Consider the following 72,089-nt stretch of genomic DNA (forward strand, 5'->3'; position numbering starts at 1 on the left):
CTTGATGAGTGATTATGAAACGCATGACCGAAGAAACATTGCATCGTACTCCTTAACAACACAGGAACTGCTATTTCTTCTTTATTCTCCAATACCAGACTCTCGACTCTCAGTAAATGATGATGATGATAATGATGATGACTGATTTGTGGGGCGCTCAACTGCGCGGTCATCAGCGCCCGTACAAATTCCAATTTTTACGTAGTCCAGTTTTTCACGCAATCCTATCGAGCCACTGTCACGGATGATGATGATGGTGATGATAGCACAAACACCCAGTCCCCTAGCAGCGAAAATCCCCAACCCGGCCGGGAATCGAACCTGGCACCCTGTGATCCAAAGGCAGTACGCTAGCCACGAGATTCGGACTTTCTCAGTAAATATGTCCCTCGTGGACGGGAATGTACGGAAAGTAAGAGTACAGGTTGTGACGCATGGACGACAACATATGGAAGTTTGGTTGTGTTTGTGGTTCGTGCTCGGATGGCCGAAGCGGGAAATCCTGTTTCGATTCCCAGTCCGGCGCAAATTTTCATTTCCATCAATCCAATATGCAACCGAAGGTACATATTCATAACTACGAATACATTTCCCGTATTTGACGAGTGAGTTCGGGAGTATCAAAATATGTGATATAAATGGCCGTATCTTTTTGTAGCATTGAGTTGGAGTTTAACTTTTTTTACACCGACAAGGGATCATAGACATTAGTATGTGACATAAATTTCAGCTTGATACGGCTACCCGCTCCTGAGGAAAAGGATTCTTGGCAACTGGACAGGCAGACGGAGGTCAACACAGTGATCCTGTGAGGGTTTCGGTTTTGCCGTTTGAGGCACAGAACCCTAAAAATAAATGGGTTCTCTTGGACAGCTTAGAAGACATATTTTCAGTATTAGCAAGCCGCAGAGCGCCATGTGTTAGACACACTCGTCATTTATATCTTCAAATAACGTATTTTCAAAAATTAAGCCAAGCTAAATGACTGTCGGCGCTGCTTTAACACGAAAACACGTTCCAGGTTGAGGCTGTGTGTGCGTGTATGCGTGCGTGTGTGCGTAGCTGCGTACGTCCTGGGTGACGTCAGATAAACAAAGCCAGGCCGAGAGAATGTGAGGCGCCCTCTGGTGTTAGCCTACACGCAGCAGAGCTAATATGCAAGACGCCATCCAGGGGTTTCGGCCATCGTACGCTACGCGCTGCCGGGTCGGGAGGCCCACTTTAGATGCAAAGCGACGCCCCTCAAGGCTGCCCGGGATTTGGACGTCGGAATGAAGGACTGCGGCGAGGCGCGGGGCGACGTCTGAAATAGCACTGGGCGTTCCGCTCGCAGATAGATTTATTACCGAAATAGTGGAGTAATAATAAGCGAGCCGTAAACTTAACTGCGTCAGGTTACAGATGGGAAGACCATAATCGTAAATATTGTTTAAAATGCCGTGTGGTCTTCATTACTTTCTTTTATTTTTCACACAATTTTCGAGTTTGTAGCTTCTGCAAGTAAACAAAAATCATTCTTGATTGAAAGCATCATTTTTCTCTCTTGTGCAGTGGCTATTAGGTTTCCCTGTGCTTCACATAATCGCTTCACGCTTGGATGGCTCCTCTGAACAGTACATCGTATATTCCCTTCCTTTCTCTCGTCCAGTTGATCTAGTACCGCGTCTCCGGTTATCTGAACAGAGACTCACTCAAGTGGTTCCTTGTCCACTTCATTATTCCAAATTTCAGTATGGACTCCAACACTTAAAAACAATTGACACAATTAGTAAAATCAGTAATAGCTACAGCAGAACTATACTGGGTTACCGCCTATTCTGCATTAAAGACAGTCTTCGCACCGCATTGTGAAACACTACTATCGCGTATTTAAGGTTCTCGATTTTCTGAGAGGCTTTTGTAGCGAGTCATATATGAAACTAGCTGACAAACCCGGCATTTCCCGGGTATTCATTTTCCAACTTTGTTAGAAACAAAAACTTTCTGTTAGAAATTCATTCTCGGGTATCCGTAAAAACACCTATGCAGTCACGAAAGTCGTACAAACAAACAGGCATAATTAACAGATATATAAATACAGTGTCCAAAATAAGAAACATAGTATTTTTGTGCGCTGCGTGCAGATGGTCGGTTGAATACAACGCGACGTTTTAAGCGTCTCTATGGCAACTCCTCTTAATAACTCAATAGAAAGTTGCTGTTTTTGCCTACATGCGTTTGCGCTCAAAAATGGTTCAAATGGCTCTGAGCACTATGGGACTCAACTGCTGAGGTCATTAGTCCCCTAGAACTTAGAACTAGTTAAACCTAACTAACCTAAGGACATCACACACATCCATGCCCGAGGCAGGATTCGAACCTGCGACCGTAGCGGTCTCGCGGTTCCAGACTGCAGCGCCAGAACCGCGCGGCCACTTCGGCCGGCGCGTTTGCGCTCCGCGGTTGAAAGCTGTCAGGAGCACTTCCAGATGTCAGCGATTTCCTTAACTTGATTAGATTGCAGGAATGTCTTAGCAGTATAGAATAAACGTATTAAAACTTAATGCATGATGCATCGTTTTTTCACGCATATGTTTTAATGAAGTCGTACCTCCTGATGTACGGCAGATAAGTGGTAATAATTTTAAGTTTTGCTGTCATAATAGTCACCATCTACACACATCAAAAAAAGTTTTGCATTACCTCTATTCCGAAACTTCCTGAACCTGAACAGAAAATTGGAATAGAGATCAACATAAATATCATTTCCGCCCTTTTCGTTGCTCATGAAATTGCGTGTTGTACCACCATACAACGAGACCGTCAGAGGTGGTGGTCCAGATTGTTGTACACACCGATACGTCTAATACCCAGTAGCACGTCGTCTTGCATTCATGCATGCTTGTATTCGTCGTGGCATACTATCCACAATTTTATCAAGGCACTGTTGGTCCAGATTGTCCCACTTCTCAACGGCCATTCGGCGTAGATTCCTGAGAGTGTTTGGAGGGTCACGTTGTCCATAAACAGCCCTTTTCAGTCTCTCAGGTATGTTCGATAGGGTTCGTGTCTGGAGCACATGCTGGCCACCCTAGTCGAACGATGTCTTTATCCTGAAGGACGTCATTCACAAGATGTGCACGATGGGGTCGCGAATTGTCGGCCATGAAGAATGCCTCACCAATACGCTTCCGATATGGTTGCACTATCGCTCGGAGGATGGCATTCACGTATCGTACAGCCGTTACGGCGCCTTTCATGACCACCAGCGGAGTACGGCCGCCCCACATAATGCCACCCCAAAACAGCAGCGAACCTCCACCTTGCCGCACTCGCTGGACAGTGCGTTCAGCCCGACCGGGTTGCCTCCAACGATTGTGTGGTTCAAGGCATATGCGACACTCATCGGTGAAGAGAGCGTGATGCCAATCCTGAGGGGTCCATTTGGCATGTTTTTGGGCATTCTGTACCGCGCTGCGTGGTGTCGTGCTTGCAAAGATTGACCTCGCCGTGGACGTCGGGAGTGAAGTGGCACATCATGCAGCCTATTGCGTACAGTTTGAGTCGAACATGGTGGCGTTGCTGTCAGGGTTCCTCCGAGCCATAATCCGTAGGTAGCGGTCATCCACTGCAGTAGTAGCCCTTGGGCGGCCTGAGCGAGGAATAACATCGACATTTCCTGTCTCTATGTATGTCCTCCGTGTCCGAACAACATCGCTTTGGTTCGCTCAGAGACGCCTGGACATTTCCATTGTTGAGAGCCCTTCCTGGCACAAAGTAACATTGCGGACGCGATCGAACCGAGGTATTGACCGTCTAGGCGTGGTTGAGCTACAGACAACACGAATCGTGCACCTCTGTACTGTTGGAATGACTGGAATTAATCGCTGTCGGACCCCTCCGTCTAACAGGCGCTGTTCATGCATAGTTTAGTCTCTGGCCGGGTTTAGTGACATCTCTAGACAGTCTAAGGTTGTCTGTGATACAGTATCCACAGTCAACGTGTATGTTCAAGAGTTCTTGGAACTGGGATGATGGAAAACTTTTTTCATGTGTGTGTGTATATTCGTAATCACAATACTGTATGCCTACGGACACGCCGCATTCGACAGCAACTCTGCTTTCTTCATCTAGTTATGACTGTCGTCATAGACGTATCTGCTAATAACTTGGGATGCACTGTGCTACGTTAATATCTGTTGTCACAACTGCTAAAGGATGTTGCTGGAATTACAAGACGAACCGGAAATAGCAGCATCATGTAGCTACAATTTCTATTGAATTTATATATTTTTTGTCTTTTTTTTTTCTTAGCCGCCAGTCTTTTGAATGGATTCATAACGCATTCCATGTTTCCCTACCTTGTGGTAAAATTTATCATCCCTACGTTATTACTACAACCACCATACTCTGAATCAAACACACTGGGCTCAGTAACTTACTAAAAGACCACACCTTTCTCTTTAGGGCGCTGTATATGGTATAAAACTGGTACCACCCATTCACGCGATCCTCCGCCGCTGACGTAAGTCATGCCTGTGAAGTGGAATCAGCGCCGTAAGCTTCGGAGGAGTGGGTACATGACACAAAGACATAAAAAAAGCTGTCTTGTTTGTTGGATGTAACCATGGCTAAACTGCGAATGAAGATTCGTTCATGTATCTACGCGGACTGTCAATGTCTACGAGAAATCAATCGCAGCCACGTAATGTAGCGGTAGTAAAAGTGGTAGTAAAAAGATTCTAACCGGCAGGAAGGGAACAGCACCTACTGGACATTTAGAGTGTGATTGTTCGCGACAGGCCATTTTTCGCAGAGACACTTGGTTGGCGAAACAACACACAAACCGGAAAACTGACTGAAGGCGTCCAGTGTTGTCCGACGAGTCAGTATTTCCTAGTTCTAATTTATTTGAGGGCGTTCAGTACATCGATAGCCCAATGAGACGTACACAGTCCTTCCCACAGGAAAAGGTGAGTGGCTTCATGTTCGAGTAACTACTACCGCCATCTGTGAACGGATACATGAATTAACTAGCGTGATAATTCGGATACGCTCCGTTGTAAATTTAACAGCGCTGGTATCACCTGCCTGTTCGGAATAACCGAAACTTTTACAGTATTTTTTGAACTTAGGTCGTAAAAGAAGCAATGGAGTGACGTGCGCTAAGTTTTGTATTAAATTGGGTTAAAGTGCGACAGACACTTTTCAAATGATGGAAACTGTTCATGGCAGTGAAACAATGAGTCGTAGAAACATTTTTAAATGGTATGCAAGGTTTAATGAAGATGCATTGAAGATGGTCGACGTGCAAAAAATCATCGACAGTTAGTCGAAGAAAATGTCCAAAAAGTGGCTGAAATTCTTGGAAACGATCGTTGTACATCTATCATCCTAACTGAGTTCACTGGAATTCCTAAATGAAAGTTTTGGCAAAAATATCTGTTGTCGCTTTGTGCTCCACTCACTCACAGATGATCATGAAAATTGCAGAGTGGTACACTACAGAAACTTGAAATGATCTACCAATAGGGCCTCAGACTTCAGATCTTGCGTCGTAACAGGTGTGGAGACATAGTGTTTTCAGTACGAGCCACTTAACAAAACGTCAGAGGTAGGACGAAGAGGTCCAGAATCCCAGAGACCGGAGAAAGTGCGCATGCAGAAAAGTTGTCAAGAAACTGCTCAGTTATCTTTGATTCAAAAGGAATTATCCATAAAGAATTCACTTCAGGACGTCAAACGGGGATTGAACATTACTACTTGTGTGTTTTAAATAGTTTATGAGCGAAGGTGGTTCGATTTGAATACCGGACGACAGTGCGCCACTGCACAAAAGCAACACGATACACAATCTCTTGGCTGGAAAACGTTTTGAGTTGCCTGGACATCCTCCTTATTCGTTTTATTTGTCTCCATCCAACTTCTGGTTACTTACAAAACTGAAAACTGCAGTGAAAGGAAGGAGATTCGACATAATTTCAGATATCCGAAAGGCAAGCATTTTCAAAGGTTGAATATCAGAAGTGTATCGAAACATTTTTCCAACCCTTCCAGTTGTTCACTGAATCGCAAGGAGCCAAAATGGCTCTGAGCACTATGGGACTTAACATCTATGGTCATCAGTCCCCTAGAACTACTTAAACTTAACTAACCTAAGGACATCACAAAACACCCAGTCATCACGAGGCAGTGAAAATCCCTGACCCCGCCGGGAATCGAACCCGGGAACCCGGGAACCCGGGCGCGGGAAGCGAGAACGCTACCGCACGACCACGAGCTGCGGACGCAAGGAGCCAATTTTGAACAAAAAGTCTTGTAAACGGAAGATAAACAACATATTGTATTTTATGTCACATCAGTCACTTGTGTTGTGATACGGCCTGTGGTTAAAGAGTGTAGTTGATGTCGGAGGAATTTCTGTGCTATTGTGGAATATTTTTCGTACCATGACATGAACTCAATCATTCAGGTTATCTGAATGTTTATTTCAAAATTCTTAATGTTACCATTTGTCCCACATTTTCATGATGAGTATGCAGCGGACATTCGCGTCTTCTAGGATTACAACAGCTATATTCATAGGGCTGCATGAATACATTCCTGGTTTGATGAACACTCAGACCTCCAGTCAGACTTTGATTGGTCTATCAAATCACAGTATTTCAGTCACAAAGAAAATCAAGCTATCGATATTCTCAGAGTCTGGCAGCTCAGCAGGATCAACTCACCGAGTGGCTTCAGTTGAATATGGCATGCATGAAGAAACTAGATGAATTGATGTCATCGACGCTAGTGAGTGTGTTGGAAGGTATTAGCATGGTGTCTCAAGAGGTGATCAAATTTTCTTTCTGGTGTGTAAGGAAGTTCTTGTACCCACACTTCGCGATTTAGCCTGTGCACTTTCCAACTTCTGATCAACACCCTTACCCAACATCAGCACGATTATAGTACGTCAATGTGCCTGACTCAATGGAACGGCATCTGGACCTCTTCGTTAACCACAAGAGCCCACTACTAATCGCGAAGTAAAGTAGAAAATTTGATGGTACCTTACACAGAATGGCACAGGAAAATGGGAACTTTCGAAATTCCTAGTGGCAGCCTTCTACAGTGTGCATCGTTGAGGTACAGAGACCTTGAGCTCTAAACGGTATTGCAATTTAGTAATCAACGTCCAACAGCGTGCTTTTTGCCGTAAAAATATATTTTACAAAAACGACACCTTGCAAAGGGCGCTGAAGGCGTTTTGACGCTTTGACAACTTACAGCTTCACGGCCGATCTCTCTCGAAACACGAGGTAAAAACTTGGTTTAAAAATTTAGAAGAGATTGAATCCGCTGTAAGAGACCAACAAGACGACCGTGAAGTGCTCATACTCTACAGAATATCTTACTTCAGTCTTACGGAGTCTACAGCGTTCAATCCGTAAGCAAAAGGCGGGCAGGGTGTCCCGAGAGTGTGTTCACTGAATTCTCCATTGTGATTAAAAATTTCGTTCGTATAAGCTGCAGATCGTGCAACAGCTGAAGGAGAACGATTGCCTGTTGCAATTACGACAAATGGCAAGGACAAGGAAAGCTGTGGATATCAGATGAGGCCCGTCTTCATCGCACAGGTTACGTGAATAAGCAGAACTACCGTTACTAAGTAGACAGTAGCTCTAATGAAGTTTATAAACGCCCTTTACACGTCAGTTGTGTGGAAGAGCGGATCACAGTGACTGTCACTTATGTATGTTAAGATGCTGCAATCATTTGTTGCACCTCCACTGAACAATATTCCATAACTTCACGAAACCTGGTTTCAACAGGATGGCAATCAATGGCAGCTGTGCGAGAATTGTTCGGTAACCGTGTCATCGCAAGAGTCTTTAGATCGGGTCTACACGACCCGGGCAAGGACCCTGGATGAAATGAAACCAAGAATTAAAGACGAAATTCGCTGCATCCCAACTGAGATGTTGCAGCACTCAGTGTGAAACTTCAGCAAGTAATAACAATAATAATCCGGATCACAGTCTCTTAACAGGAAAGTTGTAGTGATTCAAATAGTTGTAAGACGTGTATATTTCTACTGTCAAACCACAATTTATGAAAGATGTTTGTATTTTATTAATAGCATTAAGTAGTAATAATTAATATTTGTCATTTTGGAAATAATTGTGGTAGCAGGGAATGTCTGCACCAAAGCATTGTTGGCAGGAGAGACCGCACTTTAGCGTTCGTAGGAAGTCGGTAGTAAGCGAGATACGAAGCGAGTCGGTAGCAGGTCTGAAGCGAGGGGTTGAGAGGAGCGGTGTTCCTGCCAGCCACCAGCTATGATTTACAAGAGGTTATAAACGGATGTACAGAGACATCAGCTAACTATTATCATAAGAGGAACTAATATTATTGAATTTTTTTTAGAAACTCAAGACTACTGAAGGTATGTTTGCGCAATGCTAGTTGTAAGATTATTGTAAAAAGTAAGTCCCATTTGAACGTTTGTAAAATCATTTTATTACCAACAGTAAATATTTGAAGAATCGTTTGCAGAATATAATTAATTTTTGCCAGCAATATTGCATTACTGATTATAATCCATCCCAAAAACCATCAACGTAAAACTTTGCAAAATTTTATTGTTGTCAAGAAAAAGTTTAACTATGAATTACGTAACTTCAGTCTAATTAATTAAAGAATAACGTCAGCTTTGCTATTAAAGAATGTCAGCTTTGCTATTAAAGAATAACGTCAGCTTTGGTAATAAATACAGCCACTTATTATGACAGCCCACCAGCAGTTCGATAAAGCAGTCAGATGGCGATCCAGTAACAGTTTTGGGTTATTGCAGGTAACGACTGAGGGTTCAAATGGTTCAAATGGCTCTGAGCACTATGGGACTTAACATCTGTGGTCATCAGTCCCCGAGAACTTAGAACTACTTAAGCCTAACTAACCTAAGGACATCACACACATCCATGCCCGAGGCAGGATTCGAACCTGCGACCGTAGCAGTCGCGCGGTTCCGGACTGCGCGCCTAACGACTGAGGGCCGACACGACGACGACACATTCTATGTCTCGTCGAAATAACCAGCAAATAACTTTTAATAAGCAGCATTTATATTTGTATGCAAAGATTGCACTTACTATTGTTGGAAAAGAGAATTAATTTCAAAGGGAAGATTTCATTTGTTATTATTAAGCAAGAGATAGAAATCCTAAGGGAAGTTCAAAATGGTTCAAATGGCTCTGAGCTCTATGGGACTTAACTTCTGAGGTCATCAGTTCCCTAGAACTTAGAACTACTGAAACCTAACTAACCTAAGGACATCACACACATCCATGCCCGAGGCAGGATTCGAACCTGCGACCGTAGCGGTCGCGCGGTTCCAGACTGTAGCGCCTAGAACCGCTCGGCCACGTCGGCCGGCTCTAAGGGAAGGTTTCATAGGTTATTGTAGAAGGTAAGGGTGCGTAACAAAAGAGATATAGAGGAGACGGGAAGGTTTCATTGTCAAATGTTTTCTTGGATTTATCTATTTTTACTGGGTGTTCCAAAAGTTCTCCTCTGCTTTTGTCATCATGTACCACTATGCGAGATCCCAGGACAGCGTGGTCAGACTGCACAACGTTTCGACTTGTCCCATATTTTCTGTCCACACTAGTATGACCTGGTATCGGTGCTCATGTATTGCGTACAAACCGAGAGCTTCACGGATAAAATTGCTCGCGTGTGGGACCATTGCTTCAGAATATTAAATATTCATTTCCCGCTGGTGTATTAACCGCATAATTTCGCCATTCTCTCTTAAGTTGCGGTAGACCAGTGCTGTGTATAATGTGCATATTGATCGACACCTCTGCGGTAATTCTTTGCGCGATCCTCTCGTGTTGACTGCGGGAGACTAGTAAATTGTTTCATCTGCGTAAAGGCGGGGGAATTAATTTGATCTCATTGTAATGAACTTTTTATGTTACAGTCTACTGTAATTTCGCAATGCTAGGTGTACTGTGGAACGCGCGCTTCGCATATGCAAATACTCTTGCGTGGGACGTGGGCACAGTTTTAGCTGATACACTATTTAAACTTCGTGAATCGACTTTCTAGTCTACACAGTAGTTTTCTACAGGTAATTATACTTTCTGACACGACCTTTATGGCCGTCTGTTTAATATTCAGAGAAAACTTGCGCAACGTTTCCGTTTTCGTGTGAGCGTGAGAATGTTTGGGTTGCGCACATGTCACACTCGTAGGATGGTAGTTGGCAGCCTGATTCGCGCGTAGCGTAATGAATTTGTAATTACGTCCGAAAGTCCAAAATTGCTTCTGACGTCTTAGTTAACAGTTGTTGCGAATGAGGTTAATACTAGGTTTCTATGCACTGCCACAAACCGTACGGCTCACACACTATATATGAATGAATATTTGAAACCAATTATGGTTAGCAGAATCACAGACGAAAAGTCTGTCAAAAGTTTTATCCATTGCTCTCATCTTATTGGATTCATTCGACAATTCATGATATATGATTAATTACTGTAGTCCTTCACTGCAATAAATTGCGTTTCTGCTAGTGTGTCATCTTCCTTTGCGAATATGTTTGATTTTTGTCTTAACAGAGGTGGGCGGGAAATTGCATATTACAAAATTGTTAAGGCTTTCGTAGCCACTTGTTGACAACCTGCCTATTGGCTTCTGTCTCTGGTTCTTCGGCCGACGTTCATCTAATGATTTTACTGACGCTTCGCCAGCACGAGTGGCTGGCATTGTCAAAGCTTCACCCTCCATTGACGTCTTCTCTGCCGGTGGAGATACAGAGAAACCTGCGCAACACAGAAGCTCTACCACCTCGGCTGTGTGGATTACCAAAGATCCGTAAGAACAACGTTCCACTAAGACCGATTGTTAGCGCTCCTGGATTACCGACGCATAAATTGGCAAAACACTTGGCCTCTCTGCTCCAGCCACACGTGGGGAAGACCGACACATACATAAAGGACTCATGACATTTCACTGAGAAGCTGAAGAAACAACTTGCACCAAACGACATCCTGGTCAGCTTTGATGTTGTTTCTTTGTTTACGAAAGTGCCACTCAGTGACGCTCTGGAGCACATCGGTTCCATTTTCCCGCAAGACGTCACAAATCTCTTGCATGCATGTCTCACCACGAGCTATCTCACGTGAAATGGCGATTTCTATGAACAGCTGCAAGGCGTCGCCATGGGTAGACTTCTGAGTCCAGTGGTGGCCAACTTCTTCGTGGAATAATTCGAAGCACAGGCACTGAACATGGCGACTTGCAACCCTAAGGTGTGGTACAGATACGTCGATGATAATTTCGTTGTGTGGAGCCATGGTGAAGAACAACTCAGTGACTTCCTAAGACACTTGAACTGCCTCCATGCCAACATAAAATTTACTACAGGAAAAGGACAAAAAACTGCCATTTATAGATGAGCTGGTGACAAGGGATGGCCCCCACAGGGGGTCCACAACTCTTTTGTGGATATGTGCGTGCGTAGCGAGCACGGGACCCCGAGCTAATGTGGCCCTCCTTCCTTTCCGGGCTGCTTACCTTCCTTTTCCGCATCCTTCCCTATCCCCCATCTTCGTCCCCCCTCCCCTCACCTCTGGCTCTTTCCTTCCCCTTCTCCCCCTCCGGGAGTATGGTTTGTGCCTACGTCCGGAGACGGACGCTCGTAAATATAATGCATTCTTCGCCTTCTCTGCTTGTATGTCTTTATCCTTCCTTCGACCTTCTCTTTTGCTTACCTCTTCTCTTTACCCTTTTCGCCACTGCGGCGTTTGAGACCTCTCCTCTTTCCTTTCCCTTTCTTTGTTTTTCCCTTTCTCTTTCTTCCTCCCTGTGCATGTCTGAAGGTGGACCCACGCATATTTGTGCGTAGCCGGTGACGGGGTAACGCGTAATTCCCCGCCCTGGGTAGACAGGTAGGACACGTATGTACCCCCTGGTAACGGCCAGGCCCAGGGAGGGGTGATTACCCGAGCTGATACCTTCCAAAAGTGCCGATTGTCGGGAGGTGTGACCTGAGGTGTGAAAAATCACCTAAGGCGGGAGTGCCCTCAGAGAGGGCCCCACACAAGGGAGGAGTGCGCCATCAGAGACTCCGGTAATCATGGGGGATTCTTCCGCAATGGTTTCCTCATCTTCCACTATGTCTCCTCACAAGCGAAAGTTCATTGAGTCTCAGCCACAGACAGTTCTTCCATCGTTGCCACAGTTCCTTGTTTTCTCGATCTGACGAAGGTCACGACTTCTCCACAGTCAACCCTTTCATTATTCAGAAAGGTGTCGACGCAATTGCAGGTCCTGTAAAGTCTTGTTCCAGATTACGGAATGGCACCTTGTTGTTAGAAACAGTCAGTGCCCTCCAGGCACAAAAATTGCTGCATACTTCACTGCTACATACCTTCCCTGCCCGGGTTGAAGCGCACCGCACTTCAAATTCCTCACGTGGAGTCGTTTATACACGCTCCCTCGACGGATTGTCTGACGAGGAAATTCAGCACTAACTGTCTGACCAGGGCGTAACGGCTGTTCATAGAGTTATGAGAAGGGTTGACACGAACATCATTCCAACACGCACTGTCTTCTTGACATTTGACAAAGTTCAACTCCCATCGAAAATCAAAGCAGCCTATGAGAATTTCCGTTCGCCCTTACATCCCAAACCCTACGCATTGCTATCGGTGTCAGCGGTTCAATCACACCAGCCAGTCCTGTTCCAATCCGGCCAAATGTGTTACGTGTGGCAAGGATGCCCATGAGGGTGCTTGTCCACCTCCATCCCCTCGTTGCATCAACTGTTTGGGTGACCACGCTGCTTCCTCTCGAGATTGCCCCATTTTTAAAGACGAAAAGCTCATTCAGGAAATCAGAGTGAAGGAAAAGGTGTCGACCTTTGCTGCTCGAAAATTATTCACCAGACGACAGCCCACTGTGCCTCAGACAGGAAAATACAGCACTGTCCTAGCTTCTCCTCAGCCAACAAAGGAGGTGGCCACGCAGACTTCCGACCTCACCTTTAGTGCCACAGTCGTCAGATCGGCCAGCGCAAAGATCGCCCGTTCAACCTCACCACTTTCGCCTGCCCACTCTATGGCTCACCCTACATCGGGTTCTCCTAAATCTCGAGCCCAAAAGTCAGACACCAAGACTTCGAAAAAAGAGCATACTCGTGAATATATTTTACGTACCCCAACTTCACAACCATCGGTTCCTCCTTCATCTAAACATCACGTTTCCAAGAAGGGTAGTAAGAAGCCCAGTTTCTCTCCTTCTCCGCCAAGGCGTGTCTCATCTACAGCACCACCTGGCGGTAATCGCCCTCAGCCGTCTTCTGTGTCGCTGAGGCGCACTGCTGGCGGCCGATCAACTGGCCGATCGCTGGTGGCAGGAGCTGCTCCTGAACAACCTATGGATCAGGATCTTCTGCCTTCGGCTGAATGCCATTCCATGCTGTCGGTCGCAAGCTCTGAGCAGTCGCTAAGTTGACGGCAACCTTGGTCACATTCCTCCATTTTCTGTTCACCCTATGCCCACTATCCACTGTAATATCCGCGGCCTTCGAGCCAATCGGCATGAATTGTCGATCCTCTTACGATCCTACTCGCCGGTCATCTTCTGTCTTCAGGAAACAAAGCTGCGTCCCCATGACCGCCTTGTTCTCCCCCATTTTCAGTCCGTCCGATTTGATCTTCCCTCTGTTGAAGGCACTCCTGCACATGGAGGACTCATGATTCTACTCCATGATACTCTCCATTATCATCTAATCCCCTTAAAGACTTCTTTCCAAGCTGTCGCTGTCCGTCTTTCCCTTTCTGGATATACCTTTTCTCTTTGTACTCTATACATTCCATCGTCCACACCAATGGCACGAGCTGATCTCCTTCATCTTCTTGGTCAGCTTCCACCCCCCTGTTTTCTGGTTGGGGACTTCAATGCCCACCACCCGCTTTGGGGATCTCCACATCCTTGTCCACGTGGCTCACTATTGCTAGACGTCTTCCACCGAGCGGATCTAGTTTGCCTCAACACTGGGGTCCCTACATTTTTGTCTGCCCCCACGACAAATTTCTCTCATTTGGACCTTTCGGTCGGTACTGTTCCGCTAGCTCGGCGCTTCGAATGGTTCGCCCTTGCTGATGCACACACGAGTGACCACTTTCCATGTGTCCTTCGATTGCAGCCACAACTGCCATATATGTGCCCGCGACACTGGAAGTTTGCCCAAGCCGATTGGACACTTTTTTCGTCTCTAGCGACATTCGATGACCGTCACTTTCCCAGCGTCGACGATGAGGTCACACATGTTACCGACGTTATTCTTACAGCTGCGGAACGTTCTATACCACGCACCTCCAAATTGCCCCGACGCCTCCCAGTTCCTTGGTGGAACGAGGCATGCCGTGACGCAATACGTGAGCGGCGACGTGTTCTTCGTGTTTTCCGCCACCATCCTACTTTGGCCAACTGTATCCGCTATAAGCAGTTCCGTGCGCGATGCCGTCGCGTCATCCGCGATAGCAAGAAGGCAAGCTGGAAATTCTTCATTAGCTCATTAAACACCTTCACTCCCTCCTCGGAAGTTTGGAGTCGGATTCGACGGTTATCAGGCGCGCCTAGTTTCTCCCCAGTCTCAGGGCTCACTGTCACGCATGATACATTAGTGGACCCCGTCGCAATTTCTAACTCATTGGGTCAACACTTTGCTTGGATTTCGAGCTCTTCAAATTACCCGCTTCTCCCGAAGAAACGTGCAGCGGAAGTGAAACCTCTTGCTTTCTTCTCTCAAAATCGCGAAAGCTATAATACTGTTTTCTCCATGCGGGAACTCCAACATGCACTCTCTTCTTCTCGCTCCTCCGCCCCAGGACCGGATGGTATCCACGTCCAAATGTTGCTGCATTTATCAACCCATAGTCTGCGTTACCTCCTTCGCCTTTATAATCGAATTTGGAGCGACAGTACTTTTCCCAGGCGATGGCGGGAAGCTATCGTCGTTCCTGTTCCGAAACCTGGAAAGGACAAACATCTCCCCTTTAACTAACGCCCAATTCTCTCACGAGTAGTGTATGTAAGGTTTTGGAGCGTATGGTGAATTGCCGTTTAGCTTGGTGGCTGGAGTCCCGCAGTCTTTTAACACCTGCCCAATGCGGATTCCAAAATCATCGTTCTGCAGTTGACCATCTTGTTGCTCTCTCCACTTATATCATAACAATTTTCTCCGGAACAGTAGCAATATTTTTTTATCTGGAGAGAGCATACGATACCTGTTGGAGGACAGGCATCCTCCGCACACTGTTCTCTTGGGGCTTTAGAGGTCGGCTGCCCCTTTTTCTTCGCAAATTTATGGCAGAGCGCACATTTAGAGTGCGGGTGAACACCACTCTCTCCCGTACTTTCTCCCAAGAAAACGGGGTGCCCCAGGGCTCCGTGCTGAGTGTTGTACTGTTTGCTATTGCCATAAATCCAATTATGGATTGTCTCCTTCCTGATGTCTCGGGCTCCTTCTTTGTGGACGATTTTGCGATCTACTACAGCTCTCAACGGATCAGCCTTCTTGAACGACGTCTTCAAGGATGTCTCGATCGCCTCCACTCTTGGTGCATCGAAACCGGCTTCCGTTTTTCTCCCAGTAAGACCGTTTGTGTTAATTTTTGGCGACGTCAGGAGTTTCTTCCACCCTCCTTACATCTAGGACCTGTCAACCTTCCGTTTTCGGACGTCGCTAAATTCTTGGGTATTATGTTTGACAGAAAACTGTGCTGGTCCTCCCACGTTTCCTATCTTTCGGCTCGCTGTCTGCGATCCCTCAACAGCCTCCGTGTCCTGAATGGTACCTCCTGGGGAGCGGACAGAGTGGTCCTTCTCCGCCTCTACCGCGCCTTTGTGCGCTCGAAATTGGACTATGGAAGCATAGTCTACTCCTGCTCGGCCGTCTATTCTTCGGCGTCTCGAATCTATCCACCACCGTGGATTACGTTTAGTGTCTGGAGCTTTTTACACCAGCCCTGTGGAAAGCCTTTATGCTGAGACTGCTGAACCTCTGCTGTCCAATCGGCGAGCAGTCCTTCTGAGTCGTTATGCTAGCCATCTGTCTTCCATGCCTGCTAAACCAGCCCATGACATTTTTTTCGACGCCTCCTTTGATGTAGGGTATGCAGGCCGCCCCTCCTCCCTACTACCACCGGGAGTCCGCTTCCGTCAACTGCTCCTTTCTCTTTCCTTCCGCTTTCCTAAAACCTTCTTGACATCTTGGGGTACAGCACCGCCTTGGCTCTGTCCCCGGATCTGCCTGCTCCGTGACCTTTGTCAATTTCCCAAGGATGGTACCCCTTCACTTGTTTATCGTCGGGCATTTGCTGCTCTATGTGCACAAATGAAGGAAGCCACATTTATTTACACTGATGGCTCGAAAACATCGTTAGGTGTAGGGAGTGCCTATATTGTTGGCGACAGCCCACATCAATTTCGGCTTCCCGACCAGTGTTCGGTTTATACTGCGGAGCTTTACGCTGTTCTCCAGGCTGTCCACTACATCCGCCGCCATCAGCGGATACAGTATGTTATCTGTTCAGATTTTCTCGGCTCTCTCCTCAGTCTCCAAGCTCTTTACCCTGTCCACCCTCTGGTCCACCGGATTCAGGACTGTCTGCGCTTGCTTCATCTGGGGGGCGTCTCGGTGGCGTTCCTCTGGCTCCCGGGACACGTTGGTATCTGTGGAAATGAGGCGGCCGATATAGCGGCCAAGGATGCAGTCTCTCTTCTTCGGCCAGCTATTCAATCGATTCCCTTGGCCGATCTACGGAGCGTTTTATGTCGTCGTGTTGTTCTTTTATGGCACGCACATTGGTCGACACTTTCCCATAATAAATTGCGGGACGTGAAAGCTCTTCCTTGTGCTTGGACCACCTCCTCCCAAACGCGTCGTCGGGAGGAGGTAATTTTAACTAGACTCCGGATAGGGCACTGTCTTTTTAGCCATCGACGTCTTTTAAGCGGCGATCCTCCCCCACTCTGTCCCCACTGCTCTCAGCTGTGGACGGTAAGACACCTTTTAATTGAGTGCCCCTATTTTACTCCGTTACGCGCCCGTCTACAGCTGTCGCCTGATATATCGTCAATTTTAGCAGATGACACGCGCTCGGCCGATCGCGTTCTCGAATTTATTAGTGCCAGTGAAATGACGTCAGTCATTTGAAGCTCTTTTTGGGGACAACCAACCCCTTTCTGTAGTGGATTTTTAAGCCTTCCTTCTGCTTTTAGTTTCTCCAATTTTTTGAGTTTCGTTCCCATTGCTGCTGGTTTCCATTTTCGGTTTTTACTGTTTCCTAAGTCACGGACCGGGCGCTAATGACCATAGCAGTTTTGCGCCCTAAAACCAAAACAAAAAAAAAAAACAAGGGATGGCGAAAACCTGGGATACAACGTGTATAGAAAAGCGACGCACACGAACCGATACCTGCACAAACTATCAAACCACCACCAGAGCCAGAAAAGAGGCATGATTAATACGCTCGTAACGCGAGCAGGACGAATTTGTGAGCCGCAGCACCTCAGCCGCGAAATGAAACACCTGGAGTGTTCTGAGGAGCAATGGTTACTCCACAAATTATATTAGATGTGTAACAGAGCCAAACACTCGGCGAAGTAATGAATCAGAAAAAGAAATGTCGGGTACGGCCTTTTTGCCATACGTCCCCAGAGTGACAGAATCAGCCGTATATTGCGCAAATATGGCGTAAAGACGATTTTCAAACCGACAAGGAAACTCAAAGTGTGTCTTAGATCGGTAAAGGAGAAAATGAACCCAGTTGGAATGTCGGGAATATACCGCATACCATGCACATGTCGGAATGACTGGACGATCAATCAACACCAGGATCAAAGATCACAAGCGACATTGCAGGTTGGGGCAGGTGGAGAAATCGGCCGTGGCAGAGCACGCACTGAGTGAGACCGACCACGTAATAAAATTCGCCGACACGGAAGTTCTGGCTGTAGAGAAGCACTATCACACGCGCTTGTTCAGAGAAGCTGTAGAAATACAGAAACACACAAACAGTTTCAACAAGAAAGAGGAAAGCCTTAATGAAATGGATCCTGGCTTCCCGTAATGCAGCAAACGACCGTCGCAGGTAGCAAGAGGAGAACCACACCGGAAATGACGGCGGAGAAGCCCTCGGACGTTGGCGCGCCAGGTACATATTGTCTGCGGCCGCGAGATCGGCTCTAGTTCACCACCGACAATGGAGGGTGAAGCTTTGACAATGCCAGCCACTCGTGCTGGCGAAACGTCAGTAAAATCAGTGGATGAACGTCGACCGAAGAACCCGAGACAGAAGCCAATAGGCAGTTTGTCAAATTGCATGTTACCTGACGTGAGACTGACGTATGTATATTGGTGAATCTATCGCGAAGATCGTCAGTATGGAAGGGACTATAAGTATTCCCCTGTCAATAATTCGTAGAACTATGTTTCATTCATTTATTGTGGGGCAAATGTCACATAAAATTCGTCGTCTTCTGAGTAAAAAAAATATGGATTCAGTGTTACGTTTTCAACGAACAATAACTTTAAAAAAATTTCATTCACAATCTCAAGTCCATAGGAGGTCCTATGCACAATTCAGGAGTGTACAAAATCACTTGTGATACGTGTACCGTTTATTGCACAGGACACACTGGAAGGTGTAAAGTGTCGGGTACAAGGAACACTTATTGTAACAAAAGAGGCACTAATGTGCACAATTTCACTTTTGCTGATCATCTGCTAATTTCACGACACAAACCGAAACGGGTTGAAGAAATTTCCATTTTATATATAGAAAAGAAAGGTCAATGGCTCGATGCACTTGAAAAGTTGGAGATTTTCAAGCATATTTCTAAAAGCGATGACCTCATCTTCAGTCAACAGCTGCAACTACGTAACAAACATTTTTTCAGTGGTTTCAATCCACTGCTCGCGGACTTTTTATTCCCCTGTTTTTACTACATTTTCCTGCGTTTAGTTCAGAAACATCATTTTCTTCGAATCTCATAGATAAGTAGTACTAAAGTTACCTTCATGCAGATATTTTCTGGATTTACAGCTGTTCGTAAAGAAATTTTTCTATATTCTCTCCTTTACGTAATAGTAATTTCTGTAAAGCATAATAGATGGCTTTTATTTATACTTAACGTGCTTGCCTACTGTGTATTTTCAAAAATACATTAAGCTTTCTTGCTTTATATTTTGTTTTTAAAACTGTCGGTTTTTTTTTTTCAAATATATCTGTTATAATGTATCAAATGGGCACATGTCACTGTGTGCGCCAGATAAGCGGCGTAACTTGTATTGTTTTCCTCCAGCAATGTAAGCCACTAGGCCAATCAGTCTGATGACGTTACTAACTAGGCACACGTGGCAAAGGCTGGAACGATTTATTTAATTTTTGACTTGAGCACAGCTGCTCTAAATTCGGGCCATTGCTTTTTCGCAATGTAATTTTAAGTAAGTAACCTTTGTAGCTCATGACAATTTTCGTCTTGGTTCAAATGGCTCTAAACACTATGGCACCTAACATCTGAGGTCATCACGCCCATAGACTTAGAACTACTTAAACCTAACTAACATAAGGACATCACACACATCCATGCCCGAGGCAGGATTCGAACCTGCGACCGTAGCAGCAGCGCGGTTCCGGACTGAAGCGACTAGTGGCCGGCGTGTCGTCTTGGTTAATGTGTTTTTTTTGTCATACTAAATTTTCTAAGTATTATTTTACATGGTTTATCAAACTTTCTTCCTGATGAAGACACCCTTAGTAAGTGTCAAAACCTAGTCATTGTACCAAACAGTAATTTGTCACCCGTTAACTGTATAATCTTACGTTGAAAGCAGTATACGGTTGCTGAGTAACAGCCATGTTTAAAACTGATTGATGATTCAATGATGAAAGTAATTTATTTTTAAATGATTATCATTATTTTTATGACAATTCTGGAGTATAAGTGAACCAATTTTGGACGTCTAATGTTGATTATGTAATTTATTAACAATTATTCTTTTCTCAGTTACTAGCGTTAATGAGTGACACTCACAATATACTTACTTTGTGCTTTGTACCATACATGTACGGCAGTAACAATGAGACATATGTAGCAAATGCAGAATATATCATGAAAATACACTCCTGGAAATTGAAATAAGAACACCGTGAATTCATTGTCCCAGGAAGGGGAAACTTTATTGACACATTCCTGGGGTCAGATACATCACATGATCACACTGACAGAACCACAGGCACATAGACACAGGCAACAGAGCATGCACAATGTCGGCACTAGTACAGTGTATATCCACCTTTCGCAGCAATGCAGGCTGCTATTCTCCCATGGAGACGATCGTAGAGATGCTGGATGTAGTCCTGTGGAACGGCTTGCCATGCCATTTCCACCTGGCGCCTCAGTTGGACCAGCGTTCGTGCTGGACGTGCAGACCGCGTGAGACGCCGCTTCATCCAGTCCCAAACATGCTCAATGGGGGACAGATCCGGAGATCTTGCTGGCCAGGGTAGTTGACTTACACCTTCTAGAGCACGTTGGGTGGCACGGGATACATGCGGACGTGCATTGTCCTGTTGGAACAGCAAGTTCCCTTGCCGGTCTAGGAATGGTAGAACGATGGGTTCGATGACGGTTTGGATGTACCGTGCACTATTCAGTGTCCCCTCGACGATCACCAGTGGTGTACGGCCAGTGTAGGAGATCGCTCCCCCACCATGATGCCGGGTGTTGGCCCTGTGTGCCTCGGTCGTATGCAGTCCTGATAGTGGCGCTCACCTGCACGGCGCCAAACACGCATACGACCATCATTGGCACCAAGGCAGAAGCGACTCTCATCGCTGAAGACGACACGTCTCCATTCGTCCCTCCATTCACGCCTGTCGCGACACCACTGGAGGCGGGCTGCACGATGTTGGGGCGTGAGCGGAAGACGGCCTAACGGTGTGCGGGACCGTAGCCCAGCTTCATGGAGACGGTTGCGAATGGTCCTCGCCGATACCCCAGGAGCAACAGTGTCCCTAATTTGCTGGGAAGTGGCGGTGCGGTCCCCTACGGCACTGCGGTCCCCTACGGCACTGCGTAGGATCCTACGGTCTTGGCGTGCATCCGTGCGTCGCTGCGGTCCGGTCCCAGGTCGACGGGCACGTGCACCTTCCGCCGACCACTGGCGACAACATCGATGTACTGTGGAGACCTCACGCCCCACGTGTTGAGCAATTCGGCGGTACGTCCACCCGGCCTCCCGCATGCCCACTATACGCCCTCGCTCAAAGTCCGTCAACTGCACATACGGTTCACGTCCACGCTGTCGCGGCATGCTACCAGTGTTAAAGACTGCGATGGAGCTCCGTATGCCACGGCAAACTGGCTGACACTGACGGCGGCGGTACACAAATGCTGCGCAGCTAGCGCCATTCGACGGCCAACACCGCGGTTCCTGGTGTGTCCGCTGTGCCGTGCGTGTGATCATTGCTTGTACAGCCCTCTCGCAGTGTCCGGAGCAAGTATAGTGGGTCTGACACACCGGTGTCAATGTGTTCTTTTTTCCATTTCCAGGAGTGTATTATCAATTATTATGTCCAGTTTCGTTGTAGACGGCTGCAGGTCATCAATGGTGTCTGTTCTTTCGCCACATGTCCGAAAGAACAGACACCATATCCAAACAAGTATATTGATGCTGAAGGCTGACACATGTGACTCCACACTTTGTTTGAATGTTTTCACTTTTGATGTTCCAATGATGGGTTGTGCCTGAAGCTCGTCGGTTAATAAGGATCGCTGAACAGGGAGTGAGCAGTTATTCTAGTGTCCTGCTCAGCAGCGGCGTGAGACGATTAAAGTTCACGTCGTGCTTGCAGACCTTCTGTGCAACTTCTCGCACCTTAAGTTAGTGATGAAGCTATCTTTCAAAGACAAAGACAATGGTAATTAATATGTGAGACGGCATAGCAGGGGTCTTCGAACTGATTGTCGCTTACTTTGTTCTCTACTTGATCATATCCCTCCTCATCAGTTCATGGAATTCGTGTGATTGTGCCTTTTCTTTCAGTGTTGTTGTTGTGTTAAATTTACGGCCGCGCTCATCTCGAAGAAAGAAACATTGGGTTTCCTTTCCCATCCTTCAAGTGAAACTCTTGAAATAAATAATTCAGTAACGGTGACTTCATAAGTAAAAGATGTCGTATCTGCCCTCACTGAGCGAGGCAGTGCAGTGGTGATCACACTGGACACGAAATCAGGACTACAACTGTTCAGTTTCTCTTCCGGCCATCCAGACTTAGGTTCTCCGCGAATTCTTAAATCGCTCCAGGCAAATGACAGGATGGATCCTTTGAAATGGCCACGGCAGATTTCCTTCTCCATGCTTTCGTAATCTGTGTTTGTGCTTCATGTTTAATGACCGCACTGTCGACGGGGCGTTCATCTAATATTCCTTCTTTCCTTCCTACCTACCTTCCCTATCTCCAACATAGCCTGAGTACAGAAAAACCAGGAAACAAAGTGGCCATTATTAAATTAAGATCAAAATATATTTAGAGTTATTAATGAATAGAATTTACGAGGGTGTTTAATATGTATATAACACCACCCCTGTTACTGTTATACCATAAATTCAAAGGCTGGAGACAGTACGTACAATGAAACTATGATGTTAAACCAATTATGGCATTTAGAAGCAGTGCAATGTTACCCTCTGAAAGGAATTTTGGTGTTTTGGCCGTGATGTGCCTAAAGGAGGTTGCCTATCGAACGTTAAGTCAGAATTACGTAGTTACACAACAAGTAACAGATAATATTTTACCTATTTAAACTGTTCAAATGATAAACGGAAGCGGTCGCCAGCCTAATTAGGCATAAGAATGTGTAACATTCCTGTTCAAAAAATAGATTTATGTAACTTCAGTGGATAGACACAGCCTATATTTTCCCACGGGGGAGTACAATGAGCCCAGTCACAGTTAAAGAGAGTGCTGACAGTTATAGCAGAACAGACCTATTTGCATATGCACAACATATAATTACACACACTTTTGTTTTCAAGGCTTGGTCAAACTGAACGGTTTCAATAATATTACTATTAAAGTGCACTTTAGAATCATAAATTGGACATAGATTTAGTATCACTTTTCAAACACTTTCCTGTCTGACATGAGATTTGAATAAAGTTCACTGCAAAATAATAAATTGGGCATAGGTTTAGTCTTTCTTTTACCAATTACTTTTCTAACTGACATGGGAGTAAAAAAGTGTTCACTAGCAAACTATTTCTCACTGTCCTCTGAATAAAAGAAGTTACTGTTTTCATAGATAGTGGTCTTTCTGTTAATTGTTATGTATCAGGAACACAATGGACCCTGTTACACTATTAATATGCACTTTCAATACACAAGAGAAACAAGCACTTAGCAAGGATGAGTATATAACTTTCCACAATTGCAGTTCTAAACTTTTACTGTAGTGAGACACAAAATTGCCATATTTGTAAGATACTGACTCACCTTTTGCCATTTACAACAGGCAGCACTATGATCATTGACGAAGCATAACTTTATAGGCCTCAGTTTCAAGAACTTTGTTTTGAAACTGACGGTAAATTGTTTTAATGCCTGTTTGAACTACTCTACTGCTTTATATTCAATTATATATTTTAGTGTTTGGAAAGCTTTTCTGATTCCAAGATTACTTTCGACAGACATCATTTACTTTAGCACACACTCTTGCCACATTAACTTTCATTTTACTATATTAAGGATGCATTAATCAGTAAAACACAGGGCTTCAATATTTTTTTCGATAAGGACACTAGGTAAGCACTTCAGCATGGGAAGGATCGTAAGTGGATATGTGACAGAGGATAAATCAACGTAAGTTTTCATACATGGACTTTTTGTTTAACTTATAACTGAAAACAAATAAATCACCCGCATGAGCTGATCCTTCACTGTACATTTCTACGATTCTTCTATTCCGTTATAGTGATTGCGCAGTGTGCAATATGGTGGCGAGTTCATGTTGGTAGATGGGTTTGCAGTTAGAAATGCTCGAGTCTGTCATTTCTTGGTGGCGATGATAAGATACCAATTCCAGAGTAGTTCCAGCTATCGAGCCATATATCCGAGGGTTTGGCAGATTGGAAAACGGCACGAAAAGCCTCTCTCGGCACCTGCACAATACACGACTTTTACATGAGCAGTTGGCGGGTAGGCAGCTCGTCCCAGCTCTTGTCCCACCTCTTCCTTCATGCCAACCACATTTTGCGCGCGCTGCATAATTCCGTTCCCGAGAGGAACTACAACGCCTTTTCATCTTACAATTAACTAGAAATCCTAAGTGAGGATCAGCAATTACATAACAGCAACCAAACATATTAAATAAAACGGAACATTTGCACATATTGACATTTCTACAAAAAATTATTCACCCAAATTCCAAATATATACAGTAAGTTTTGTCTCCCTGCAAATGAGGCAAAGTGTTTAACTAATAAAGACAATACATTGCATATATTTTTACGAGGACATCAAAGTTTTTATAAAGAAAAAAAGTAAACACTCTTATGGTATCGAATTAATCGTACAATAATTACAGAACTCAACGATGGAATGTTGAACAAAACAGAAATCAAAATAAATCAGCAGAGCATTAGAGCTATAGTGTTAAAAGTAATGCAACACATTTCTATTGGCTAGTTTCGGTTGAAAAAATGCAAAATTTGTTGTGGGACATCGTGAAGTATTCCTGTACAGCCCCTATAATTTCATGAAGTTTCGATAGGTAGCTGCGATATAAGTAGCCTTCAAAATGGCGTCTGTAGCAGAGGTGCGTTCATTGTAAGCAGAGAAATGTCATGGAGTTCATTTTGTTATGTCTGTGCTTGCTACGAAATGGGAAGAGGAATTTCGCCTTATGCAAGACATTTTTTTTCTGTTTTGTTTCACCCAGACATGTTTCAGAACATTTTGTGCCATCTGCAGAGGAATATTTTTTTCATTTTCTGACAGAAAACAAAAAAAAAAAAAGAAACCCACTGAAGATAGCACAACGTGCTGAAATATCTCTGGGTGAAACAAAACAGAAAAAAAAGTCTTGCATAGGGCGGAATTCCTCTTCCCGTCATTGAGTTCCTTTTGCAAAAAGTCACATCACAGATATTAAGTCACTTCCAGAATGTCTACGGACACCTGGCAGTGGACAAAAGGACTGTTAGTTGTTGGGAGAGCCGCGTGTCATCATCGCAAGAACGTCACGCAAACCAGTCCGAACTCCTGCGTGTAGGCATGTCAAACACAACTGTAGCTCCTGCAGTGATTGAACGTGTGGACACTCTCATTAGAGGTAATGGGCGGATCACAATTAAACGCCTCGCTGCTCAACTAGACGTCTCTGTTGGTATCGCTGACACATTTGTCCACCATTTGGGGTACTCAGAGGTGTCTGTTCACTGGAGCAAAGGCGGGTCGTCTGCGCTGAATTGCTTGCGCGTTACGAGCCTGGTCGTGATAACTTTTTGTCCAACATTGTCACAGGCGATGAAACATGGGCTCATCACTTCGGACTGAAAAAAAAGGCAATCCATGGAGTGGCGACACATCACCTTTCCTCCGAAGAAAAAGTTTGAAGATGAACCCTCAGCCGGCTATAGTCCAATGGGAATAAAGGGGTTATTCTGTTTGATGTCCTCCCTTATGGTGCAACGATAATCTCGGAAGTGTGTTGTGCTAAAATCAGGAAACTGAAGGAACGACCAGCATATTCGTCCCCACAAAAATGTACACGAACTTCTCCTTCTTCGTGACTTTTTTGGAAATCTGTGGTAAGGACTATAGGACGAAACTGCTGAGGTCATCGGTCCCTAAGCCTACGCACTACTTAATCTAACGTAAACTAAATTACGCTAAGGAAAACACACACACACACACACACACACACACACACACACACACATGCCCGAGGGAGGACTCGAACCTCCGACGGGGGGAGCCGCGCGAACCATGACAAGACGCATCAGACTGCACGGCTACCCCAGCGCGGCAAATTGTGCTCTTCATGATAATGCAAGGACTCACACAATCCTGTGCACTCTAAAGGAGATCAAAAAGCTTCATTGGGCTGTTCTTCTACCATCCTACTTCAATCTGTCTGGCCCAATGAATGATGCACTCCGCGGGAAGCAGTATATGGCTGAGCATCAAAATGGATACAGAGATAAATGAACACGGGGTTTCGTAGTGAGATTGAATATTGTAACCCCCAAATCCTCCAAAATAAACGAAAGTATCCCTATTCAAAAAAGCAGATAAAAATTCACATGGCACCTTTTTGACATACAGTACATACAATCTCCATTCCTTCCAAATTAGCAGTGTAAGTGTAGACCGGATGTGGCTTGAATTCAAAGAAACAGTATCGGCAGCAGTTGAGTGATTGATACCAAGTAAATTAAAAAACAACGGAGCTGATCGTCCTTGATACACAAAAGGGTCAGACACTGTTGTAGAAACAATGAAAAACATGCCAAATTTAATCGGGTGTAACATCTCCAAGATTGGCGCTCTTTTACAGAAGCTCGAAATTTAGCGCGGACTTAAATGCGAGATTCTTATAATAGTTTTCACAATGAAACTTTGTCTCGAAACCTCGCAGAAAATCCAAAGAGATTCCGGTCGTATGTGAAGTATGCTAGCGGCAAGACACAATCAATGCTTTCTCTGCGCGATTGCAATGGAAATACTATCGACGACAGTGCTGCCAAAGCACAGTTACTAAACACAGCCTTCTGAAATTACTCCCCGAGAAAAGACGAAGTAAATATTCCACAATAAGAATCAAGAACAACTTCCTAACGTACAAATATATATCCTCGGAGTAGTGAAGCAACTTAAATCACTTAACAAAAGCAAGTCTTCCGGTGCAGACTGTACACCACGTAGGTTTCTTTCAGAGTATACTGATACAATAGCTCCATAATTAACAACCATGTACAACAGTTCGTTCGACGGAAGATGCGTACCCAAAGACTGGAAAGTTGCACAGGCCACATCAATATTCAAGAAAGGTAGTAGGAGTAATCCACTAAATTACAAGCCCTTATCATTAACGTCGATATGCAGCAGGATTTTGAAACATATATTGTGTTCGAACATTATGAATTACCTCGAAGAAAACGGTCTATTGACAAAGCCAACACGAATTTAGGATACATCGTTCTTCTGAAACACGACTAGCTCTTTACCACACGAAGTGTTGAGTGCTATTGACGAGGTATTTCAAATTGATTCCGTACTTCTAGATTTCCAGAACGCTTTTGACACTATACCACCGACGCGGCTAGTAGTGAAATTGCATGCCTATAGAATATCGTCTCAGTTATTTAACTGCATTCGTGATTTCCTGTCAGATAGGTCACCGTTCTTAGTAACTAACGGAAAGTCATCGAGAAAACACAAGTAACTTCTGGCGTTCCCCAATGTAGTGTTACAGGCCCCTAGCTATTCCCCATCTATATAAACGATTTAGGAGACAACCTGAGAATCCATCCTACGTTGTTTTCAGATGACACTGTCGTTTATAGCCTATTAATATCATCAGAGAGTGAAAACAGAATGCAAACAGATTTAGAAAAGATATCTGTATGGTGCGAAAATTGGCAATTGGCCCTAAATAACGAAAAGTGTGAAGTCATCCACATGAATGCTGAAAGTAATCCGTTAAACTCTGTTTACACGATAAATCAGTCAAATATAATGGCCATAAATTCAACTAAATACTAGGAATTACAATTACGAAGAAAAATTGAAAGGACCACACAGAAAATGTTCTGGGGAAGGCTAACCAAAGGCTGCGTTTTATTCGCAGGACACTTAGAAAATATAACACATCTACTAAAGAGACTACCTACACTACGTTTGTCCGTCCTCTTTTAGAATACTGCTGAAAGGTGTGGGATCCTTACCAGAGAGGACTGACGAAGTACATCAAGGAAGTTCAAAGAAGGGCAGCACGTTTTGTATTATCGCGAACTAGGGGACAGAGTGTCACTGAAATGATACAGGATTTGGGGTGGACATCGTCGAAACAAAGGCGTTTTTCGTTGCGGTAGAATCTTCTCACAAAATTTCAATCACAAACTTCCTCCTCTGAAAGCGAAAATATTTTGATGACGCAGACTTCCATAGGGAGAAACGACCACCAAAATAAAATAAGGGAAATCAGAGCTCGCACCGAAAGATTTAGGTGTTAGCTTTTTCCGCGCGCTGTACGAGATTGCAATGATAGAGAATTATTGTGAAGGTGGTGCGATTAACCCTCTGCCAGGGACTTAAATAGATTTGCCGAGTATCCATGTAGATGTAGATGTGGAAGTTACTGATGTAGTAAGACGTTGGCTTCGGCGTCAACTATACAGATCCTCCCAGTAAGGTGGTGAAGGCCGTCGCATTGAATGAAGATTATGGCGAAAAATAGGGTTTTGTAGCCAAAAGACTGGGGAATAATTTGGTAGATTGAAATCCTGAATAAAACAAATCTGCTTTCAGGAAGAAAAGTGTTACATTACTCACTGAACGCCCTTCGTGCTATCTTCTGCCAGCTGCTCAGCCGTAGAGGCCCTGAACACTATGGGACGTAACTGCTGTGGTCATCAGTCGCCTAGAACTTAGAACTACTTAAACCTAACTAACCTAAGGACATCACACACATCCATGCCCGAGGCAGCATTCGAACCTGCGACCGTACCGATCGCGCGGTTCTAGACTGAAGCACCTAGAACCGCTCTGCCACCCCGGCCGGCTCAGCCATAGAGGATGTTAGTGGTATAAGTGCAGATACTGTTATAATTGGTACATCAATATATACCCACTTCAATGTGTTAGTTGTCTTTTCTCTGCGTCTAACAGTCTTTCCACAAACACGTTACATACTTCACTACCTCATATTTTCTGCACAGTCATAACTGCAGCACTAAGTGGTATAGACTAATCGTTTTGCGTCCACATGTTCACCCTTGAACACATGATCTGCTGTCCAGGGCAAACACTGTCCTCAGTCACCAACAAAAATTTAGCGCCCGAAAAATCTCAAACCACACACACACACACACACACACACACACACACACACACACACACGTTGTTGCAGTTGTGGTCTTCAGTCCTGAGACTGGTTTGATGCAGCTCTCCATGCTACTCTATCCTGTGCAAGCTTCTTCATCTCCCTGTACCTACTGCAGCCTACATCCTTCCGAATCTGCTTAGTGTATTAATCTCTTGGTCTCCCGCTACGATTTTTACTCTCCACGCTGCCCTCCAATACTAAATTGGTGATACCGCGATGTCTCAGAACATGTCCTACCAACCGATCCCTTCTTCTTGTCAAGTTGTGCCACAAACTTCTCTTCTCCCCAATCCTATTCAATACCTCCTCATTAGTTATGTGATCTACCCATCTAATCTTCAGCATTCTTCTGTAGCACCACATTTCAAAAGCTTCTATTCTCTTTTTGTCTAAACTATTTATCGTCCACGTTTCACTTCCATACATGGCTACACTCCATAAAAATACTTTCAGAAACGACTTCCTGACATTTAAATCTATACTCGATGTTAACAAATTTTTCTTCTTCAGAAACGCTTTCCTTGCCAGTACCAGTCTACATTTTATATCCTCTCTACTTCGACCATCATCAGTTATTTTGCTCCCCAAATAGCAAAACTCCTTTACTACTTTGTCTCATTTCCTAATCTAATTCCCTCACCATCACCCGACTTAATTCGACTACATTCCATTATCCTCGTGTTGCTTTTGTTGATCATCTTATACCCTCCTTAAAAGACACAGTCCATTCCGTTCAACTACTCTTCCAAGTCCTTTGCTGTCTCTGACAGAATTACAATGTCACCGGCAAACCTTAAAGTTTTTATTCCTTGTCCATAGATTTTAATACCTACTCCGAATTTTTCTTTTGTTTCCTTTACTGCTTGCTCAATATACAGATTGAATAACATCGGCGATAGGCTACAACCCTGTCTCAATCCCTTCCCAACCACTGCTTCCCTTTCATACCCGTCGACTCTAATAACTGCCATCTGGTTTCTGTACAAATTGTAAATAGACTTTCGCTCCCTGTATTTTACCCCTGCCACCTTCAGAATTTGAAAGAGTATGACAATCAACATTGTCAAAAGCTTTCTCTAAGTCTACAAAAGTTAGAAACGTAGGTTTGCCTTTCCTTAATCTTTCTTCTAAGGTAAGTCGTAGGGTCAGTATTGCCTCACGTGTTCCAATATTTCTACGGAATCCAAACTGATCTTCCCCGAGGTCGGCTTCTATCAGTTTTTCGATTCGTCTGTAAAGAATTCGCGTTAGTATTTTGCAGCTGTGACTTATTAAACTGATAGTTCGGTAATTTTCACATCTGTCAATACCTGCTTTCTTTGGGATTGGAATTATTATATTCTTCTTGAAGTCTGAGGGTATTTCGCCTGTCTCATACATCTTGCTCACCAGATGGTAGAGGTATGTCAGGACTGGCTCTCCCAAGGCTGTCAGTAGTTCTAATGGAATGTTGTCTACTCCCGGGGCCTTGTTTCGACTCAGGTCCTTCAGTGCTCTGTCAAACTCTTCACGCAGTATCATATCTCCCATTTCATCTTCATCTACATCCTCTTCCATTTCCATAATATTGTCGTCAAGTACATCGTCCTTATATACACTCCTGGAAATGGAAAAAAGAACACATTGACACCGGTGTTTCAGACCCACCATACTTGCTCCGGACACTGCGAGAGGGCTGTACAAGCAATGATCACACGCACGGCACAGCGGACACACCAGGAACCGCGGTGTTGGCCGTCGAATGGCGCTAGCTGCGCAGCATTTGTGCACCGCCGCCGTCAGTGTCAGCCAGTTTGCCGTGGCATACGGAGCTCCATCGCAGTCTTTAACACTGGTAGCATGCCGCGACAGCGTGGACGTGAACCGTATGTGCAGTTGACGGACTTTGAGCGAGGGCGTATAGTGGGCATGCGGGAGGCCGGGTGGACGTACCGCCGAATTGCTCAACACGTGGGGCGTGAGGTCTCCACAGTACATCGATGTTGTCGCCAGTGGTCGGCGGAAGGTGCACGTGCCCGTCGACCTGGCACCGGACCGCAGCGACGCACGGATGCACGCAAAGACCGTAGGATCCTACGCAGTGCCGTAGGGGACCGCACCGCCACTTCCCAGCAAATTAGGGACACTGTTGCTCCTGGGGTATCGGCGAGGACCATTCGCAACCGTCTCCATGAAGCTGGGCTACGGTCCCGCACACCGTTAGGCCGTCTTCCGCTCACGCCCCAACATCGTGCAGCCCGCCTCCAGTGGTGTCGCGACAGGCGTGAATGGAGGGACGAATGGAGACGTGTCGTCTTCAGCGATGAGAGTCGCTTCTGCCTTGGTGCCAACGATGGTCGTATGCGTGTTTGGCGCCGTGCAGGTGAGCGCCACAATCAGGACTGCATACGACCGAGGCACACAGGGCCAACACCCGGCATCATGGTGTGGGGAGCGATCTCCTACACTGGCCGTACACCACTGGTGATCGTCGAGGGGACACTGAATAGTGCACGGTACATCCAAACCGTCATCGAACCCATCGTTCTACCATTCCTAGACCGGCAAGGGAACTTGCTGTTCCAACAGGACAATGCACGTTCGCATGTATCCCGTGCCACCCAACGTGGTCTAGAAGGTGTAAGTCAACTACCCTGGCCAGCAAGATCTCGGGATCTGTCCCCCATTGAGCATGTTTGGGACTGGATGAAGCGTCGTCTCACGCGGTCTGCACGTCCAATACGAATGCTGGTCCAACTGAGGCGCCAGGTGGAAATGGCATGGCAAGCCGTTCCACAGGACTACATCCAGCATCTCTACGATCGTCTCCATGGGAGAATAGCAGCCTGCATTGCTGCGAAAGGTGGATATACACTGTACTAGTGCCGACATTGTGCATGCTCTGTTGCCTGTGTCTATGTGCCTGTGGTTCTGTCAGTGTGATCATGTGATGCATCTGACCCCAGGAATGTGTCAATAACGTTTCCCCTTCCTGGGACAATGAATTCACGGTGTTCTTATTTCAATTTCCAGGAGTGTAGACCCTCTATATACTCGTTCCACCTTTCTTTGTTTAGAACTGGGTTTCCATAAAAGCTCTTGATATTCATGCAAGTTGTTCTCCTTTCTCCAAAGGTCTCTTTAATTTTCCTGTAGGCAGTATCTATCTTACCCCCAGTGAGATAAGCCTCTACACACCAACAAAAATATATGCAATTATACCCCTAACACCCTCTATACGAAATGTAGTCACAGAAATACAACGTATCAAGTATGAGACATCTACGAAGACACAATTTTGTGGAACTAAAATCAACTTTCGCTTATTTTCCTTTGGCAGAATTACCGTCTGAACACTGTATTCAAATTTTATGTGATTTACAAAGTTCAGAAAACGTAAATCCATAATAGCCTTTTCGTGTGAAGCCATCCTCTCCTGTTTGTAAACTACGTGTTATTGGAGTCTCCTGACACCTAGCGGTTAGCCTGAGAATTGCGAACGTTCTTGCGAAGTACAGTGCATTCCGAGAACAAACAGTAATAGAATGGATATATCATATGTGACAGAAGTAACCACTAGAGGCTATTTACGGATGTTCCATCTCTCTAAAACTGCTGCTGCGACGAAGTTCCTTTCCCTGCGTTAAAAACCTTTGTGTTGCCAAACAAACGCCAGTCCCAGAAGTGTGCCGACATAAAGTTGAGCAGAACGCATGGGCGCCGGTACTTTTTGCCTCCCGGTTTAACCGGGCCAAGCGCGAAGTAACCCTGAGAGTATTCTCTTCGAGAAACCAAGGATCCTTTCTGTTTACCCAGGCATATCTTTCTTCATTAACGCTGTTTCCTCCAGTCTGAGATGAATGGCGCGCACGTGCTGCGAATGAAAATTTGCAAGGGTACTTCTCGGAGGGACGGCGAGAGTGCAGGTTTACCTTGAATGTACAGAGGAGTTGAAGAACGACTTATAAAGGAGAATGTATAGGGCCGGGCTAGGAGATTGACTTCCTCTGAAACTCATTGTGATGCACGATACTGATGAAACAAGTTTACATAAGACACAGATTGACGTAGGATGGTTCAAAGGGCTCTGAGCACCATGGGACTTAACATCTGAGGTCATCAGTGCCCTAGAACTTAGAACTACGTAAACCTAACTAACCTAAGGACATCGCACACATCCATGCCCGAGGCAGGATTCGAACCTGCGACCTTAGCGGTCGCGAGGTTCCAGACTGAGGCGCCTACAACCGCTCGGCCACAGCAGCCGGCCTTGACGTAGCAACGCAGTATTTTATTGTTACTGATTTGGATGTGATACGCAAGTTAACTGTAATTAGGGAAATAGTCTATTACCTGATAATGACGAAAATTTCGCTTGTTGTTGTTATCTTTATCGTACGTTTATTTCAGCATATTGTCCTCCGCCTATGTTTTTTCAGATATGGAAGTGATACCTTTTTGCCTAGAGATATTCAAAGTGGCCTAGTCAATCTGACATAACTGTTAGTCTCCAGAATAACAAATAAGGAAGTCGTTAGTTGTGACATTAAACAAGAATCACAGTTTAGTTTATTACATTGAAAGTGCTCCATAGAACATTTGACAAAGACTGACAAATCGAAACTAATACCTTGGCCGGGCTGATTAGAGACATAAGTACCCTCTCAGACACAACCACATGGCACAACTTTCAAGCCCTTTTTGGGCGTTTGTTTGATCAACGGTCCTTTCAGAGAGACGAGGCGGATTGTGCGTACGCTAGATTCACCAGATTTGGAGGACCGAGCTGCCTCCTCTCGGCGGTTTGCATCTGCTCGGCTGTATACAAACACCATTTCGGCTTGTTCCCGACATGATACCGGGCCATTCTGTTGCATTAGTCGCACAGCCTGCAACACAAGGAACGTGGTCAGAGGAACTTCCATTCGTCAGCGCCATTTACCACGGCGAAGACGTATTTCTAGATACAGGTTCGTAGGACATTTTTTCCTCCATTGGCGGTGAGGAATCAGTACCTACAGTTTGCAGTTCTTATTAATGTTCACCCTGTATAATAACGAAATTAAACCGGAAAAATTATACATCAACCACAGAAAAAGCTATGAGACTGATTTTATTCCTGGTGTAATAGAAATTAGTACATTAACCAAGCTGGCAGATTGAATTAACAACTGTAATGAACAGATGTCCATTCAACTAGCCAGTGTTAAGTAGTGGACGTGTGACCGTAATGTGTTAACATTTTTTTGTCAAGTCACAAAGGACCAACTAAAATGAAATCTCTAAATCAAATGTTGGACATTCTTCAGGATGTTTCAAGAAGAAAAGAGTGTGTGCATAGTTTGCCCACAAACTCCGATGCACGGTAAACAACTAATCAACATGTGGACACCGTTTGTGATGTGATGTGGTGGTACTGCCAAACATGGACAATTCTTTCCTGGAAGAAACGATGACTTACCACAAAGTGCAGAATGACCCTCTGATGGTTCGTCCAGGACGAGGAAAGCCTGAATGTGATGCGAGAGTTGAATAACAAACCAAAGAAGAAAATTTCTGACAGTCTTTGAGGGAGGACGACTGTTCTAATCGGCGCCCGACAATCCAAATTTAGATTTTCCGTGATTTTCCTAAGTCACTCCAGAAAAGTAACGGGATGGTTCGCTTGAAAGGGCGCGTTCGATTTCTTTCGTCGTTCTCGACTCAATCTAAGCTTGTTCTCCGTCTCTAATAACCTCATTGTCGGCTAGACTTTAAGCCCTAGTCTTTCTTCCTTCCTTTTCTGACAGTTTCACATTGTTGAACATTCTGTCCGCGGTACTCAAGTCGGGTTGGGGAGTACGTAGAGTACCTGCAACACCAGGACTACCCTCTTCATACTTCTTTGTTTGCTACTAATGCCGTCTCTAACCTTTTTGGAGTGACAGAGGGCACACACCCAATTGCTGAATACTCGTAAAGCCGGCCGTGGTGGCCAAGCGGTTAAAGGCGCTGCAGTCTGGAACCGCGCGACCGCTACGGTCGCAGGTTCGAATCCTGCCTCGGGCATGGATGTGTGTGATGTCCTTAGGTTAGTTAGGTTTAAGTAGTTCTAAGTTCTAGGGAACTGATGACCTTAGAAGTTAAGTCCCATAGTGCTCAGAGCCATTTGAATACTCGTAAACTGCGTGGAGATTAGGACCATGAGGCCATTTTTTTTTCATTCTTTGATACATGTGCTGTACTGAAGCATGATTTTTTGTAACTGTATCTTGTTACTACATAAAAATGGGTATAAACCTGTGGTGGTTATACAACTATATGGTATAGGCATCTGCTTGTTCATTTAGGAGTAGTTTCATACTCTGTCGAAACTGGCGGACAGTAACCTGTTCTACTTTGGGGAAAGTAGCAAAAGAGAAGGGAACGAAGATTATGGTTTAACATTTCTTCAAGAGCTAGGTGATCAGAGACAAGAGTGAGTCCGCAGTTCGTGGTGCAGTGGCTAGCGCTGCTACCTCTGGATCACGGAACCCTGCGTTCGATTCCCGGCCGGGTCGGGGAGTTTCTCCGTCCGGAGACTGGCCGTTTGTGTTGTCCTCATCATCATTCGATACGTGGCGAAACTGGAAATGGAAAGATTTGGAACTTGTACGGGCGCTGATGACCACGATGTTGAGCGCCCCCACAAACCAACATCATCATTATCGTCGTCATCATACGATGGAGAGATAGTCACGTTCATGCTCACAAGGAGACATGAGTACACTGAAGCTCTATCTAATTTATAGGAAAGTGAGGTAAATGAATGGGATACCTTAATATTTCCAGAATGAGATTTATACTCTGCAGCGGAGTGTGCGCTGATATGAAACTTCATGACACATTACAACTGTGTGCTGGACCGAGACTCGAACTCGGGACCTTTGCCTTTCGCGGGCAAGTGCTCTTTATCATTTACATTATGTCTAAAAGTACATTACAAACAAATCACATCGTTAGTAACTATATATCATAGGGCAGTTTCTGAAGCAACACTTAAGTTATCTAATGATACTTACAGCTCATACCACTCCGAACATACTATATATAGCATAAAACTAGCCTATCGCTTTTGACAAGAAGTTTTTTAGGAGATCTACGACCATCTTTACCACTGAACTTCTATTAACATCTCATCATTAAGCGTTCTGGGACATACTAATCAGGTCTGTGGTATAAACATACACTCCTGGAAATGGAAAAAAGAACACATTCACACCGGTGTGTCAGACCCACCATACTTGCTCCGGACACTGCGAGAGGGCTGTACAAGCAATGATCACACGCACGGCACAGCGGACACACCAGGAACCGTGGTGTTGGCCGTCGAATGGCGCTAGCTGCGCAGCATTTGTGCACCGCCGCCGTCAGTGTCAGCCAGTTTGCCGTGGCATACGGAGCTCCATCGCAGTCTTTAACACTGGTAGCATGCCGCGACAGCGTGGACGTGAACCGTATGTGCAGTTGACGGACTTTGAGCGAGGGCGTATGGTGGGCATGCGGGAGGCCGGGTGGACGTACCGCCGAATTGCTCAACACGTGGGGCGTGAGGTCTCCACAGTACATCGATGTTGTCGCCAGTGGTCGGCGGAAGGTGCACGTGCCCGTCGACCTGGGACCGGACCGCAGCGACGCACGGATGCACGCCAAGACCGTAGGATCCTATGCAGTGCCGTAGGGGACCGCACCGCCACTTCCCAGCAAATTAGGGACACTGTTGCTCCTGGGGTATCGGCGAGGACCATTCGCAACCGTCTCCATGAAGCTGGGCTACGGTCCCGCACACCGTTAGGCCGTCTTCCGCTCACGCCCCAACATCTTGCAGCCCGCCTCCAGTGGTGTCGCGACAGGCGTGAATGGAGGGACGACTGGAAACGTGTCGTCTTCAGCGATGAGAGTCGCTTCTGCCTTGGTGCCAATGATGGTCGTATGTGTGTTTGGCGCCGTGCAGGTGAGCGCCACAATCAGGACTGCATACGACCGAGGCACACAGGGCCAACACCCGGCATCATGGTGTGGGGAGCGATCTCCTACACTGGCCGTACACCACTGGTGATCGTCGAGGGGACACTGAATAGTGCACGGTACATCCAAACCGTCATCGAACCCATCGTTCTACCATTCCTAGACCGGCAAGGGAACTTGCTGTTCCAACAGGACAATGCACGTCCGCATGTATCCCGTGCCACCCAACGTGCTCTAGAAGGTGTAAGTCAACTACCCTGGCCAGCAAGATCTCCGGATCTGTCCCCCATTGAGCATGTTTGGGACTGGATGAAGCGTCGTCTCACGCGGTCTGCACGTCCAGCACGAACGCTGGTCCAACTGAGGCGCCAGGTGGAAATGGCATGGCAAGCCGTTCCACAGGACTACATCCAGCATCTCTACGATCGTCTCCATGGGAGAATAGCAGCCTGCATTGCTGCGAAAGGCGAATATACACTGTACTAGTGCCGACATTGTGCATGCTCTGTTGCCTGTGTCTATGTGCCTGTGGTTCTGTCAGTGTGATCATGTGATATATCTGACCACAGGAATGTGTCAATAAAGTTTCCCCTTCCTGGGACAATGAATTCACGGTGTTCTTATTTCATTTTCCAGGAGTGTACAATGTAAGACAAGAAATGAAATTTATAGATTCGTAATTCAACAATACAATCCAGAAGAACAAACGTATCTGACAAAATATAAGTCATTCGAACAGACAATTAGCGCTCAAACTGACAGAAGCAGTTCAGTGTTTCACACAATGATAAATTTTTGACAGTTCTTGGAATGTGTTACAGTACACTTCAGAGAACAGACTAAATTATTATATGTGAAGGCTTAATGAAACTTGATTTTGCATGGGGGCTTAATTACAATAAAATGAATGAAAATAATTTTAATTTTTTGCTTTAGTAGCTGTCTGATTACGAAGTCTCGTAACGGTTGGCCCTGACTAGTATTATTATGCAATCTGACTGCATAGAACAACAACAAAGAATGAAATGGAAATTTTCATTAACACAATTAATTAATTAAGTCCCCAGCAACTATAAAACCTACGAAACCAAAGCACAAGTGTAACTGTTCTGTGTGTGGAAGTATGACTCAACGTACGCATCTGGCACGGTTCTTCTTCAACAACACAAGAAATTTTAAATATCATTTATACTGAATTAATTAAAGAAAATAGAAATACCATAATTACTCAAGAAAACCAGAATTACACTCTAATACAAGAACACAAGCCAGATGCTTTGTTGACTGAACCTGTAATGACGCATTATTCAGGACATTGAAATAATGAGAAAGAAAAGAATAGTAGTTTGTTACCTTAATTTATATTGATGAAAAGCACTCTAGACATTACAATCTCTCCACACCGACTCGCTACTATCACATCTCAACAAGAACTTTTCAGTATCACATCTCAGCAAGCACTGCCTACTAGCTCATCTCAACAAACACTCCTCACTACGACATCTCAGCACTGACTACCACGAGTTCTCCCAAAGCACTGCCCACTACGAGTTCTCAATAATCACTGCCAGTGGAGGCGGCGGAACAATACTCTGTAGCGCGATCTCTGGCGCTGTGGCTCAGTGTAGCCATCTTTCAATTTACTTAACATAAATACACTGGTGTGCAAAACTTAAAAACGAAAGAAATTTCCACTTCATGTGTCACTGACCAGTAACATAGCTCGATTATACTTGGAACGTACATAGGAAGAACTACTTCAGTGTAGTACAGAAGGTAACTGAAAGAAATACGCAATGAGACGAACAGAGATGTCAGTTTTATTCAAAGACAATAGTTACACTGCAGTTACTTCCAGCAGGACAGCTCGAATGGTCCTGAAGGTGTCGAACAGGTATAAAATACAGATTGTTCAGGTGTACGCTCCCACCTCAAGACACCCTGGCGAAGAAATTGAATCCTTTTATGAAAGTCTGGATAGCACCTGTACAAAAGGTAGCGATTGTCACATCCAGATGGTCATTGCCGATTTCAATGCAAAAGTTGGTACAACCAAAAAGGCGACACAGTGGTGGGCAACTATGGGATTGAAGTCCGAAACGATAGAGGTGAGAGATTAGTCCAGTTCGCTGAGTACACCAATAGGTCAATCATGAATACGTTCTTTAAGAAGCACCCTGACCGAAAATGAACTTGGAGGAGCCCACATTTCAGTGTCAAAAATGAGATAGACTTTATTCAAACATTCCGCAGATTGTAAAAGACGTATCAGTGCTAAATCAGTTCAACACTGGCAGTGATCACCGTCTCGTGAGAGCAAGGGTCGAATTAAATGTAAGAAATGAAAGGAATAAACTTATGAAAGGGAAGAGAAGGGTAATCAACCTCAAAAATCTGGAAGAACGTTCCTCGAAATTCCAAGAAGTCCTCCAAAGCAAGTTCCACGTAACTAAAGATGGTGATTTGGCGGAAATGATTGTTTCAAGTGCACAAGAAGTCGGTGGCCTATGCCAAAAAAATAAACCAAAGAAATTCAGTGCCAAAACTGAAACCCTTTTACAACAGAGGAGACAAATGAAAATCCAAACCAATCGTGACATGGTAGCATATTCCGAACTATGTAAGGCAGTGCGAAGAGAAATGAAAACTGACACACAGAAATCCACTGAAGACACCTTACGAGCAAGCTTGGAGAACAAGACAAGTTTTAAGTCAGCCAAACGCAAACTCACAATCGGTAAAAAGCAGATTATCGCACTCGATGGAAATGAGTCGAATCACTGAAGAGGAGGAGGTTTTGAAGTTCATCAGAGACTTTTACAACAATTGAATAGCAATACAAGGGAAAATTTGAGTGTATCTAAATTAAATGATGTACCTAGTCTTCCAGATATACTCCCATCGGAAGTCAAGTGTGCTCTAGATACCATGAAGAAGGGAACAGTGCCGGGTGATGATGAGCTCAGCGTTGACATCCTCAAACTGGCAGGAGAGGTAACAATAAATCACTTGGCAAAAGTATTTACTTCCTGCCTGTACTACGCTCCAATCCCACTATCGTGGAACAAGGCTAAGATTATTTTGATACACAAGAAAGGAACTATTCACAATATTAAAACCTGCCATCCTATCAGCTTGCTCTCAATTTTGTACAAAATTTTCACAAAGGTATTGTTAAACCGAATTAGTTCTCCCTAGACTCAGCCCAACCTATAGAACAAGCTGGATTCCGAAACAATTTTAGCACTGTTGACCACATTCTGACCGTTAGTGAAGTGATAAGCAGAGCGAATGAATACCAAGTGCCTCTTCAAATGGTTCAAATGGCTCTGAGCACTATGGGACTTAACATCTGAGGTCATCAGTCCCCTAGAACTTAGAACTACTTAAAGCTAACTAACCTAAGGACATCACACACATCCATGCCCGAAGCAGGATTCGAACCTGCGACCGTAGCAGCAGCGCGGTTGCAGACTGTAGCGCCTAGAACCGCTCGGCTACCACGGCCGGCCAACTGCCTCTCTGCATTGCCTTTGTTGACTTTGAAAAGGCATTTAACTCCGTTAGCCATGTAGCTGTCCTCCAAGCTTTGAGTGAGCAAGGAGTGGAAGCAGCATACATTGAAGTGCTCAGGAAAATCTACGAGAATTCTTCAGCTTATGTTAACATCGGCGAATCAACTCAAGAATTCCGCATCATGAGAGGCGTCAAGCAAGGCGAAAACATCTCCCCAAAACTGTTCTCTGCTGTATTGGAAATGGCTATGTCAAAGCTGAGCTGGGAAGGTAAGGGAATTAGAATTAATGGAAGAAGGCTTACCAACTTGAGATTTGCTGATGATATTGCCTTACTGGCCAAAGACTTTGCAGAGCTCCAAAACTTAGTTACAGATCTTGCATCGGAATGTCAGCTGGTTGGCTTGAACATGAACCTTTCCAAAACTAAAATGTCAAACAAATGTGTCCCAGTTGGAGATGTGAAAGTCTATTAGAAGAGGTCAGTGAATATGTCTACCTTGGCCAGATTATAAATATGAAGGGAGGCATAAGGCCAGAAACCTATCGACGCATCAAGCTTGGCTGGCAAGCATTTGGGAATAATTCAACAGTATTCAGATCAAAAATACCAGTAAATCTGAAGAAAGCAGTATTTGATAAATGCATTCTTCCTGTGATGACGTATTGCTGCGAGACATGGACACTGAAATCATTTACAAAAGGGAGACCTAGGGCAGCACAGAGAGCCATGGAGAGATCAATACTGGGCTATACAAGAAAGGATAGGAAAAGGGCAGATGACATCCGGTCTGTGACGAAGGGTAATGATATCTTAGAGACAGTAGGTTCCTTGAAATGGCAGTGCGCTGGCCACGTCGCAAGAAGAGAGAACAGATGGACGAAGCTAGTACTGGAGTGGAGTCTGAGAGAGCACCGGAGGCCTAGAGGAAGACCACCAGACAGATGGGACAAAGACATCAAGAAGATCGCTGGTAACACCTGGCAAAGAACTGCCCAAGACCATCCCACTTGGAGAAGACTGCTGAAAGCCTACCTGAATCCACGATTCGAAGAGGCCACATCATTTAATGATTGAATTGCCTGATGATGATGATGAGTTACACTGAAGCCACCGCGACTTATGATAGTCGCCGGAGCGTTATTGATAGGGTGTGTGATGACAAATGCATGCTTGGCAACGTGCTCTCATGCTGGCTACCAGTTTGATGGGAGGTCTTGCGGAAGGACGTTCCATTCCACCACCAGCGTTGATGACAAATGCTGGATGGACGTCCGTGCACGTGGATGTGCTGCTGTATGTCTCCCAAACACGTCTCACACATTCTCCTTGCGATTTAAAGCTGGAGGACGAGCAGGTCATTCCATTCGCCGAATATCCTCTAGTTCCAAAAGCTGCTCCAACTGCAGTGTTCGATGCGGTTGTGCATTGTTATACATAAACATGAAGTTGGACCGAGTGCAGTGTCTCAGTAATGTTGACCGCTGCGTCTACCAAGTTCAGGGAGCTGATGGTTAGTACACCCTGCACCATTATGCTTCCACACAACACCCGGACGACCGAAACAATCACGTTCGACAACGTTCCTTGGGGCACACCGTCTTCCCACATTTCGCCATACGAGGACAAGTCCAGCAATGTCGAACATGATCGTTTCTGTGGTCCAGGTGTTACGGTGTGGGGAAGTATAAAGTTGTGTGGGTGAACCGACTTGCAAATTTTTTGAACACAATACAATCAGTCACGTTATGGTGACTCTGTACTCCTCTTCCATGCACGTTACTTCTGGGGTGCAGTCGACCCTGACTTCATTTTTATGGGTGGCAGTGCGCGACCACATCTAACGGCGAGGGTGAGGGAGCTCTTGGAACGAGACGACATTCAGTGATTGGACTGGTCTGCCCGTTCCCACTCAGCACATGTAGGATGCCTTAGGGAGACATATTACAGCCCGCAGCATGTACCAACACCATCCGGGAGTTGTCAGCCACACTGGTACAGGAATGGAAAACACGACCGTAAGTACTCGTTACCCATAGGAGAACTTTGCAGAGAACGCATTTCCGTCCTTGGTAGTCAGATACCCTATTAAGAGCCATGTTCCGCCTTCTGCAATGTCCAGGGACTACGAAAAATCTCGGTGACTTCAGTGAAGCTATTGAATTTGAATATGTGTCATATCTGTTCATCTCATTATGTATGTCTATCAGTTACCATCGAAGCTATATACACTACTGGCCATTAAATTGCTACACCACTAAGATGACGTGCTACAGACGCAAAATTTAATCGACAGGAAGAAGATGCTGTGTTGTGCAAATGATAAGCTTTTCAGAGCATTCACACAAGGTTGGTACCGGTGGCGATATCTACAACCTGCTGACATGAGAAAAGTTTCCAACCGATTTCTCATACACAAACAGCGGTTGACAGGCGTTGCCTGGTGAAACGTTGTTGTGATGCCTCGTGTAAGGAGGAGAAATGCGTACCATCACGTTTCTGACTTTGATAAAGGTCGGATTGTAGCCTATCGCGATTGCGGTTTATCGTATCGCGACATTGCTGCTCGCGTTGGTCGAGATCCAATTACTGTTAGCAGAATATGGAATCGGAGGGTTCAGGAGGGTAATACGGAACGCCGTGCTGGATCCCAATGGCCTCGTATCACTAGCAGTTGAGATGAAAGGCATCTTATCCGCGTGGCTGTAACGGATCGTGCAGCCACCTCTCGATCCCTGAGTCAACAGATGGGGATGTTTGCAAGACGACAACCATCTGCACGAACAGTTCGATGACGTTTGCAGCAGCATCGACTATCAGCTTATTAGCTAAACCCATAAAGACAGGAAAAACACAAATACACAAGGGTACACATACACATAGCGGAATAACACAAAAGGAAAGGACACGGTTCGTTTTCAGTGTAACATTTGGTGTGCTGCAGACCAACCCAAATCTTCATTCCATAGATCTTTCCTCTGATTTCAACATTTGTTCCCGCCAAAAAAATCCTATCCAAACCTGTTGTCCCTAATATATACACTCCTGGAAATTGAAATAAGAACACCGTGAATTCATTGTCCCAGGAAGGGGAAACTTTATTGACACATTCCTGGGGTCAGATACATCACATGATCACACTGACAGAACCACAGGCACATGGACACAGGCAACAGAGCATGCACAATGTCGGCACTAGTACAGTGTATATCCACCTTTCGCAGCAATGCAGGCTGCTATTCTCCCATGGAGACGATCGTAGAGATGCTGGATGTAGTCCTGTGGAACGGCTTGCCATGCCATTTCCACCTGGCGCCTCAGTTGGACCAGCGTTCGTGCTGGACGTGCAGACCGCGTGACACGACGCTTCATCCAGTCCCAAACATGCTCAATGGGGGACAGATCCGGAGATCTTGCTGGCCAGGGTAGTTGACTTACACCTTCTAGAGCACGTTGGGTGGCACGGGATACATGCGGACGTGCATTGTCCTGTTGGAACAGCAAGTTCCCTTGCCGGTCTAGGAATGGTAGAAAGATGGGTTCGATGACGGTTTGGATGTACCGTGCACTATTCAGTGTCCCCTCGACGATCACCAGTGGTGTACGGCCAGTGTAGGAGATCGCTCCCCACACCATGATGCCGGGTGTTGGCCCTGTGTGCCTCGGTCGTATGCAGTCCTGATTGTGGCGCTCACCTGCACGGCGCCAAACACGCATACGACCATCATTGGCACCAAGGCAGAAGCGACTCTCATCGCTGAAGACGACACGTCTCCATTCGTCCCTCCATTCACGCCTGTCGCGACACCACTGGAGGCGGGCTGCACGATGTTGGGGCGTGAGCGGAAGACGGCCTAACGGTGTGCGGGACCGTAGCCCAGCTTCATGGAGACGGTTGCGAATGGTCCTCGCCGATACCCCAGGCGCAACAGTGTCCCTAATTTGCTGGGAAGTGGCGGTGCGGTCCCCTACGGCACTGCGTAGGATCCTACGGTCTTGGCGTGCATCCGTGCGTCGCTGCGGTCCGGTCCCAGGTCGACGGGCACGTGCACCTTCCGCCGACCACTGGCGACAACATCGATGTACTGTGGAGACCTCACGCCCCACGTGTTGAGCAATTCGGCGGTACGTCCACCCGGCCTCCCGCATGCCCACCATACGCCCTCGCTCAAAGTCCGTCAACTGCACATACGGTTCACGTCCACGCTGTCGCGGCATGCTACCAGTGTTAAAGACTGCGATGGAGCTCCGTATGCCACGGCAAACTGGCTGACACTGACGGCGGCGGTGCACAAATGCTGCACAGCTAGCGCCATTCGACGGCCAACACCGCGGTTCCTGGTGTGTCCGCTGTGCCGTGCGTGTGATCATTGCTTGTACAGCCCTCTCGCAGTGTCCGGAGCAAGTATGGTGGGTCTGACACACCGGTGTCAATGTGTTCTTTTTTCCATTTCCAGGAGTGTATAAATATATATACTAAAGGACGACGCAATGCAGCAGCATAAAAATTAACACAAACAACAATGACAAAAATGCAAATTGGCAAAGCAAGCAGCAGTATATCTAAATTAGCAAAGCAAATGCAACATTACAACTAATATGAGCCAATGTGGAGCAACAAGAAAAATAAATTAGTAGTAAAACTAGCTTAACAGAGTAATACAAAGTGAAATTCAGTAGCACTATGCCTGGCAAACAGCAGCAGCAGCAAATGCAATAATTTATATCTAAACATGACAAACCCACAAGCAGAAAAAATTATACACTAAAGACAACAATGCAGATAAGAGAAATGTCTATTCACATCTTAATGTCATGTCATTAAAGTGGTGCACCACAACAACTTATTCTAGAAAAAAAATTACCAAGTACTTGAAAAGAAAATTATGTATGCAGATACTGTTATTAGCCCCTTTTTATTGTTCTTTCCTTTCCAAGTTCTCCTTTTTTGAAGAAAGTGGATCATAAAATTATTTAACAGATCTGTTGACAGAAAGTGTTCATATTAGCAAACGCTTTTAATTTTATTTTATATAACCAATGCTGCAACACAGGTGGAAACCAGATATCAAATGAAATAAGCAACTATGTACAAAGCAATGCATAAAAACATCATTGAATAGCCATGTGGAATTTCATAAGTCAGTAGAAATTAACTCATGCAGATGTAAGAATATTTCCCATCAATTCATAAGCATTTCAGTAAGTAGCACAAAGTACGAGCTCCAAAGTGTAATCGTATGTTTCCAAGTAATGAGCGTGTCGTATTTGCGATGCTTTCCACAAAGGAATGTCAATAGCGAGGTTAATGGCCTCTTTCTTTCTCCACCTAATGGCTTTTTCTCCAGGCAACTGGCGCAGCTGGGCGCCCACAACACATTACATCAAGGTCACTTAGCTTTCTTACTGAAATATTTACGACAGCAGTTTGCGCTTCAGTGACAGTCTCATATAAAAAATGTCACAGGTCGAGAATTTGCGTTACGAATATGTAGAAACAAAATCCTATAAATATAACAGTGTCCAAAAAATTTTCGCTGGCATTGTGATACATTCAGGCATGTACACACATTTCATAATTCTTAAAGTACGATTCTTGGTTTCCAACATCCTTTCCACAAATCAGAGTCCCGAACCACTACTCATTATTCCTTACTTTATTATGCATATACATATTAGTCGACATTTCTTCAATATTTCATCATAATAAATACATAGCATAATCAAATTCCTCATATAGCATCAGCTTATTGATCATCAACATAGCTCATCAGCATAATACACATTGTCGTCATAATAATACCATAACAGATCAATCACATCTCAAAATCGTCAGTTTTTTTTTCAGTAATTTCCAAACCTTCTATAAAGTCATCTACCTCACACGTACTTCAAAAATCATGATCCCTTACGAAATACGACATTCAAAGCTCTGTGTCACAATGGTTCCGAAAAAATATGAACAGTTCACAAAGTACAGACAAAATACAATTCATAAGTGTGAAGTTATCCAACTGTGTAATTACGTAAACATGTGTCACTGACGTAGTAAAAAAAAGTTAGTTTCTCTGTTAAATAATCAGATAGCTGTGTAATTCTGTGTTAGAGCAATATGGTACCGATGTGTAAAGTTGTATAAGCAAATATCGTATTAGCTAGGGTTCCTATTGCTCGCTACATGCTTACCACACAAAGTAGACGTGTACCCCCTGAGGATTAATGTAATTATACCCTCAGGTGTTACAGATTACAGCAATGGAATGAAATGTATCACAGAAAACCTTTGTATCTTGTAATTCAAAAATCTTTAAAAATAAATGTCTTAAGTACAAAATTAATCGCTCAAATACATGTACTGTGACGCTAAACTGTATGTCTTGTTGTAAGATAATATCTGTCATTACTTAAGGGTAAAAAAATGTGCCAAGTGTCGTAATTATCGTCGTCCATAAGAAAAGTTCTGTAGAAGTCAATGTACTTACCTCGTAATAAACAAAAGTGAAATGCTATGCGTATAGATATCGTAGTTATTATGTACATTGCTGTGATCAAGAAAGTACTATACTGTAACGTATTGTTGTGCTACGGAAAAGGCTGTCTCATTGTAGCTATACCACCGACGTTACTACTAAAACATGTTTACTTTCCAGAAGAATTCAGAAAACTGTGCAGATACAGCACAAAAGCAATAATCGAATTTGTGTCACTCATTAGTAGCATCATGATATAATCGTGTAGCTGTCAAATAAACTAACCACTGTGTCATCTGCTATCTCTCAGAAAGTACTTTAAATCCAGAATGTATTTTCAAGTAAACCAACGTGTTGCATTAAAATCTCATTAGCAGTATCAGTATATGTGAGCCCTATAGTCGTTATGTAAAAGTGCAACTAACAAGCAAGAATTTACAAACACAATAACACTGTATCGTCTGTTCACTAGAACAATGCATTACTGTCTAAATATGTTCCCTAGGTTTTTGACTAGATAGTTAACTTCAAAACATAGTTGCATGTTAACTGTTTCTAAGTGTGACAAAGCGTACTAGTAACGTGAAGCGAAAAATTTTATATCAAAGACTAAGTTAAAAAGCAGATTATCTCTCAATAAACGGTTTTACATGTGAAATGTAGTGCAATTTTTCACTCTTTCTAGTGCGCAGAGTTTCAACTTCAAAGCAATTATGTTGTATACGTCGGTAAGGAATGCTAAAATTTTTCTCTCAAGGTTAGCGTATATGTTATTTTTCTCTGAGTCAGCCGGCGCTCGTGGCTGCCTACAGTGTGGGTCATTGTCGGTCTCTTTGTTGGCACATGTCGTTATTAGGATTAGGAGACCTAACTTCTACAAATTCAGATCTGTCGTTATGTTTATACCGTCTGTCATGTCGGTAATTTCCGTAATTTGTTTCTTGTCGGTCACATGGTAGAGAACTTCTCCCTGAGTCGTAACTGCGCAGTGGACCGTTGCGTCTATGGCTCTGAGCACTATGGGACTCAACTGCTGAGGTCATTAGTCCCCTAGAACTTAGAACTAGTTAAACCTAACTAACCTAAGGACATCACAAACATCCATGCCCGAGGCAGGATTCGAACCTGCGACCGTAACGGTCTTGCGGTTCCAGACTGCAGCGCCTTTAACCGCACGGCCACTTCGGCCGGCCGTTGCGTCTGAAGTTATTCTGTCTCCCTTGATAATAATTGTTTTGGTACCGCTATTGTCTGTTTCTATGGTTGTCTCTGTCACATTCATTACTATGGAAATTCGATCGTTCTCTGTAATTATTTTTACTCTGCCAACGGTTGTCATACGGGTGGTGTCTGTTTTGGTCACGATTTGAGTTGTAAGAATAGACTTGTCGTGTCCAGTTATTGTTTCTATCGTCACGGAATTGTGACAGATGTGACCTGTAATTATTGTTTTCCTGTTTTCGCATCCCGCGACTGTCTGTGTCAATTTCCAATTCTTGTAACAGTCCCTGTAAAGCTTCAATGTCGTCTTTGCAACGTCCTTCCAAAATAATATGTCTTAAATGTTCAGGCAATTTGATTAAGCAAATGTAGATGAGTTCTGAGGGGCTGTATGGGTTTGACAGGTACTGATTCTTGTGCAACATGTCTTCAAAATATTTGACAAGACTGGAAAATCCAGATTGTTCAAAGTGTTTCATCATCATGATGCTATGTTTTACGCGATCTTGAGTAGCTTGAGACCAATATGATGAGAGGAAGGTATGATAAAATTCTCCTTGACTGGGACAGTCGTTAATGACCGATCGAATTGCTACAGCTGGTTCATTCTCTAAGTAGCCACACACCAATTCTGTGCTACAATGACCAGTAGAGGGGAAAACAATGAGAGAATTGATGAAGCCACGCTTGTGGATGAATGTCGTTGCCAGAATACTTAAATGTTTTGAATTTACGTGTAGTAATGAACAGCTTATAGTCAAAGTCATCGTGTCGGCGAGTCGCATATCGGTCATTGTTACGTCGTGTCGGCGGTTCCATCTCAAAATTCGGTGCACCTTGCCAATTTCTTTCATAATTTCCTAAATGCCCTGTGTTATTATTATGTGGCTTTTCCGTATTTCTAAGTCCATCTTCCCGTGTTGGAGCGCGAGTGTCCTCTGAAATAGGTAATTCTTGTAATACTTGTGCCAACTGATCTTGTACCTCCCGGATTTCTCTTTTGTGTTGAGTATTAATTAAATTTTAATTTTGTTAAAATTCCTTAATTTGTTCATACTCTTCTGTGTCAGTGAAGGCTACGGGTCTTGTCATTCAGATCATCATCTCTATTTGTAGATAAGTTAGTGAACTGATCCGGAAGTTCGGCTACTTTCTCCGATAACGCACTGATTTCCTCCGTGTGTTTTTCTGAACCAAATTTCAGAGTGTCCATTTGTGTGGAAAACGTATCTTCTGTGTCCTTTAAGTTTTCCTGAGTTTTTGAAAGTTGCGTAACCGAAACGGTAGATGCAACTGAGCCAATTTTAGCTTGTAAGGTGTCGTGATTTTCATTAACAATAGTTTGCAGTTCCTTTATGGCTGCTTCGTGATTCTGTAATGCATTTTCATGACGCGAAAAAATAGGTTGGAAATGCTCACAAATTTGTGTTTTTACGTCATTACAGACTTTTTGACATTTCGATTCGATTTTAAGTAACTCAGCAGTTAAACCTTCACGTGTTTGTTCAAGCATGGTGTCTAACTTTTGAAGCTGTTGCTGTGTTTGTCTCTCGTGTTGTTCCATTGTGTCTAACTTTTGAAGCTTTTAGTCCCATTTGTTGCATTAATCGTAATAACAATGCAGAGGTGTCTGAAACATGTTCCTCTGTACTTTTCGGCAGTGCATTTGCACCGGCAACATTCGCATTTTGAAAAGCAGAAAATGTCTTGACTTGATTGAGAAGCGGGCAATGACGCAAAACCTGAATCTACTATATTTGCAAAATTGTGTCCTGTCATTTCGTATTCCTGTGGCGAGCGATAGCCGACCAACCGATCGACAATACTACTCTCTTCACTAGCTGTTTCACTGTCTACACGATTATTTATTGCCCGATCTATTCCCCTATGCACAATTACCAAATTACTATGTTGAAAATTAGTTAATTCATTACACGGTTGCGCTAACACTCAACTCTCGTCTTCCCTGTCATTTCTCAGTTTACTTTGGAACCTAGTATTACGTTGTTCACACGCCATTATTGTCACAATATTTCACACGATAACACAGAAAAGCACAATCTGAACAGCAAAAAAAGAAAACACATTAATATAGCACTGAAAATAATATCTAATTGCAATCGCAGTTGCGAAATACTTGGTGCAAATCTACATGCATGCCACAAATGTTTTACTGTACAACAATGAAAAACTGCAACTACAAAAGATATTCTCTCTACAATTATGCGCTAGTAATAAACAATAGCTACACTAATTACACAAACTACAAGAAAAAATCAGAAGATTCCCGTGAGGTATCCTCGGCTAAGGGTCGACATATGAAACATCCCCTCCGAAAATTTTATGAATTACTGTACTGGTTAACTCCTTACATTATTTGATTTTCAAACAGCTGAGAACAACTGAAAGTACGGAGACATTTCTCTCTTTACTTATTCTGATCATCATTAAACTGACAACACACATTTTTTTAGCGCAACGCAATCTGACTTTCAATAATCCCTACAAAAGAATGGCCCTGACTAACAATAACCTATACCTTTCATGAATCACTTACTTCACAACCTTCGTTACTCAAACTACTGCAGTACAGCGTGCGCCAATACTGCCAGCTGAATAAAATATTCTAATTACTGAAAGCAACTAACTACTGATAGGCATAGTTAACAAATGAAAGATTTTGATAGAGAACAAACAATGTATTTACTTTATAGTGTTCAAAAGTCATCATATACAGGGTGAGTCACCTAACGTTACCGCTGGATATATTTCGTAAACCACATCAAATACTGACGGATCGATTCCACAGACCGAACGTGAGGAGAGGGGCTAGTGTAATTGGTTAATACAAACCATAAAAAAATGCACGGAAGTATGTTTTTTAACACAAACCTACGTTTTTTTAATGGAACCCCGTTAGTTTTGTTAGCACATCTGAACATATAAACAAATATGTAATCAGTGCCGTTTGTTGCATTGTAAAATGTTAATTACATCCGGAGATATTGTAACCTAAAGTTGACGCTTGAGTACCACTCCTCCGCTGTTCGATCGTGTGTATCGGAGAGCACCGAATTACGTAGGGATCCAAAGGGAACGGTGATGGACCTTAGGTACAGAAGAGACTGGAACAGCACATTACGTCCACATGCTAACATCTTTTTATTGGTCTTTTTCACTGACGCACATGTACATTACCATGAGGGGTGAGGTACACGTACACACGTGGTGTCCGTTTTCAATTACGGAGTGGAATACAGTGTGTCCCGACATGTCAGGCCAATAGATGTTCAATGTGGTGGCCATCATTTGCTGCACACAATTGCAATCTCTGGCGTAATGAATGTCGTACACGCTGCAGTGTATCTGGTGTAATGTCGCCGCAGGCTGCCACAATTCGTTGTTTCATATCATCTGGGGTTGTAGGCACATCACGGTACACATTCTCCTTTAACGTACCCCACAGAAAGAAGTCCAGAGGTGTAAGATCAGAGGAACGGGCTGGCCAATTTATGCGTCCTCCACGTCCTGTGAAACGCCCGTCGAACATCCTGTCAAGGGTCAGCCTAGTTTTAATTGCGGAATGTGCAGGTGCACCATCATGATGATACCACATACGTCGACGCGTTTCCAGTGGGACATTTTCGAGCAACGTTGGCAGATCATTCTGTAGAAACGCGATGTATGTTGCAGCTGTTTGGGCCCCTGCAATGAAGTGAGGACCAATGAGGTGGTCGCCAATGATTCCGCACCATACATTTACAGCCCACGGTCGCTGTCGCTCTACCTGTCTGAGCCAGCGAGGATTGTCCACGGACCAGTAATGCATGTTCCGTAGATTCACTGCCCCGTGGTTTGTGAAACCCGCTTCATCGGTAAACAGGTAGAACTGCAACGCATTCTCTGTTAATGCCCATTGACAGAATTGCACTCGATGATTAAAGTCATCACCATGTAATTGCTGATGTAGCGACACATGAAACGGGTGAAAGCGCTGACGATGCAGTATGCGCATGACACTACTTTGACTCAGTCCACCGGCTCTCGCAATGTCCCGTGTACTCATGTGTGGGTTCGTGGCAACAGCAGCTAACACACCAACTGCACCCCCTTCTCCTGTGACGGGCCTGTTAGGGACCCGTTTGCGTGCTACGACCATACCTGTTGCATACAGTTGGCGGTAGATGTTTTGCAATGTGCGGCACGTTGGATGCTCTCTGTCCGGGTACCGTTCTGCATTCACCCTGCAGGCTTCAGCTGTATTTCGTCGACACTCGCCATAGATGAGTATCATCTGCGCCTTTTCAGAGTTCGAATACACCATGGTCACAGTTCCTACAACACTACACTATCACAGACGTCTGTTAACACGGTGTACTACAGTTGGTTTGCGTGCGGAGACGAATGCAGAATAACAATAGCAGGAAGCGCTACATGCGGACACTGCGACAGCTAGACCAAACCACAACAGTGCACTACAGCCACACTCGTAAACACGGTCGTCATCATAACATGTCCCTGCAGATGCTGCTCGCCGACCGTGGCCCGTGTTTGTTACATCACGCAACTGAACGTCGGAGGTTTCAAGCGTCAACTTTAGGTTACAATATCTCCGGATGAAATTAACATTTTACATTGCAACAAACGGCACTGATTACGTATTTGTTCATATGTTCAGATGTGCTAACAAAACTAACGTGGTTCCATTTAAAAAAACGTAGGTTTGTGTTAAAAAACATACTTCCGTGCATTTTTGTATGGTTTGTATTAAACAATTACACTAGCCCCTCTCCTCACGTACTGTCTGTGGAATCGGTTCGTCAGTATTTGATGTGGTTTACGAAATATATCCAGCGGTAACGTTAGGCGACTCACCCTGTATATATCAGTTCATGATATCCAATATTACGAATTTACTCTTTCTGGTGGACACACGTCCAGATCATCCGCTCTCAAAATTCTGCCATCTCTCTCCCCGCATCCACCACTGATGGCAGCTCACCTCCAACTGCACAACGCTATGCGCTGTTCACATCCAGCTGCCCAACACAGCAATAGCAAATATTCTGTGGTGTCACCGCCAGACACCACACTTGCTAGGTGGTAGCCTTTAAATCGGCCGCGGTCCGGTAGTATTCGTCGGACCCGCGTGTCGCCACTGTCAGTGATTGCAGACCGAGCGCCGCCACACGGCAAGTCTAGAGAGACGTCCTAGCACTCGCCCCAGTTGTACAGCCGACTTTGCTAGGAAAGGTTCACTGACAAATACGCTCTCATTTGCCGAGACGATAGTTAGCATAGCCTTCAGCTACGTCATTTGCTACGACCTAGCAAGGCGCCATTACCAGTTTATATTGAGATTATAAATTATGTATCATCAAGAGCGATGTTCTCCAATTATGGATTAAAGTTAAGTATTCCAAGCTCTTCGTACTTTATTTGCAGTTCTCAAGACAATGTCCTGTTCCAGACCTCACGCCAGTCTGCGTGAGCTTAAACGCGCGCCTTTCGGCTACCTCCGAGTGGCTTGGCTGTCTTGCCAAGTCACTACATATTCCAACAATGCAAACCAGCCACAGACTTCACACAGCACAGTCAGTGATTTTCACATAGAACGCCACGTGGCGTTACCAGCATAAAAACCTAAACAGCCGACTTACAAGTGTCTCAGATCGGCAAAGGAGAAAGAGAGACGCACTTGAAATGTCGGGAATATACCGCATACCACGCACATGCAGAAAGGAAATGACTGGACGATCAATCAGCAGCAGGATCAGAGAACATAAGCGACATTGCATGTTGGGGCATGTGGTGAAATCAGCCGTGGCAGAGCACGCTCTGTGTGAGGCCAACCACATAGTAACATTCGCAGGCGGGGAATGCTCTGGCTGTAGAGAAGAGCTGTCACACCTGTTCGTTTAGAGAAACTATAGAAATGCACAAACACGAGAATAGAACTAAGCCTCAAGGTAAACGGATCCTAGATTCCCCTGCTGCAGTGAACGACCGTTGCAGGTAGAAAGAGGGGAACCGCACCGGACGTGACCGCGGAGAAGCCCTTAGACGTTGGGGCGTCGGGTGCATATAGCCCGCGGCCGTGACCTCGGTTCCAGTCCACCAGCAGTAATGGAGGACGAAGCTTTGGCAATGCCGACCACTCGTGCTAACGAAATGCAGAGAAATTATCAGACAAACGTCGGCCGAAGAACGAGGGACGGAAGCCAACAGGCAGTTTGTCAGCAAATGGCCACGAAAGCCTTAACAATTTTATAACAGATTATGCCTTCCTGTTTCGCATCTCAATTTATTTCCAAACTAACGTTCGAGTTTTCTTATAGCTTCTGATACTTTCTTACTAGTTTAATAAACTTATGTTCCATAATATTCGTTGTTATGTAAATAAAAGTGTGTTCTAACAAGTGAGTTCGATTGGTTTAACCTCGACGACAGTTTCCACCACTTGTGGCAAGACATTTCGCACTTTCTTGTTTGAAGTTTTGTACTGTATTTGACGTGTTGTAAATATTCTGGTACTGAATAGGGATAGTGCTCAAGTAAGAATGGCCTAAGGGTTCTACAAAAGAAGTGAGAACGTTGATATATTTTTTATCTTATGTGGAGAACTACAGTAAATTTGTGTAGCACTATTTTTAATGGACTTCCATGAACCGATATCATTATTAACTAGACATGGTGCTTTCCTTTCCCCCTTATAACGTGTTCATGGATATTGAAGTTTCTATTAGTGTGTACTACAGACAGAACACATTTTACTCGGGAGGGCAACAGTTCAAACGAGCGTCCGGCCATCCTGATTTAGGTGTTCCGTGATTTCCCTAAATCACTTCAGCGAATTGCCGGAATGGTTGCTTTGAAAAGGCAAGGGCGACTTCCTTCCCCATCCCCCCTAATCCGACTGGACCGATGACCTCGCTGTTTGGTTCCCTTCCCTCAAACCACCCAACCAACCAACCAACAGAACAGGCAGGAAATGTGTGTTTTAGTACAGCTAATGTGAGACTTTTACGCCCGTCCATTTCGTAAAGAATGTGATTTGCGAGCTAGATACAGCCGACAACTGCCGCTGGAACGTGCAGCAATCGCATATACCACGTTGAGGCACACGTACCGTATGCACAAGTCGCATCGTTTCTGGGCTTTCAGCAGCACGCTGAACTCGAAAATGATTTCATCGTTGACGTTGAAAAGCACTGGCCGTGTGCCGAAGACTTAATAGCACGCTTGTCCCGTGGCGCTCGGCTCAGATGTAGATAATCTGAATCCTGGCAGAGGAAGAAATTTTCGTCATTATTGTTTCACCGGAAAGAGATTAAATGAAACTGTTACAGTCACCGTTTTATTTATCTCCACGACGCGTTTCAAAGGTTAAAATCTCCATCAGGTGGATTTACATTATTTAGCATGACATTTGTGTTTGTGTTGTGTTAAGAAAAAATGGTTCAAATGGCTCTGAACACTATGGGACTTAACATCCGTGGTCATCAGTCCTCTAGAACTTAGAACTACTTAAACCTAACTAACCTAAGGACATCACACACATCCATGCCCGAGGCAGGATTCGAACCTGCGACCGTAGCGGTCACGCGGTTCCAGACTGAAGCGCCTAGCACCGCACGGCCACACCGGCCGGCGTGTTGTGTAACGATTTTTTTGGTGGAACTTGTGGCACTGTCTAGTGGAGAAACAAGGCACTATTCCAGAACATGGTTTTGGGATTCTTCTGACAAAAAATTAAACTTATATCTAACGGTAAACATAAAATAAGTAAAATAAAGTACCTCCAATGGTCACAGGTTCCTTTCGCTGTCACAACACATCGCCGCGCGGGATTAGCGGAGCGGTCTTAGGCGCTGCAGTCATGGACTGTGCGGCTGGTCCCGGCGGATGTTCGAATCCTCCCTCGGGCATGGGTGTGTGTGTGTGTGTTTGTCCTTAGGATAATTTAGGTTAAGTAGTGTGCAACCTTAGGGACTGATGACCTTAGCAGTTAGGTCCCATAAGATTTCACACACATTTGAACATAACACAACACAACACATGTATACGGTCTAATTCGTAAACAGACACGGCGTGTGGAAACTGCTGTGTACAAGGTTCGTATAGCAGAAGAGAAGACATTATCGCAAAGTACAAAGAATATACGTCGTAACAACATTATTACAGAATAATTATTTAAAGGATTTGGAGGTGTTTGTTTTGAGGTGTCGGATACATGTGTTGGAATAAACACTTCAGGTGGCATATAAATCCTTTAAAATAATTATTCTGTAATGATGTTATTACGCTGCATATTCTTTATACTTTGCGATAATCTCTTCTGCTATATGAACCTTGCCGGCCGGAGTGGCCGAGCGGTTCTAGGCGCTACAGTCTGGAACCGCGCGACCGCTACGGTCGCAAGTTCGAATCCTGCCTCGGGCGTGGATGTGTGTGATCTCCTTAGGTTAGTTAGGTTTAAGTAATTCTAAGATCTAGGGGACTGATGACCTCAGATGTTAAGTCCCATAGTGCTCAGAACCATTTGAACCATTTTTATACGAACCTTCCACACAGTAGTTTCTAGACGCCATATTTGATTACAAATATGACAGTATACATGTGATGAGTTATGACAGCGAAAGGAACCTGTTACCACTGGGGGTACTCTATTTTACTTATTTTATGTTCACCGTTAGATATAAGTTTAATTTTTTGTCATAAGAAACCCAAAACCATGTTCTGAAATAGTGTCTTGTTTCTCCACTAGACAGTGCCACAAGTTCCTCCAAAAAATCGTAACACAATACACACACCAATGTCATGCTAACTAGTGTAAATCTACCTGATGATGGAGGTTTAAACCTTTGAAACGCGTCGTGAAGATAAATAAAACGGTGGCTGGTAACAGTAAACTTGTTTCATTTAATGTCAATAACAGTCGCGGTAAAGCCTAACCTAAAATGTTAGCATTTAAAGAGAAAGAGACTTGATCTCGTGAAGTCCGTTATCACCAGATTTCGAGCCCGAGTCCTGAATGACATTCCGAACCTCTTCGCAGTGTGTCATAGCATGTCCTCTTGGTATAACTGGAGAGGGGTGGACTAACTGGAGACATCACCTAAAGGCAGTCCAAATTAATGTGACAACTCGTATGTTTGACGCCAACGTGCAATAACCACTCACAGACGGCAGGTGGCATTACTTAGTGTGGAGGATAAATAAAGCATATCGGAAGGGGGGGGCAGGAGGGGAGGGACACGGAAATTGTTGCAGTAATGCGGAAACGGAGCGCTTCATCTGACGTCCAAAGGGTGGAAGCATTTCCGAAACGGCTACATTTGCGAACTGTTCGCATGCTACTGTAGTTAAAGTACACCACGCTTGGCAAATTGGCGCTACCGAAAGCCGGCGAAGTGCACGATGGTGCACGATGGATGCGGAGATATGTACGGACGGGCAGACGTACAACTGTTGAGCAGCTGAACACCAAGGGGCTACCAACAGTGTCTCCTCAATGACCGTTCAGCGAACATTACTGTGTGTGGTCCTCCGCAGCAGACCCTTCGTTCATTCACCCACGCTGACTGTTGTTCATTGGCGACGAAGGTTGGAACTCGAACGTCATTATCGTAACTAGAGTTTCACTGAGTGGCTGTAGATAACCCTTCAGATAATCAGATGGCACTTGACGTGTACATCGCGAAACGCCCGAAACCAAATGGTCCGTTGCGGAGGAGTGTGCGTTATGGTCTAGGTAGCTCTTTTGTGGCATTCCCTGGACGATCTCTTCATTCTGGAAGGCGCAATAGATCGACAAAAGTCTTCTTTTATCCTTGGGAGCTCATTCATCCATATATGCAGTTTGTTTTTCCTCGGCACTTACTACATCTACCAGCAGGACAGTGCAATGTGTCACGCAGTTCACAGTGTACATGCATCGTTCGAAGAGCACCAGGATCGGTTTACGGTACTCCACTGGCCACCCAACTCTCAGGGTTTAAACCCAATCTAGAATCTGTGGAACCACCTCGATCGAGCTGTTCGCGCCATGGATTCTAAGCCGAGGATACTAACGCAGCGGGCAACAGTACCAGAGTCTGCATGGCTCCACATCCCTGTCGGTACCTTCCAGAGCATCACCGACACTCTTCCTGCATGTCTCGCAGTGCTCTGTCCTATAAAAAGTAGTTTTTCATGTTTTCCATACTTGATCACATCGCAACTAGACCTAAGTTTTGGTATGGGAGTATGGATTAAAGATGAGGTCTGCATGCCCATTGTACGGGCTGTTCAAATGTCTCTCCGCAGTGCAGTATGATTGTCAGCCGCGCGTGTCGTATGATTGTTCGCCTGCCTGCGTTTCTTCCCTTCAAGTGGATTCTCCCAACATTCCACTGTTTCGTTTATCTCAGCCAACGTCAGTAGTATCGTTGGTGTGTGTTGTTACGTGTTGACGTGAACGTTTAAGTTTAGTTCCTTTGTCCGTTTGTTTCGTTTTTGATACTGTTAAAATGCTAACCATTGAAAAACGTGTGTTTTTAGTCGAACAAGTGTTCACAGCTGTGCGGTAAATAAACAGTTTTGGTTCGTCAAACATTTAATTCAGTTTTCCTGGAGACAACTCTCTCACATCGCGATACTGTGTGAGACTTGATTAACAAATTTCGAAATACGGGTTCAGTGACAGATGCACCGAGAAGTGGTCGTCCTAACGTTTTGTCTGAGGATAAACTACTCGATATTTCCGTAAAATGTCCATGAGTCCGAACAAGTCAGTAAGAAAACTCGCCAAGGAAATCGATGTTAGTGTGGGAACGGCGTACACAACTGTAAGGAAAAAATTAAAACTTTTCCCATAGAAAGTGAAAATCGTGCAAGAACTGAAAAATACTGATCATGGTAAGAGACTGCATTATTGTCAATGGTTCAAAAATTGCGTTCAACAAAATGGAAGGGATATTCTTAATGATTAGTTTTTCACTAATGAGGTGTGGTTTCATGTATCCGGGTACATGAACTCGCAAAATTCTTGTGTATGTAGTATTGCAAATCCATTGTGTTTCACGAGGAACCACTTCATTCTGTGAAAATAGGAGTTTGGATTCCAATTTCTAACGCAGCGGGCAACAGTACTAGAGTCTGCATGGCTCCACATCCCTGTCGGTACCTTCCAGAGCATCACTGACACTCTTCCTGCACGTCTCGCAGTGCTCTGTCCTATAAAAAGTAGTTTTTCATGTTTTCCATATTTGATCACATCGCAACTAGACCGAAATTGTGGTATTGTGGTATTTTTCAACGAATCAATAAACGCACAACGATACTGCAGTGATATTCTGTATCCATTAAGTGAAATAATGAACGGTTATTTTCAACAAAATGGCGCAACCGCGTATAAAACTCGTGTTTCAATGTCACTGCTTGCTGATGTTTTTGGTGATCACATAGTTTCACAGGGACTTTGGCCTCCACGATCGCCTGACCTAACACCACCTGACATTTTCTTCTGGGGCGCAGCGAAAGCAACTGTCTATAAAAACTGTTGAAAGTACATCGATGAATTGAAAACTGCAATATCCACTTTCACTGCTTCTGTTACAGAAGAAATGTTACAGCTTGTGTTTGGAAACATCATTACACGAATTCAATTGTGTATTCAACAACAGGGAGGGCACTTTCAGCATTTAATGCGAAAATTTGTAACTAAAAATGAATATTCAGTAAATTAATAACTTGTATTTCACTGAGTTTCATTTCGGTATATTCACTGCGGCATACGGCACGCGCGGCTGACAATCATACGGCTCTGCGGAGAGACTTTTTGAACACCCGGTATTATGTAGATCTTGTCTATCAGTAAAAGCACTTTCGCAACAGTAATAAATTTCAAAAGTCGAAGAACAAACAGATTTTTCAAAGAGTAAACAAATTTCCCTAATTCGCGTAATATTCTACAAATCATAAAATAACTTGCACACTTCAAAAAGTACTTCATGTTACTCCTCTCCAAACGAGATTTCCCAAAATCGTTTAAGCAATTTGGTCCTGAAGGTAACAGACAAACACACCCGCTTTTATAAAGCTTTAAATTACGATTTTTTTTACGATACCGGATTGTGGATTGTGATGAAATAAATATACGCACAGTGATTAAGCTGCTGTTAACGGTTTCGTTTTTGGCAACCCACACTGTCGTATTCAATCTTCAAAAACCACACACGATATTTTCATATTCTCTCTGTCACTACCGACTAACTGACATCCTACAGTAAAAATGAACAATATCTTTTTATAGGAATTTCATGTAGTTTAATTTTGTTGTGTTATACGTTTCTGCTAGAGGCCGTAGTTTTAGAGCTATTCAACAAAACCTACAAAAGTAACCTTCAAACGTTCCCCCACCTCCAAGCTCAGCCCTAATTGTTCAGTATTCCCAGTATGTTGTTCATGGCAAAAACTCTTACCACTGTACATAAATTTGCGGCTGCACGAATTATTACCCACATTCGACCTTTTCAGGTCATCATGGATTGACTTATTACTCCACCAGCTTAGTCGAGCAGTTACAAATTGTAAAATTGGCGTCTGTGTAAATTTTACCTAACAGCATAATATAAACAATTACAAGGTTTTATTTGTCAGCCTTTCTGACTGCGAAACTTTTGTGTTTGTAAGGGTTACGTTGGGCCTGAACTGCCAACGTAATTAGTTTTCGCGTGAAGTTTACGAATGTCTGTCTTTCGTTACCCTCACGGGCACGTTTACATTAATAATGTTAACGTAACAGTCGTCTATGCTAGTGGCGTAATAACCCAATAGATACAGACCAAAGAAGATTGAATATCGGGAGCAGCTGTTGTAGTGGGAAAGTTTTGTATAGTGGTAGAAGGGTGTGCCATCAACAACATACTGGAAAAATTTGGAAATTTGTGCTAGGATTTTATGGGACCAAACTGCTGAGTTCATCGGTCCCTAAGCTTACACACTACGTAATCTAACTTGAACTGACTTACGCTAAGGACAACACTCACACTCACACCCATGCCCGAGGAAGGACTCGAACCTCCGACGGGAGGAGCCGCGCGGGCCGTGACAAGCGTCTCAGGCAACAACATACTGGAAATCCTGATTGGTGAGGGATGAACGCGGGAGTGGAGGTGGGTTTGAAGGTCACTTTTGTAAGTTTTTCTTGAATACCATTAACGCCACATTAATGGGAAAGATGTAGTATGTGTAGAGACACTATGAAATTTTGATATGAATTACAGATTTTGAAGCCTTTGCATCAAAAAAACTTGGCAGCCAGCGAAACGATATCCCAGTACAAAATTTAACTACATTAAATTTCTTGAAAAAGGTCCTGATCTTTTTGTCTGCAAGGCTAACAATTTGTGCGTAGGGAGTGAGAGAATATGAAAATCTCGCGTATGGTTTTTTGAGGGCCGGGCATAACATTGCGTGTTGCATATAACGACTTCGGTGGGGGCAGCTAACTCACCCTCTGTGTCACTATGCTCAAGTTACCTGTGAAATAGCGATGAAAATCAGGCTAGTAGTTTTGGTGGTCAGCATGTTTAGACACACACGACTGTTCAAAAATGGTTCAAATGGCTCTGAGCACTATGGGACTCAACTGCTGTGGTCATTAGTCCCCTAGAACTTAGAACTACTTAAACCTAACCAACCTAAGGACATCACACACATCCATGCCCGAGGCAGGATTCGAACCTGCGACCGTAGCAGTCGCACGGTTCCGGACTGCGCGCCTAGAACCGCGAGACCAACGCGGCCGGCCACACGACTGTTATACAGCTTTGTTATTGCTATGTGTGTACATAAACACTTACGACACAACTTTCATAAACTACAGGGAAACTGTGTATTGTATGCAGAGAAAGAAAACACTTTCCTATGAGACAGTTCAATAACCTCTGCGATCTGCCAGGCAACAAAGCCATACGAGTCTTTCTTGTTTCTTTACCCAGTTGAGGACCATCGTGGTAGCAGGAAGATAGGAAAACATTTGTAACTTTCAAACTCTGTGATAGAAAAAAAAAATTAATTTCTGGCGATCATCTTTTGCTACGTCATGTTGTGCACTTCATGGCTTATGTCTCCCGTTTTATACTACTTCTAGCGTGCAAAGCGGCCCTTAATTTCACCTGTAGAATTCTTTTGAAATACATCACTTTTTGAGTTTGCATCTATCATTCCCAGGACATCCCGAACCAGCAGGGCATTTCGGACAAATTACATTATGAAAACATGATATAAAGTTAACAGAATCGAATGAATTAACAGAACGTGTATGATGTATAAATTTATAGGCAGTGGTTAGTAAAAACTGAAAACTAATGACAAAAACGAAAGAGTAATTGCTGACACATAATGGAAAGTAAATGAGAAAAAAGTCTTATATATACTTAAAATCACGACCCACGTTTTTGTATCTTATTCGAGTAACATTAATCGGAAAGACACTATGAAAGTTTGAAGTGAATTATAGATTTTGAATCCTTTGAGCAGATCTGACGCCTGTACAGAATTTGACATCCTTCAACAGAATTTTGGAAGGTATACTGGTCTCCGATACTACTAGATATTTATAGGACACTGAAAGAAAAAGTGTGGTTTACTGGTTACCGGTGTGGAGGATAGGTATGAAAAGTTTTGCAAAACGAAACATCTGTTGTTTGATCGGAAATGATTTGGAAAGAGAGAATGTGTGACGCCGTTTGGATCGCAGTGGAGCTGATACGATGTGGAAGAATAGTACGTGCACACTTCAGGCGATCCTCATTTCCGGAAGCTTTGGCGGAATTACCTGTGCAGTGCAATATGCTTGAAGCCTCTTTCAGCTTCTCGGACCTTCGTTTATGACGCAATCCGGTCAAAATTGTCTTTAAATCCTGGTTAACGAGGTCTATATGACAGCTTCGATGAAGAATTTTTCTCGACTTGACACGTGTCGGCTGTTTGACCTTTAGGGAACTTTGATGGCATATCTACCATGTTTCGCTAAGCGAGTGACAACCACCTTTGGAAATGTCAGAGAAACTTGGCAGCGGCAAGAAGGCGGAGACCTTTTCTCTTAATCTTAGTTAGAGCGGTTCTTGTTCATTCTCGCTTTTCCTAATAATCTTGAAAGAGTCACGTGAACTCGCCTCGCTAGTACTACTGAAAAGGGCAATTTTTAAAGAAAATTGATAGGTTAATACTGATATCGTCGAAACAGTAACGTTATACTCACGACTACTAAAGAAATGTGTAAGAACGCGTGTAACCAAAATGAACCTGACGCTACTGATAAGCTACCTGAAAATACACAAGTTACACAGCTGTTTGAGACGTCTCAATTTCATAAGACACTGTGATATGAAACGTCCATATACTGTTATCACAGCCTCAAATGTCGTGTTATTGAATGACAAAGGGTCTGTATCCATTCCCGCTATAGCGATTCCTTCGGTTTTCTGTTAAAATCCACAGAATCTTGATCTCGCAGTACTTTACAGCATCTGAAGATACCAACCTTGTAACTCCTCCCTTAAGTGAAGTTGCATATGAAGGGCTATTTTGGATAAACTATGAGGTTAAATTCTGGCAGACTGCCCTCAGTGGTCAGTTGATGCTTTGAGAAGAGGTCTACCTACCTTAGCTATACATATTATAAGACTGAACGTATATATGTATGTACATAGTATGTATTTATATACCACGTCTCCTAGTCCGCCGCTCGTAGTCTCGCGGTAGCGTTCTCGCTTCCCGGGCACATTTTCCGGGTTCGATTCCCGGCGGGGTCAGGGATTTTCACCTGCCCCGAGATGACTGGGTGTAGTTGTGTCAGCTTCATTCATCCCCAATATGGTCGGAGGAAGGTAACGGCAAACCAACTCTATTAGAACCTTGCCTAGTACAGCGGTGCGGGTCTCCCGCATCATTCCCCTACGCTCTGTCAAGAAGCATGGGACTTCACTTCCATCTCCTCTTAAACAACTTGATCGATGTCAACCAACCTTGGTACACATATCGGTTACTGTTTGGAAACAAGTGTGAGAGTAGGAACCTCCTAACTCTCAAAGGGGCGGGGGGAACGAGTGCAACTGACGACGTGTAAATAGCCAGACTATATTCATCCAGCACTTAGTGACTTGCAACCAACTTTACACATACCTTCAAACGTGTAAGAAATGTTTTGTAGGTGACTTCCCCACAAAACGAGGAAAGCAAAAAAGTTTCTTTCTCACCACATTTCACCGAGCGAGGTGGCGCAGTGGTTAGACACTGGACTCGCATTCGGGAGGACGACGGTTCAATCTCGCGTCCGGCCATCCTGATTTAGGTTTCCGTGATTTCCCTAAATCGCTCCAGGCAAATGCCGGGATGGTTCCTTTCAAAGGGCACGGCCGACTTCCTTCCCCGTCCTTCCCTAATCCGATGAGACCGATGACCTCGCTGTCTGGTCTCCTTCCCCAAAAACCAACCAACCAACCACATTTCGCTACTTGTGCAGTAAAATTGTCAAATAGGGATGACCTTTCAGTTTATTACTTCCTTACCACTAACTCTGTTAGCAATACATTTCGCAGAAAGTGTCCACATACATCACTAGATGTACCTGCAAAGTTACTTAATTGTACAACACATAGTTCACGAGATATGATGTCATAAACATTGAGATGCGTCAAAATGAAACTCCAGAGCGTAATTCACAGAGATAAAGGTGAAATAAGTTTACAAATAAGTATGGAATGTGTTAAATATATGTGAAGCAGACATCTGCATACACGGTTGGAGCTGTGGGTAAAAATGTTCTAAACGGTTGGATCGATTTCAGCCAAATTTGATACACACAGTGCTTTCCGTTTGGAAAGAAATACTGTGGTGGGGGTGAGGGGTAAGAACCGGCATCCTCCTACTGGAGTGGGGATCATAACCTGGAGAGAGAATAAGCAAGGAGGAAATCGACAAAGAGAGGAGGAGGAGGGGGAGGAGGACGAGGAGGAGGAGGAGGAGAACATAGAGGGGGCGCGGTGGAGATAGAGGAACAGAAGATGAACAGAGGGAGGAGGATTAGATGGGCAGAGAAAGGGAAAAGACACAGGGGAAGAAGAATGAGGCGAGGGAAGGAGGAGATGGACAGGGAGACAGGGAAGTGAGAGACAGACAGGATGATGGAGGAAGAGATAGAGTAGGAAGAAATGTAGGAGAGGGGAGAAATGATGGGCAGAGAGAGGGGAAGGAGGATATGGGTGGGTTGAGGCGAATGAGGAGATGAACAGGAAGATCTGAAAAGGAGATAAAAAGGAGAGGGCCACGAGAAGATGGACAGGGAGATGGGGCAGGAGGTGATAGGCAGGGAGAGGGGTGAGAGAAGATATATGTAAAAGGGGTGAGGTGAATACAGGGGAGGAAGAGGAGATGGTCATGGAAAGGAAAAAAAATGGACAGACGCAGGGGGAAGAAGGAATGGTTGGAGGGTGGGGGAGGAGGAGATGGATGGGGAAGGGAAAGGAAGGGATGGACAGAAGAGGGTGAGGAGAATATGGACAGGGGGAGGTGGAAGGACGAGATGGGCAGGGAGAGGTGGAGGAGGAGATGTGCAGGAAGATGGGGTAGGAAGAGATGAACTAATTAAAGACTGGAATAAATGCATACCCAAGCAACGCTGAGTATTCAGCTATTACCTTCTAAAGATATCGCATTGTCTCCAGTGGAATTCTCCTTCAAAGGCCACGGCTTCCGAAGCAATTATATTCAACAGTGAAAATCATTTTGGTGATTCGGTTCGCTGTTTTTGTGACTAAAATAACCTGTAAAGTCTTTCATGTAAGAAATTCCGACGATAACTTGTTTGTCCAAACACAATAAGCAGCACTTACGTCTAGAACTAAGATCAAATCAATGCCATGTTGTAGCCAGTAATGTCCATGACACATTAAACACGATAGTCACGTCTACGGGTAATGTGGAGCACTGTGACTAATGTACCTAATATCACTGTCCAGTTGTGATTGCAAAGGCTTTTCTGATGTAATAATTCTGGACTCTAATTCCGCCATCTTCAGGAGCGACGCTGCTGCCGCTAATTAGCCCAGCTAAAACTCATACCAAAGCTGGACGCCTTCGTGCTCTATAGTCCCTAGTACTCTACAGGGCGCATGCACCGCCCAGGACAGATTGTGCAATATCGCATTCAAAGACCATCCTAAACACTCGGACAGCAAAGAACGTTGCATTTCGTTGCGAGAAAGCACAGAGCTACAAGTTAAACTAAGGAGAAAACCGTTGTCTCTGTATACCAGGTTGTCTGCCAACCTGTCTGGTGCTGCAAAAGTGATTAGAAGGTGATCAGAGATAGCCAATCTTATCGAGGTTTGAGATAACACTCTGAGGTGGCAAAGGCGGTTTCCGGGCGAAGCATCTATGTAACATTTCCCCAAATGCTTGTGGCCAGTTACAGATCAGACTCTCCCCCCCACACTCTCCCCCCCACACTCTCCCCCCCACACTCTCCCCCCCACACTCTCCCCCCCACACTCTCCCCCCCACACTCTCCCCCCCACACTCTCCCCCCCACACTCTCCCCCCCACACTCTCCCCCCCACACTCTCCCCCCCACACTCTCCCCCCCCACACTCTCCCCCCCACACTCTCCCCCCCACACACTCCCCCCCCCACACTCTCCCCCCCACACTCTCCCCCCCACACTCTCCCCCCCACACTCTCCCCCCCCACACTCTCCCCCCCACACTCCCCCCCCCCACACTCTCCCCCCACACTCTCCCCCCCACACTCTCCCCCCCACACTCTCCCCCCCACACTCTCCCCCCCACACTCTTCCCCCCCACACTCTTCCCCCCCACACTCTTCCCCCCCACACTCTTCCCCCCCACACTCTCCCCCCCACACTCTTCCCCCCCACACTCTTCCCCCCCACACTCTTCCCCCCCACACTCTTCCCCCCCACACTCTTCCCCCCCACACTCTTCCCCCCCACACTCTTCCCCCCCACACTCTTCCCCCCCACACTCTTCCCCCCCACACTCTTCCCCCCCACACTCTTCCCCCCCACACTCTTCCCCCCCACACTCTTCCCCCCCACACTCTTCCCCCCCACACTCTTCCCCCCCACACTCTTCCCCCCCACACTCTTCCCCCCCACACTCTTCCCCCCCACACTCTTCCCCCCCACACTCTTCCCCCCCACACTCTTCCCCCCCACACTCTTCCCCCCCACACTCTTCCCCCCCACACTCTTCCCCCCCACACTCTTCCCCCCCACACTCTTCCCCCCCCACACTCTTCCCCCCCCACACTCTTCCCCCCCCACACTCTTCCCCCCCCACACTCTTCCCCCCCCACACTCTTCCCCCCCACACTCTTCCCCCCCCCCCACCCTTCGTGCAAATTTACCTATCGGCTGGTTGCTGGTCTCTCATACTCTGCTAGCAAAACAATACGTGCACTTGCTTGAGCGGTTCACAAATTTATTCTTCCTTGAACCTTCCGATGATTATATGCAGCCTTCTCTCTCGTAGCTGCTACAACATCAAATATACTACATTTTGGAGATGTCCAGTTTAATTATGTTATGCATACATTTCGTAGCAGCAAATGCAAATATTAACGTTACATAACCTGTGTATAGCTTTATACATAGAATAATTTACAGTACCTTAAAACAAAACTCTAAAAAATACATGCAGATATCACGGCACCTTTGCCATGTCGCATAACAAACACTAGGATTTAACTTCCAGTGGACGAAGAGATCAGCCTTCATAGGAGGAAGGTGGGGTAGGAAATGATCAGTCTCTCCTCCTACATCTGTAGTCCGTGACCTAACTCCAGTCCCAACTGTGCCTTAGCGATTCATTCTGGACGTGCATAGCTATCACAGCAGCATGCTCAGAAGATTCGAAATACCTCCGACTGATACTGGTCATTGGCTTCGTGCTCTCTTGTGTTCGAGTGTTCTCTGTTTCTTCAGGCTGCTGTCATAGAGCTTTCCAGTAACACAGGATACGATGCTGGTGAGTGTATGTGTACGTCGTCTCAGGTTTTATTGCTCTTGACAGTCTAGTGAAAGAATGCTTCCTTTTGTATAGATGCATAGCATTGCTTTAATCTTTCATCTTTCACAGTTAAGTTTTCTCTCATGGTAATATGACTAGAATGAATTTTCACCCTGCAGCGGAATGTGCCCTTGTTTGAAACAACCTGTCAGTTTAAAATAAATACATCGTGGGTTCATTAACTGTAAGCCTTCTACTATTTTTCGACAAAGTCGCCAACGACGTTGGGACGTTTGTCACAGCGCGGAATCAGTTTGAAGAAACCACTCTCGTAAAACCCGGTGCCCTGCGGTGCAAGTAATTGTCGCAGAGCGTGTACTCTAGCAATGTTGTGTTCACTCGTGGATGTGGATACTTCGAACTTCTTCCTCCGCACATTGCGTTCCTTCTCCGAATATACAATACAGCGACCAACCATTTGACGAGAAATGACATATTCATCACACACGGTCTATGAGCGTACATAGATAATAGACGCACTAGTCCAATGTACCCATTCATACCGGATAACTGCATGCACTTCCGCTGGCGACCACGTTGTCAGTGACATTCGTCTTCTATCGTGATGTGTATTCAAATAACCTCGGACACGCTGATCTGTTGATACTCTCTTCCTCGACGCTGTGCGCATGTGTCGTTCCTCCTCCGCCGAGGCCCCTACCGTCAACGAAGTAGCAACGGTGTTGACTCACATGACGTTTGTTTGTGTCGCTTAGTGTGCCACCTGCTCTTTCAAAAATAATGACGAACCTTTCTTTCACAACGTCCGTCCTATATACAGGACTGGGATTCGAACCTTTCGCGGTCAGGTCTCTCCGCCCTGAATTAATCCGGCACGTCATCACAGCTTCTTCTATGCCAGAACATGTCTCCTATCTTTCTAACTTCACAGAAGCTTCGCTGCGTAACTTGCGTGACCAGCGTCCCTAGAAGACACGATTCGGAAGACTTATGACTAAGTACAGCCTGGGGGATTGTTTCCAAAATGAATTCGCTCTGCAGTGGAGTTTGCGCTGGTTTGAAACTTCGTGAAAAAGAGGTACTGGTTGAATTCGAGCTTGGAAAGCTCAGTCAGTAGAGAACTATCACGTGAATCGCAGGAGTCTAAGATACGAGATGTTTTAATGTGCCAGGAAATTAACCTACAATCTAGAAGATTGACAGCTCAGTAGCGTCGTTCCGTTGCCAGAGACCGAAGGCAGCCAGTTAGGGATGGACTGCACCTAAGCAGGTAGCTCGAGCTAACTTGCGAGCTGCAAAAATTACAGGCTCATGTCTGAATAGCACCAGTGAGTGTTAAGCGTAACCGGTGCTGTTGTTTCGCTTTATTCAGCTAGAGGTCTAGTTGAAGTACATTATTTCGTTTTCGCTGTTTTTGTTTTTATTCACTTGTATTTAGTTTCAGACCATGTGGGATACGACAAATGGCGCAAACCCAACACGTCAAATGAAACAAACACAAAAGCATGCTACACACCCAGGGTAGGCCCCCGCATTCATGTGCTCGGTGAGGATCTGTTTTGAGAAAGAAAAGAATAAAAGGTGAGCCGTTATTTTCTTTTCGTAACGTTGTAATGAGAATAACAACAGTTTTGATAGTAAATGAGAGCACTATTGCAGCAGTAGGTTCAAATGGTTCTGAGCACTACGGGACTTAACTTCTGACGTCATCAGTCCCCAAGAACTTAGAACTACTTATAACTAACTAACCTAAGGACAGCACACACATCCATGCCCGAGGCAGGATTCGAACCTGCGGCCGTAGCGGTCGCGCCGTTCCAGACTGTAGCGCCTAGACCCGCTCGGCCACCCCTGCCGGCTGTAGCAGTAAGGAAAGAACAGAACAGTACAGTACATATTGTGATGAGAGTGTCACAATAAGGCTTCCACACACCAGGAAACAAGCGGTCCAGAAAGACGCGAGTGTAAGCTTTAGATTTTCAGAAAGGCTCGCATAGTATGTGAAGTTCAATGCAATTTTCCTTCGGGCATCCATGATGTCCCAAGGAACGTTGCATCGCACCTTACAGGCAGTCACACGCAGACGCTACACTAAAGTACTTTATTACACAGCCAAGGCAACCTAACGAGAAAACTAAATAAGTCACTCTTTATGCGGGAATCACAATGTTGTGCGAGCACTATGGGAAGCACACACTGGGTCAAACGGCAGTTCTGGTCTGCTCGTGAAGCGTGCTCTGATAGCCGAAGCGATTAGGGAGACAGCTCGCTCAAAGTGATAAATCCGAATTCGAGTCCGGGTCAGGCGGAAATTTTTGTTTCCTGTAAATTGCGTGGCTGTGGTGCTATCGCATTCGCAATATGCCAGTACACTTCATTATTTACTTTTTAATGGACGTAAAGTATTGACGGAAAGGACAGATGATGCTGCGCTGCAGTACGGATTTCTGCACAGACCTATGGTTGTGACATTCGGAAGTTTGGTGTGGCTGGATGAAACCTGTCATTCATTAAGTAGAGGGTGGAGTGATGGAATGCCCAAAGCGAAAGTCGAAATGTCAGTTGGAAAAGGAGGGCGAACTGTTGCTTTCATACATACAGGTACAGCGAACGGTTTTTTGCCAAACTCCATTATAATGTCTCGTCCTAATAAGACAGGTGATTATCATTAACAGATTAACAGTCTAGTGTTTCAAAAAGATTCAAATCAATGTTTGACAAATGTGACAAGGTCATCACTGATCTTAATGAAAATTGCCCCATATCACCCAGCTGTTCATAATAAGACGCCACTCTTGGCAACATGAAAAGATGATATTTATCAGTGCTTGGACAGATGATATGTGGATCCCATAAGGTTTGAAGGACGCTGAACTGGTGTGAATTGTTGCACAAAGTAACGCACACTTTCCAATAAATATCGTTGATGGGCATGAAATCGTTCAGCTTCCTCCACACCATTGTCATTTCAACGTCACTGAAGGGGTATGGGCACAAATAAAAAATTGTATTGCAACAAAGAAAAAAAATTCACTCTCTCTAATCTTGGGAATCCCTGTGGAAACTGATATGTGATTTGGGAGACCTGAAAGAAAATCGTGGAGAGCACTCCAGGCGCCATCAGAAAGGCAGCCAAAAATGAAGCCATCGTGGAATGTTAGCGCAAAAATTAGTTACAAATCTGAGAGAGAGAGAGAGAGTAGTGATGGCTCGAGCAGTGCGAAGAAGGCTGTTTAAAATCAGATTCTCACAGCGATGTGAGTGGCGTTTTCCCATTAGCTGACTGCAGCACGCATCACGTGTAGTATTTTTTCAGATCATAACTGCTAATGTCCTGATAAATAACGCTGTCGCTCGTGGTACAGCTAGTTAAAAATGCAAATATCTAAGAATGGAAAGGAAAAACAGCGAATTGCAAAAATAATTCGCATTTATGTTGTGAAGAATAACAAATAACTTAGATGTTTCATAAATAACTTTGTGATATTGTCACTTTTTCTAGTTTTGTATATTGTAAGCTGAAGATCGTAAATATATTCGTGCATACAGATACGACCTGCAATTGGTCGTGGCTTTTTTGTTTTTGCCGCTAGAGATCTCGAGTAGTATCGACCGGGTACGGATTCCCGCAAGCCATGTCTACCATTACTACCACCTGATCTCGTGAATACCTGTCATTCGTGAATACCAGTCTCACGGTCCGCCATCTTAACTGAGTCGTAAC

The sequence above is a fragment of the Schistocerca nitens genome, chromosome 9, assembly GCF_023898315.1.
Source record: "Schistocerca nitens isolate TAMUIC-IGC-003100 chromosome 9, iqSchNite1.1, whole genome shotgun sequence".
Classification (NCBI taxonomy): Eukaryota; Metazoa; Arthropoda; class Insecta; order Orthoptera; family Acrididae; genus Schistocerca; species Schistocerca nitens.